Source organism: Populus nigra, chromosome 1 (assembly GCF_951802175.1).
Source record: "Populus nigra chromosome 1, ddPopNigr1.1, whole genome shotgun sequence".
NCBI classification, from domain to species: domain Eukaryota; kingdom Viridiplantae; phylum Streptophyta; class Magnoliopsida; order Malpighiales; family Salicaceae; genus Populus; species Populus nigra.
The window spans coordinates 26,982,275-27,053,305 of NC_084852.1; the positions used below are offsets into that span (position 1 = coordinate 26,982,275).

The 71,031-nt window shown below is 32.2% G+C and overlaps 7 protein-coding genes across 14 annotated transcripts in view; 3 read left to right on the plus strand and 4 right to left on the minus strand.

Moving 5' to 3' along the window:
- Positions 1–9,632: 9,632 nt before the first annotated feature.
- LOC133706076 (protein CIA1-like) lies at positions 9,633–13,140 on the plus strand. The gene is made up of 9 exons (XM_062087496.1): positions 9,633–10,092; positions 10,185–10,403; positions 10,543–10,604; positions 10,761–10,826; positions 10,970–11,041; positions 11,689–11,751; positions 11,980–12,049; positions 12,167–12,250; positions 12,763–13,140. The coding sequence occupies exons 1-9, from the start codon at positions 9,748–9,750 to the stop codon at positions 12,832–12,834; spliced, it is 1,053 nt and encodes a 350-aa protein (XP_061943480.1). The 5' UTR covers positions 9,633–9,747; the 3' UTR covers positions 12,835–13,140.
- Positions 13,141–14,475: 1,335 nt separating this feature from the next.
- On the plus strand, positions 14,476–15,580 carry LOC133678285 (thaumatin-like protein 1b). The gene is made up of 2 exons (XM_062100569.1): positions 14,476–14,629; positions 14,726–15,580. Exons 1-2 carry the CDS (start codon positions 14,581–14,583, stop codon positions 15,418–15,420), a joined length of 744 nt encoding a protein of 247 aa, XP_061956553.1. The 5' UTR covers positions 14,476–14,580; the 3' UTR covers positions 15,421–15,580.
- A 966-nt stretch (positions 15,581–16,546) lies between these two features.
- On the minus strand, positions 16,547–19,185 carry LOC133678276 (SNF1-related protein kinase regulatory subunit beta-1-like). Its single transcript, XM_062100559.1, has 4 exons — positions 18,668–19,185; positions 17,641–17,825; positions 17,362–17,524; positions 16,547–16,952 (listed from the first exon to the last, which is right to left on the minus strand). The coding sequence occupies exons 1-4, from the start codon at positions 18,899–18,901 to the stop codon at positions 16,650–16,652; spliced, it is 885 nt and encodes a 294-aa protein (XP_061956543.1). The 5' UTR covers positions 18,902–19,185; the 3' UTR covers positions 16,547–16,649.
- Positions 19,186–29,178: 9,993 nt separating this feature from the next.
- LOC133690610 (ABSCISIC ACID-INSENSITIVE 5-like protein 2) lies at positions 29,179–32,563 on the minus strand. 3 transcript variants are annotated; one of them, XM_062110848.1, is made up of 4 exons: positions 32,447–32,563; positions 31,197–31,879; positions 31,024–31,095; positions 29,179–29,597 (listed from the first exon to the last, which is right to left on the minus strand). In XM_062110848.1, exons 2-4 carry the CDS (start codon positions 31,851–31,853, stop codon positions 29,517–29,519), a joined length of 810 nt encoding a protein of 269 aa, XP_061966832.1. In that variant the 5' UTR covers positions 31,854–31,879; positions 32,447–32,563; the 3' UTR covers positions 29,179–29,516. The 3 variants fall into 3 exon arrangements, with proteins under 3 accessions (XP_061966832.1, XP_061966841.1, XP_061966825.1); XM_062110857.1 differs by lacking the exon at positions 32,447–32,563 and having other exon boundaries at positions 29,179–29,494; positions 31,197–32,437; XM_062110841.1 differs by lacking the exon at positions 32,447–32,563 and having other exon boundaries at positions 31,197–32,437.
- A 3,983-nt stretch (positions 32,564–36,546) lies between these two features.
- On the minus strand, positions 36,547–39,803 carry LOC133672001 (UBP1-associated protein 2A-like). Its single transcript, XM_062092599.1, has 2 exons — positions 38,271–39,803; positions 36,547–36,856 (listed from the first exon to the last, which is right to left on the minus strand). Exon 1 carries the CDS (start codon positions 39,690–39,692, stop codon positions 38,271–38,273), a length of 1,422 nt encoding a protein of 473 aa, XP_061948583.1. The 5' UTR covers positions 39,693–39,803; the 3' UTR covers positions 36,547–36,856.
- Positions 39,804–50,209: 10,406 nt separating this feature from the next.
- On the minus strand, positions 50,210–56,434 carry LOC133674821 (pentatricopeptide repeat-containing protein At3g59040). Of its 4 annotated transcripts, none has more exons than XM_062096093.1 (8): positions 56,254–56,434; positions 55,366–55,678; positions 54,491–54,781; positions 53,277–53,525; positions 52,517–52,641; positions 51,830–51,928; positions 50,715–51,410; positions 50,210–50,473 (listed from the first exon to the last, which is right to left on the minus strand). In XM_062096093.1, the coding sequence occupies exons 1-7, from the start codon at positions 56,307–56,309 to the stop codon at positions 50,750–50,752; spliced, it is 1,794 nt and encodes a 597-aa protein (XP_061952077.1). In that variant the 5' UTR covers positions 56,310–56,434; the 3' UTR covers positions 50,210–50,473; positions 50,715–50,749. The 4 variants fall into 4 exon arrangements, with proteins under 4 accessions (XP_061952077.1, XP_061952085.1, XP_061952094.1 ...); XM_062096101.1 differs by lacking the exon at positions 50,210–50,473 and adding an exon at positions 56,054–56,131 and having other exon boundaries at positions 50,534–51,410; positions 56,254–56,407; XM_062096110.1 differs by lacking the exon at positions 50,210–50,473 and adding an exon at positions 56,054–56,105 and having other exon boundaries at positions 50,534–51,410; positions 56,254–56,401.
- Positions 56,435–65,170: 8,736 nt separating this feature from the next.
- LOC133668299 (la-related protein 1A) overlaps positions 65,171–71,031 on the plus strand; it is a 10,817-nt gene continuing 4,956 nt past the window's right edge. Inside the window, exons 1-8 of one of the 3 annotated variants that reach the window (XM_062088091.1) lie at positions 65,171–65,630; positions 66,323–66,394; positions 67,190–67,727; positions 67,947–68,109; positions 68,613–68,703; positions 68,885–68,956; positions 69,611–69,830; positions 69,921–70,095. In XM_062088091.1, the coding sequence (XP_061944075.1) occupies positions 65,370–65,630; positions 66,323–66,394; positions 67,190–67,727; positions 67,947–68,109; positions 68,613–68,703; positions 68,885–68,956; positions 69,611–69,830; positions 69,921–70,095 (1,592 nt within the window). In that variant the 5' untranslated portion in view covers positions 65,171–65,369. Of the gene's footprint in view, positions 65,631–66,322; positions 66,395–67,189; positions 67,728–67,946; positions 68,110–68,612; positions 68,704–68,884; positions 68,957–69,610; positions 70,096–71,031 lie in introns of all 3 variants that reach the window. The other 2 variants (XM_062088077.1, XM_062088085.1) reach the window with 2 other exon arrangements.

Here is a 71,031-nt window from a genome sequence, read left to right on the forward strand (position 1 = left end):
ATGGAATGGCTAAACTATCAATCTTGACTAGGACATCTTCTATCACACCAAGTAGGTAAACAAAACTACAATCTACAAGTTGTATTACAATGCTAGTTTTATTCAAAGGTTCCAGACTAAGAGAATCATAAACATATTTAGGCATAACACTAATGGATGCACCTAAATTGTATAGAGCCCTTTTAAAACTAGCATTACCAATAACACATGAGATAGTAAACACATCTGGGTCTTTTTGATTCAAAGGCATATTCTTTTGAACAACAACATATAGAACTTCACTCATACTTACCATTTCATGACCTTTTATTTTGAAAGCTCTCTTGGTAGTACACAACTCCTTCAAGAATTTGGCATACTTGGGATTTGCTTGATAGCATCAAGCAAAGAAATGTTGAGTTGCACTTTCTTGAAAACCTCTAAAATCTCTTTTTCTGTCCTTTTTCATAGACCTAGAAGAACTCACAACAAATGGTGAAATTGTTTTAAAACTGGAATTCATTGAGTGAGGACTTACCTTTAGAGTGTTTTTGCTTGCCGCGGTACAGTTCATTTACGGTAACAGTACTGTTCAAAACAGATTTTTTGGTGGAATTAGATATCAATCTTTTATTTCCTGAAGGGAAATGACGTTCTGAACAGGACTAGTGCTATACCACTAGCCCCACCCTATCGTGGCCAAATTCCATTATTTTCTAAGGTTTTTAGGCAATTTTAGTTTTCTAGCGTAGAATTTTCGTACAATTTGCATTGTCTTTTATTTCTTGTGTGGTTGGTTTCTTTTGAGTTTTCTTGATGATTTATGCATGTAACCCATTCTACTAACCAGAGTCAAGTGCAGGTGGATCTTGAAATAGAAAACACTTTATGCAGGTTACGAAAGGAAGCTTGCGTTAACACCATGGCTGTTACACGACAACAAACAGTAACAGTTCATGTCTAAGACAATAACAGTTGAGGTTTAAGACAGTAACAGATTAAACAGTAACGGTTAAGGTCTAAGATAGTAACAGATCAAATAGTAACAGATCAAACAGTAACAGATTAGGTCTAAGACAGTAACAGATCAAACAGTAATGGTTGAGGTCTATAGTAACAGATCAAACAGTAATGGTTGAGGTCTACAGTAACGGTTGAGGTCTAAGACAATAATAGATCAAGCAGTAACGGTTCAAGTCTAAGACAGTAACAGTTAGACTTTCACGTGAATACTGTGTGTGTGTGTGTGTGTGTAAGAACTGAGTTGTGCGGACATTTGCACGTTGAGATACTAACTTTGAAAATATACATGATATGTGTGTGTATGTTATGATGAGGAAATGAACATGTATAGAAAGTAACATGTGTGCAATGAATGAATATGGATTCTCTATAACATTCAGCTTGAAGGGATCATGACCAAAAACTTCCTTGTGATTCAGGAGGAGCGACTTGGATTGGGATCTTCTATTAGGGGAGGTCACGAGACAAGCGTAGCAGGTGCATGATTTTCCCTTCTCTTTGTACTTATGTAATTTAAAGTTCTTCTGGTTAATGCAGTTACAATAAATGTCATGTTCAATGTAAATAAAGTCTAGCATATTTACAAGATTAGCTTCGGCTAATGGCACCCGTGATAGGATTGCTGGGAGATGAATTATAAGATTAGCTTCGGCTAATGGCATCCGTAATAGGATTGCTGGGAAATGAATTACAAGATTAGTTTTAGCTAATGATGTCCGCGTTGGGACTCCTGGGAACGATTGATAAGACTCGATTTGTAAAGGGTATCTGTGTTTGAATGACCTAGAGGAAATTGATAAATATAATTGTCTAAAAATGTTCAGGTTGAACTATGTAATGTCACATGGTTCATGCAAGTAAATAAGAGTATTCAAATTAAGGATATGCAAATGAGTTTTAATTGGGTTTAAATGATTTACAAGCAAATTATAAGTTGATTGTTAGAATTCCTATAGATTCAATAGAAAATTTATACTTCATTCATATAAAATACATGATCATATATTTCTTTTAACTTCAGGATTCCACTTTGTTAAGCTTATGTAAATATTTAACTTAAGCATAATGGAATTAACGCGATTATGCAATATGCTTTTGTGTAAACCTTGATGTTTTAAATTAACACGATATATAAAAGTCTTAGCTCGGCATGTAGTACATTAGTTATCCTGTAATTAACCCTTTTGAAATGTTTAAGAATACTTTTATGTTTTAAATTCTCTCTTTACATGTTAGTATCCCTTTTCTTTTAAATTTTATAATATGATTTGTGGGCTATGTTTATATTGAACTTATTCATAGAATATATATATATATATATATATATATATATATATATATATATATATATATATATATATTGTGTGGATTGTATGAGGTGTTGAATATTGATTATTGAAATAAGGTTCGAAATTATGGGACCTTGTGATGATGGGTTGATTGAGTAAATTGATAATAGTAGATAACTTTGGATGTTCTAAATACAAACAAAACTCTACCGAAATTTTGGTAGAATTCTTAAAAAAAAAAAAATTACCCTCAAATTAAGAGCTTATGTTGGGATCTTTTAGCGTTGATCAAATCGTATAGTCGGCCTAACTTGCCATGTATTGTCTGTTTTGGGCCTTATCGTCCTCACGATTTTGTTTCTAGTGACGCGAGCCCACTTCTGAGCCTGACGCCCCAAAACGCGTATGACAAGTTAGCAATCAGCTCTACTAATAAGACTAGTTACCAACTCCTCACCCGCCGATGTGGGATCTTACAATCCACCCCCTTAAGGAGCCTGACGACCCTATCGGCACTACTGGACAGCCAGTGAGGTCGGCTCTGATACCAAATGTAACAACCTGGCCCAACTTGCCATATATTGTCCGCTTTGGGCCTTACCGCCCTCACGGTTTTGTTTCTAGTGACGCGAGCCCACTTCTGAGCCTGACACCCCAAACGCGTATGACAAGTTAGCAACCAACGCTACTAATAAGGTTAGCTACCAACTCCTCATCCGCCAATGTGGGATCTTACACTATATATATATATATATATATATATATATATATATATATATATATATATATATATATATATATATATATATATATATATCGAGTTAGGTTTCGAATCGAGTTTAATAATATTCATACATTATCCATTAATCATCAAGCAAGGTAACTATCCACAAAAAATCTTACCAATTCAGGTTGGATGATTCAGATTAAATTACATCCCTAATTATATATGGACAAAAAAATCTTACCAATTCAGGTTGGGTTAAGAGTAAGAATTAATTGTTCATTTCAGTGATTATGTAAATCTTTATATCTTAGCGTAAATCTTTATATCTCAGCTTAATAGCACAATTAAAATGAACTTAAACACTTCACTCTACATGTATATAGGATTAGTATCGGTTCAAGATTCAGCAGGTTCAAATTGTCAAAATCTGGTATTTAAGTTGATACAGTCAACCGTTTGGTAATACCAAGTGAAATGGTTGTTCGGTTTGGTGTCAACAACCTTTTCTTTCTCTTCTTCTTTCCTCTCTCCTTAATTCTCGCGTGTGCCCCTTCAAAATCTCAAAGCACGCCTTCAGTTTGTTATTACTTTGGATTTGATGTCTGTTCTTTTTATTATTGTTTGTTTTGTTTGGAATAATTTATTAAATTGCAATTCTTTGACAATTTCATCCCCCTTCAATATTTTTATCTTTCAAATTTTCCTCCTATTCTTTTTATTGCTATTTTTTTATTTGAGATAATTTTTTAATTTTGATTTTTTTTACAAATCATCCACCATAAGTTTTTTTTTTCTATCAGATTTGATCCTCATTCTTTTGATTGCTATTTTTTTTTCACTTTGGTAATTTTTTTAAAATTGATTTTTTTTTATTTTTTCATTATTCAACATTAAATTAGTTGAGAATTGTGCTTCTTAATCAAGTTCGAGTCTAGGATTTCATGAGTTGTGAGTTTTAGAGATTAACCATGTTTATTTCAGTTCATCCTTTAACATTTATTTAATTGGATATTGGGCTCCATTGATTTTTTTTATTTTCTTTCTATAGAATTTTTTTACTTATTTTGAAAATGACTCCGGATATCTCAAGTATTTTTATTTATTGTTTTTATACTCTTTTTGTAGATATTTTTTCATTTCATTTCATTTAATTAATTAAATAAATATAAGCATGCGATGCTCATTTTATAATATTTTGAAATACAAAATAAAAAAAATATATTGGATAGACATGTTTTATTGGCACATATCATTATTTGGTTAAATAGAAATTTATTTAAATAAAAAAATTATTAAACATAATTAGATATATGTTCCGTGTTTGATATCAAGTATTTTAATATTTATAGACAAGATATTTCTATAAAAAAATCTACCTGATATTTATAGACACAGAAATATAGCTTTTACACTTGCAAAATATTATGTCGGGTGTAAATCAATTTTCTTGTGAGTATGGCCATCTTTCTTGTGAGCAGGGCGTTCCTCTAATAGGCTGTTTACTAGTCTGCTTTCTCATTAATTGAGATATCTAGTTAGTCACTTGTGGTTCAACCAAGGGCATTTGTATATTTTCATTGGGTCTTTTTTCTTTTAACCAGAAAGCAACATTACAAGGGATCCAAATATCACAATGAATTAATTCAAAAAGTCTAATAGACGAAATTGAACTAATAGAGAATGAAAGTTGACTTTGCTTTGCAAGTGCACAAACATCACAAGCATTTTTAAACTGAGAATGAAAGTGAAACAGATGTTTTGCCATAAAGCATAATCTAGAGGACGACAAATACCCTAGACAGTAATACCATGAAGTTGTAGAAAAGGAGACTTGAGAGTTGCACGGACAGTAAGAAGTGGTTGTTACTACTGATGGATGTCATTGTTTGTTTGATATCAAAGAAACCAAGTAATAAAGATGTTGTTTACCCAAATCAATCGTCATCTTCGTCACCAAGTCCTGTAAAATACACCAAAAAGAAAACAAATTACTGAGCAATTCAGATCTTTGGTAAATCTGCTGACAGATATTAATTCCTCCTTAAAGGATGGTGCTCCAAACATATTTTTTAAAACAGTTGCAAAATTCAAAGGTAAAGAGTTAATGGAAGTAATAGAGGCTTGTTGTCCACTTGGTATATGTGACTGATGGTAAAGCTCTATTGTTGCTGTTGTTGATAAGCAAATTTGGAGAGGAAATACTATGGTCTGTCGCTTCACTATCAATAATCAGCTGGTGGAGCATGGATGTTGTTGGTAACAAACCTGCAGAGGTGTCAGCAGCGTTAGCTTTTGGAGTGGTCATAGCATTGTTAGGTTGTATTGTGCCCTTCCCCTGTATGATGGATAGTATTTGCTGAATATGCAAATCTGAAAATCCAGTCATAACTGAAGATGCCTCATGCATGAGCTAACCCTTTTTAACATTGTTAGTAGAAAACTGAGGGCCATTATTGCGCTTGAACTGAGCCTGCCTGGAGCAAACTTGTTGGATGGATTTTTAGGGTGTTATGGTGATTAATATCCATTCAGTTTCCAACAGGTTTCTCGCATATGATGATCACAATCATAGTAAGAGCAATGCAAGGGTTAGCAGATAAAGAACGAGAATGAGCACATTGTCCACGTCTAGCAGCCAGGGCCACTGATTCTGCCTTCCGCACAGCCATGGAAGAATTATCTAATATTTCATGAATACTCCTCAGGCTACGCTGCTTCTCTTCCTGCATAACAGAAGCATAGGCCTTAGCAGCGTCAGGTAATGGGTTCATCAACATAATCTGACCCTGAATGGCACTATAGGTGTCATTGAGTCCGATGAGGAACTGCATCAGTCGGTGTCTTCTATGGTCTGCCCCATAAGAACAAATGGTATTATTATAGGATCCCAATTCATCCTATAATTTTTTTAAGTTTCGTGTAGTAAACCGCAACAGTCATCTGATCTTGAGTAAGATAAGAAATATCTCGTTCAATCTGAAAAATGATAAGGAGCATTGCTTTGTGAAAAATGATCCCGAGAGTCTTCCCATACCACTTGTGATGTGGCTGAAAAAATGACATTGTCTGCAATGTCTTATGTGAGCGAATTAAGAATCCAAGAGAGAATCATATCATTGCACTTTTTCCATGAAGCATACTCATCTGGCTTGTTTGTTTTAAACACCATGGTAGTGGTTCCATCTTAAAACCTAGCTTGGATTTGGCATTCAAAGAAATCATCATGGCCCCCTACTCTGTGTCAGGTAATTATTGCCGTTAAGAGGGCTTTGAAACGAGCATCTTACCTGGATGATGTTAATGGTGCAAGGAATATGAATTGTTGTTCAAGGGTTGTTGTTCCTCTATGATGATGAGCAGCAGTAGCAGCAAAAAGAAAAGGAATATAAAAGCTAGGGTATTGTTCCGTGCTCTGATACCAAAAGAAATAACAAAATCTGCTTGGGGTCTGCAGACTCGCGTGCTGGTTTGCACCCAGCCAGGCGCACGATTCTGTAGATCCAGTGCACGGATCTAGCCCTAGGTTTCAAGGCATGGCAGCCTTTGCGCCAGGTGTCTTTAACTTGGGGGCACAACCTCACCCACCCCCTGCAGTCTTTGAAACTTTCTGTGGTAGGATATTGCAGCCCCAACACCAGGTATCTACAGTCTGGGACCTGCAGCCTCGCTCGCCTGAGTTTGCAGCTAGGCGTGCGGGTCTAGCCCTAGCACCTAGGGCATGGTAGCCCTAGTGCCAAGTGTCTGCAACCTGGGACACATCCCCACCCTTTATAGGAACTCTTTGTGGCAGGGCATAGCAACCCTAGCGCCAAGTGTCTGCAGCTCGGGACCTGCAGTCCCACCATACCCCACTAAAATTTACATTAACCGTTTTCTCTTAAACTATCCATTCAATACAAAATGCATCCCAATAAAAAGACAATCTCACCCTCCTCCTGCAGTTTTTGCAAATCTCTATGGCAAGGATAGCTCTACCATTACACTGTTTCAATCCACAACGCCATGAATCTTGATGAACAGGACTTTGAATAGGACTTTTACTAGCACTGCTCCAATCCAGTGTAACGAGTCTTGATGAATAGGACTTTTACTAGCACTGCTCCAATCCAGTGTAACGAGTCTTGATGAATAGGACTTTTACTAGCACTGCTCCAATCCAGTGTAACGAGTCTTGATGAACAGGACTTTCCTCACATAATTTAACTTCATAATTTAACTTCATGTATAATAATTGGTGTCAACAATACAACCAAAAAGAAAGTTAAATATGCAAGTTTTGTTGTTGGAAACAGTGCAATCTCAAGAAATTACATAGGTTATGTTGGTCGCAACCTAAACATTTTAATAAAAAAAGATTTGAGTTATGTTAGAGGAAATAACATAACTTACAGATTCCGCTATTCTCAACTGCACATCTCCATAAGATGTGCTATTTCCTCAGCAAAATTTTAAGGTCATATTATTTCTTCAAAACTTTTTTTGAAAAAGTTATAATTTAAAAAAAAATTCAATATAAGGTATGTAAAAGCTCTGGACATGAATATTATGTACATTGTGTAATAACATCCAAAACATTCATGGTTATTGAACCAAGCTCGAGATTAAAGTTGTTGGTTTTATCATGTTAATTCAAATTATTTTTAAAATAATATTATTTTAGTATTTTTAAAATAAAATAACTTTATATTAAAAAAATTAAAAAAAAAATCGTGTAGTGACTTGACAACCCAGTCAAGTATTTCGCTTGATTCTAAAAAAACAAAAAAAAAAAAAAAAAAAAAACCTGAATATGGATTTCAATAGATATGCCTTACAAATCCTGCACAAATTCGAGCTTGGATATTTAGCATGCTGAAGACATGAATAGAGAAGGATATGTAGTTTCAAGATAGACGAAAGCGAGCCAAAATTAAAATATTGCCTTGAAGGGTAAAATTGAGAAATATAGAACCAGAAAGTATTTGATTTTCTTCTTAAATATTTTCCCAATTTTGTTCTATATATCTTGGATTTATTTGATATTGTTCCATAGATTATGAAGAGCCAACATGACATTCATGGATACTCCTTCAAGATTTTCGTAATAATTAAGAGAAATTCGAAATTAGACGGTCAGTGTAGAGATATTTATTTTAGGGATAGTAAATTAATGACATATATACAAGTTATATTGCACAAGAAAGTCTTCCGAATTAATTATAGAAAATAGATTTTATCAAATTTAATAACCTCTCAATTACAGTTTGTTTGAAAATATGGTTACGGTTATTTTTTAAAATATTTTTCACTTATAAATATATCAAAATAATATTTTTTTTATTTTTTTTTGACCAATCTCTAAAATATATCAAAATATTTTAGCGCATAAAAATAATTTAAAAATACCAAAAAATATTAATTTAAAACAAAAATAAAAAAAAAATCAAAAACACAAACAGGAATCTCTAATAATTCATCAAACAATTAAGGAAGTTACAATCAAATCATTTAAAATATATTATTTCCTTGTGTATCTTTAAATGTATTTCTTTTGACCAATCTCCTGTTAATTTCTCCTCTCGATTCATCTGTTTTCTCTACAGGCTGCGACTGTCGAGGGATGCGAATTTAATATTTAATTTGCACACACAATCTTTTCAATATATATATATAGCCATTCATTATAAATTAACGATATTTTCAGTTCATTGGTCAAGGTAGCAATCCTTCAACTTATACGTACTAAGTAGATGTAGTGAAACGTACCAAGCTCATAGTTATGCTTAATTATGATAAATTCAAAAGAAACGGAGTACTAGATTTGGGATTCACATACCAATGCGATTAGAAACAAGTTAGGGTTCAGATGGACCCCTTTTTTTTTCTTTTTCTTTTTTTTTTCAATTTCATTTTTTTTTATCTTTTCAATTTCACTTTTAATATTTTATTGTTTCTTAAATGATTTGGTTATAATTTTGTTTTTATTTATTTTCTATAATATTATTATAATCTCAAACAAATATTTTAACATTTGATTTGTGAATTAAGTTGGGAAAGACTATATTAATTCAATATATTATTATCTTAAAATTAAAAAAATATCATCTTTAATTTTTTTTTAAATCAAATCACGCTTTTATCGCTCAATCATTGTCCTCACTTAATTCTAATCTTGAAATCTTTACCTGATCTGGTTGTTTTTGGATAGGTCAAATCTACTAGGGTCATGTAGAGACAACTTCTATGTAAGTTAATTTTAAGCTCTAGTTTGGTAAGGACGGAAAATTTCAAGGATACTTACTAGATTAGGTTTAATAACAATACCAAATAGTTTTTTATTTTTAAATTATATTTTTCAATTTTTTTTAAGTTTAATATTTAATTAATTTTGAATTACTTCTCATAATTTATTTTAGTTTGTTTTATATAAAGTTATTGTAATTTTAAATAAATATTATTTTATTTAGTTTATGTTTAATTTTTAAAATTTTTATTTTTATTATCATGTTATTAAAAAAAATTATTAAAATAATTATTAAATTCAATAGAATCTTAATGGGGATTACAAATTTGGTGAATGAATGTCGTCCTTTTTATTAAAAAAATGCCGTCAAAATTACAAGGAAGAGTTAGCCGTCAAGCTGGTCATTCTTGTAATAAACTAAAATTACACAAGGTAATTAAGAGAGAGAGAGAGAGAGAGAGAGACGTATAGAAGCTTAACATCGGGAAGCCGAATTGATTTTGACCATGGAGGATTTGTGCGATGGCAACATGGAGTTGAAGGAGATTCAAACCCTGGCTGGACACTCCGATAGGGTTTGGAGCTTGGCTTGGAATCCGGCCACCGGAACTTCTAATAATCCTCCTGTATTGGCTTCTTGTAGTGGCGATAAGACTGTTCGAATCTGGGAGCAGACTCCTTCCAATCGCCTTTGGCATTGCAAGGCAGTTCTGGAAGAAACCCACACTCGAACTGTTCGGTCTTGTGCCTGGTCTCCTTGTGGGAAATTATTGGCCACCGCCAGCTTTGATGCCACCACCGCCATTTGGGAGAACATTGGCGGTGATTTCGAATGCGTTTCTACTTTAGAGGTATTTTATTTAAAAATCTCAACTTTTGGTATATGTTCCCGCAGAATGGGGTAAAAAGATGCTAATTTTTTTTTATGGGTTTTGAACAATAGGGTCATGAAAATGAAGTGAAGTGTGTGAGTTGGAATGCATCAGGTTCGCTCCTGGCGACGTGTAGTAGGGACAAGACTGTTTGGATATGGGAAGTGATGCCTGGGAATGAATTTGAGTGTGTTTCAGTTTTGCAAGGACATACACAAGATGTTAAAATGGTTAAATGGCATCCAACTATGGATGTTTTGTTTTCTTGTAGCTATGATAACACTGTTAAGGTACTCTTTGTGGGTAAATTTGCTTATCCCATCTTTTATTTTCTCTTCAACGACTAAGATTGTGTAAATGTTTCGTTGCTGCTTTCGAAATCAGTTTAAGAAAATGTAGAACAATGTTGAATTTTTGGTAGAATTACAGGTTTGGGCTGAGGATGGTACTGGTGATTGGCATTGTGTTCAATCCTTAGGTGAATCTAACAAGTACTACCTCTCTCTTCTTTTGTAGTTGATATGTATAGGTTTTACATAGATTGAAATTTGTGTTACTCAGTTCATGTTATTTGTTGGTTTGTTAGCAACTCTTGTTTTATGATATGACGAGTTTATCTAATTGGAAAAGGGTTGATTTCTACTCAGTGGTCACTCTTCTACTGTCTGGGCACTTGCTTTTAATGCTGAAGGAAACAGAATGGTTACCTGTAGGTATGTAAATCTTTTTTTCTTTGTTCTTTTTCATTTTGATGATCATTGATTGGGGTGATTTTTTAAAAAAAGTAATTTAGGTGAAAAAAACAGAGCTGTTCATGGAAGGGAATTGAACAGGTGTTTTTGGATTGATTTTGCAGTGATGATCTTACGCTAAAAATATGGGAAACAGATGTTGGAGGGATGCAATCAGGCAATGACCTTGTTTCTTGGTGAGAAACATGTTCTCTATGCATAATGGATCTTCTACTTTTCATTTTATTACAGCATATTGAAATGTTCCTTGGATTAATTTTAATCAGTTATAGAATTTGTTCTTGTTAATGTTAGAATTCAAGTAAAGAAAAGGCTTTGAATCAAGTGTCGATGAAACTCATGACAGAAATATTTGAAATTCGTGATGGAAATTATGGTGGTGCTAAGTAGTAGGCTGCATGATAACAGTTATTAGTATTTTGGCACCTGATGATAGATTATTGGTTATGGTGCTCTTAGGATCCATTTGCCATGTGAAATAATGTGAGATTTATGCAATGCGAGAGAATTGTACCATATGATCTCCATCCCAAATTAGAGTTGCACCTTATTTTAGGATGTCCAGAATGTCTTTCCATGTTCATCAACATATCCTATTTATTGGTTTTATTGAAGTTTATTTAGTTATGTTGGTTACAAAAAAGAATGTTGGTTACAAAAAAGAATGGAGTAATAGATTTGGGATTAAATTCCCTGAGGGATCGATAATTCATTTTCATGCTCTGTTTGTTATGGTGAAACTATAGGCCATTCTTTTTGGATTGTGCAGCATACATGCCCAAACACAAAGCAACACTTATTGATAACTTGGTTTGTTTTTCAGGAATCACCTTTGCACTCTCTCAGGTTATCATGATAGAACAATCTTTTCAGTTCATTGGTCAAGGTAGCAGCCCTGCAAATTAAGTTTACTAATTATCATGTCCAACTCATGGTTTTACTTGGTTTTTGGCTGCTGTTGTGCTCTTCAATTTCAAACCACCGTTACCTTCCTTTCTTGTGTTTTGTTGTCATTGGGTGCTCTTCTAGACTTTTTCTGGGCTATCCTTTGTCTTTTTGCACAGTTTTTTTCCCCCTAAATTCTCAGTTTTTACACCTCTTCACACTTGAATAGGGAAGGTATTATAGCAAGTGGAGCAGCTGATGATGCACTGCGGTTTTTCGTGGAGAGCAAAGATGGTTTGGTATTCAAGATTTATATCCTCATATTTATTATATCTACCGATTCAATTTAACATAGAAAGTGCAACGATCCTTCATGTAATGAAAAATCAAATGAGACAATTGCGTGTTTGTTACAGGTTGATGGTCCTTCATATAAACTGTTGTTGAAAAGGGAAAAGGCTCATGAAATGGACATAAACTCAGTGCAATGGGGCCCTGGGGTAAGATTTGTTCTGGATATGTGTTATTAAATTTATGCATACTATCTTTGTATAATGGATATGATGAGAGGAATGAGAAGCAGGGTGGTTTGTAGATTCTTGGATTCTGTGGCAATCTAGTAATGCTTTCCATTCAAGTGTCTTGGTAAACTGAATAGATATTTCCCTGCTCACCCTGACGTTATATATTACTTGAAGCATACTACACTACTGTCCCCTGCACAGAAAAAATAACGAAAAAGAAAAACCATCCTGGCACTTGATCATGGGCTGCTGGTAACCCTGCAGGTGGTTCCAACAAACAACCCACTGGATCAGCGCAAGCTTCCAGCACTCCTAAAATTTGAAACCATGTCTTGATTTTTGTTCTTCTCTTGTGTGCGTGTGGGTGGGGGCAAGGGCGGGGTGGCATGGTGTTGGGCTTGTTATGTATTCATGTGGGTTTAATGGTTAGTGTTGAAGTTACGACTGTATTCTTAATGTGTTCTGTATATGATTGTCATTTTTGCTAGGAAACCGGGCTGCTTGCTTCCACAAGTGATGATGGGACAATAAAGATATGGGAGCTGGCAACTCTGACCTGATTTTTTATACTTGGCACAGCTTGTGAGATCAAGAGATTGATGTTATTATAAATATCCCAATCTCTTCTTATTAGTTGATCAGTGTGATAGATGGCCTTAGTTCGACTTGAAATCGCTCTCTCATGGAAACCATTTGCTGGTTTCCATATTAAATAAAGCATTTGTGTTTGTAATCGTCTTTTGGAGTGATGTATGACTGGAATGTTCGAATTGAATCCACCCATGCTCTAGGTTTATCGAACTAGACTGTATAGTCTACCAGAACTAAATTCAATAGAAAACATCCGGACCTCGGTATTTCCTATATTTCTATATTGTGTTCTCTTGATTTTCCTTCTGCTTACAAGGCTTGCTGTTTGTATATTAATGGCTCTCTCTGCTTGAATTGTAATGACGAGATGTTCAGTGTTTGCCTTTTTCTGCTTTATATCTGTCCATAAAAAATCTTGAATTGCTTCAAAATGAAGTCGGCTATAGCATTCAGACTAATGTCCAAAAAAAATGATAATAATAATAATTTGAAGATAGAATAAATCAAATTGATAATTGATAATGAGACTGTAGCATCTCTAGCTGGAAACATGTATGTATTCATGCATAACAAAGTTAATAATCTGAAAGCAATTAGTGGTGCAATCAACAAGATGCAGACAAGTTGTGCCTAAGTCCAAGCATGCTCCAGTTTGTTTAACACTTTAGTCATAAAAGCTAGGGCCTTTTAGAACATGACGTCCAATCTCGAACTTGTGTTCATACTTGTGTTCATACTTGTGTTCACAACGTGATTTATGATTTTAGATTATACGTTAGCGTTAAAAATAAATTTAAAATTTAAAAATATTTTTTAAAGAAATTATTATCATAATTTCAAATAGTACTATACCAAAAACACAACAACTAGCAGTCAAAATTCAACTGCAAATCTTTCTCTCTTTTTACCCCACAAGAGCAAGTTAGAACTAGTCTTGAATGTTTGCAGCATGTTAATTCGTTGGTGAAAGTCAAATTGCTAATATAATTTGTAGGTAAAGAGATATTTTTCTACCTTCAAAGATTTACATTTAGTCAAAACCTTTTACAACAACAGCATGATTTTGCCTATTATATATGTGAAACATCTTCATCTTCTTTTTCCCAAGTATCTTGCAGCATTTTCCAAAAACAATTCCAAAAATATTCTTGTAAATTGAGCAAAGGGTTTTATCATTTTATTCACAATTCCATTTTTTTTAATATTTACAGAAATGGAATATTTTGTAGCTTTTTTACTATTCTAACTAAATTTTTTATGACTTGCGGCCTATCAGTTCAACAAGATAATTTTACAGTTTTCTTAAATCAAAGCATTTTGCAAGTTTGAACAAGAAAGAAGATAAAAAAAAAATAGTAGGAAATGTTCCATACAGATAATAACCCATCACAAGGATATTTCCACATTCTAAGCTTTCCTATCCTAACAATCAGTACAGATAACCAATTTGTCATCAAAACCTTGTGATTTAAACATTTTTATTTTTCTTATGAAATGAAGATCTGGGATTGACGTGCATGATTTATTCATGTGAAGACAAGAAGCCTAAATCTTGTGAATAAACAGCTCCCTCTTTCTCATGACTCCACAGGTCTAATGCTAAAGAATCCAAATATCCTCCACAGCTCCCTCTAATCAATTATATAAGCATATCCCTGCTTGCTTGCCCTTCAATTGCTTAAAAACAGAAATATCTTCAGCCTGAGTTTCCAGCAATGGCCAATCAAATTCCCTTGGCACTTACCTTCACCTTACTCCTCGTCTGTAAGTACCTCGTCTCCGAGTTTTGGTTGCATGTAAGATGTCAACACATTCATTATATAAACCTATTCTAACATGAATGAAAAAAATCTTGTGCAGGTTTCAAACATGCAGGAGCTCTATCGGTCACCTTTTCCTTTAAGAACAACTGCCCATTCACTGTTTGGCCAGCAAGCCTAAATAATGCTGACAGTCCACAGCTGTCTTTGACAGGCTTTGCTCTGACAACAGGTGCTTCATCTTCCCTGAGTACCCCTGTGCCATGGTCTGGTCGGTTCTGGGGTCGAACGCGATGCAATACAGATTCCTCAGGCAAGTTTACTTGTGCAACCGGTGATTGTGCCTCTGGTAGAATAGAATGTCATGGTGCTGGCGGTATACCACCGGCATCCTTGGCAGAGTTCGCTCTAAGAGCTAATGACGGGCACGACTACTATGATATCAGCCTGGTGGATGGTTTTAACATCCCACTTTCAGTAATTCCACAAGGAGGTTCTAGTGAGTGCCGTTCCACGAGCTGTGCAGCTAATGTGAACGCTGTTTGTGATTCTAAATTAGCTGTTAAAGAGTCTGATGGGACTGTGATTGCCTGCAAGAGTGCATGTTTGGCATTCAACCAGCCACAGTTCTGCTGCACTGGTGAGTTCAGTACACCAGACAAGTGCCTTGCTTCCAACTACTCGAGCATTTTCAAGCAACAGTGCCCTGAGGCTTATAGTTATGCTTATGATGATAAAAGTAGCCTACTTACTTGTCCTAGTGGATCTAACTATGTGATCAACTTCTGTCCATGATGAAATAACTATTCATCTCCTTCGAAAATCAGGAGCAGCACAGCTTTAATTTGTTCAAGGACAGAATAACCTTGGATAATAGAGGACGTCAGGATCAAACATGAGATTCTGACACTCAGGATGTGTTCATATTGAAAATAAAAGGAGATTATTATCAGTAGGTTGTTACAAGCGTATAAAAAAAACACCAAAAAAAATCCAAACGCAAATGCATTCAAGAACAAAACACAGAAGCACAAGAATGATTTGTTCTTTTCAAATTCAACTGGCCTGCTGAGTAGTAGTAATTTACAGGACATACACGATCAGTAATTTGCAGAACTATGCAAATCTTAGCCGAATTGATTGTCAGAACGCATTCCTGCTATTGTTTGATATCCTGAATCTGCAGTTATTTTCGTGATTTTTGCATTTCACTGCAATAAGCAGGTGTGCTGGGTTTCCTTAATGCAGTTTCTCAGGACCCTGAGATACCATTTTGTGTAAAGCGAAACCATAACAATTTGAGACGACATGAATTTTGGCTTAGAAGCATCGTAGTAAGTTGAACTGGCAGTGAAACAATCCAAGCTCAGTCAAGAACTTTCGCGGAGCTGGCAGGGCAATTTATTACTGGACGCTAGGACAAATTTCAATCTGGAGAAATGAGCACTTCCCCCATTTCCTCAACTATTAATGAGTTAGATTTGAAAGACCTGTTATTTTGGCTAGAAGTGAACCCATTGAGCTGTTGTAAGGTACTCTTAGCGTTGCTGAATGGGCACAGCACATCATTTGCAATCATCATCAACTAAGTAGTAGAACTTGCACAACAGACCAATAATGTCTATGCCCGAAAACGAGGTAGTTCATATCTTTACCAAGCCAATATTGTCAGCTAGAAGAGTCAGTAGCCAGAGGGTAAGAGTTGGTTTTTTAGCTTCGCCTAAAAGTAGCTTAGGTTGAATTTCAAGTTTGAACCTTGAGAACTATTCTCCCCTAAAGGACTACATCCACTAGTTCAAACAAAAGAATCTGATGACCAATATATGTTACTCATTTTCAAACTATGTGTGGACCTTACTGATAATAATATTGAAGCAGGCGCGCTTCAAAAGAATGAAAGTTAACTACAAGAAACAAAACATGTAGAAGTAGAGAAAATCTATAAACAGAGAAATCTCAGAGCAAACCATATTACAAAAGCGATCATCTTTCCTTCAGAGTCATGAATGGAAAGTGGAAGGGTGCTACCTTCTGAGTGGCTTATAAAGACAAACAGTTACATACTTGGATTGGAATCTATGGGTTAGTCCAAGAGCAACTAGAGACTGAGATGCCCATCCCTTCTCAATGTAAAGGTGGTTCAGCACAACATGTTGAGGCTTGGAAGAAGAAGCTTCATCAAGGACTGTTAGACTTAGCTGCGGTGGAACTGCTGAAGGATCCTTCGCAAAATCATCCTCAGCTGGAAATGCTTGACTGTAAGTGGAGTCTGGAGATGGTGGGGCCTCAAACTCAACTGCACTATCAATATTTTCTGGCACAAAATCCTGCAAGAAATAGCAAGAGGAACTTACAAATCTAATCATTAACAAATACATGTGTTCTTTTTGCAATTTTTCCAGACACTAAAAAATGGTTCTTTGGACCAAGAAGTCTTGTATTTCTTCCTCATACATGAATATTAGTAGGGAAAATATTTATCTAGCAAAATCTTGGTTATATATGCATCTAGAGGAAGCAGAATTCGTGTTGCTAGCTCCCATATGACAAATAAAAAGCATGTTTCACATCGCTGGTTTGCATGAAATCCCAGTTTTTCAAGTGCATCCTGAACATATCCCTTGAAAACCCATGATTCTGGGCTTATTTAGTTTCCAAAACCATTGGCACTAATGACTTTTAAATAATCAAATGCCTCTGGATTTGTAAGACCAAGAGCCATGTCAAGATACTTACATGAACATCAAGAAGATTACAAACACGGCCCATTTCATCAGTTACAGAAGGGAGATCTGGAATATATCTCCACTCTTCATCCACAATGAACTTATAGTGGTATATACCTGATGGAAGGACCAAAAGAATAGAATGATCCTTCCCAGATCTTTGTAACTTTTTCCTGCAACAGAACAATAAATGATATCATTTAAGTTTCCTCCGAAGATGGTGGAAAAGTTTCCACAATGAACTGCTCCTTTTGGATCTTTCATGTTTAAGATGGTGGCCAAACCTTACCTTGAAGAAAAGTTGTCCCATGATCCTTCGACAGCCACATCGTTTCCACCATGGCTCCATGTGATAACTGTAGGGATTCCTTGCTCAGGGGATTGGTCTTCATCAACAACTTCATGGGAATCATTCTGCCAAACTTGATCAAAAACAGGAGGGGCATCAGGCCTTCGCAAGGGGGCAACAGGAGCCTGCAAACATGCACAATACAGAAGCAGTTACATCAGCTAAAGTTCTATCACATGCAGAGATAAATCCACAGTTCAGTCCATAGAGCAAGTTTAACCTTTAGATTCCCCCAACAAGTACGAAAATAGAAATCAGCAATAAACGTAAAATGCAACTATCCACGACAATATCCACCAGAGAAATCACACCTTTTCTCACACATAAAACAGCAATTGAGCTGCTGAAATCAAACCATCCCAACTCTAACCCACAATATGTCAGCATCACACGCGGGTTGCAAATGCCTTAAATAAGCAAACATAACGAGGCAAGTACGATAGACTAGTGGATCAACCACATATATGTTAAGAGCCCCATTGTCATTATTGATTCTCAAAAAGCTAACAAGGACATCTAAGGAACAGAAAGAAACCAAACTCTCAAATCATATAACATTCTTAAGAACTACAGTCATGATTGAATCTTCAATTCAGCCCCCTTGGCATCGTAATAACTTTCTTTTTTAGTTATTTGATCACAATATTGACAAATACATTCACAAAAACCATGCAGTTTAAAAGACATGCATCAGATTTAAATAAAACCCACTTCATAAAACAACTAAACTACCTAAATGGAGATCTTAATTATTAAAAACAAATCAAAACAAATTGAGAAAATAAAAGAAAACCCATTTCTCAAAATGCTTAAAATCCAACAATGAAGGCAATTAGTCACCACTAATCTTCCTCTTCCTTCCTTTTCACAGATCTTAATTGAACCTATCTTTCATCCAATAAAAGACACGACCTTTGAATTAAGAATCCAAAATTTTACAATCAAATCATCACAATTACCATTATACCTGAGGAGGGAACAAGAAAGGAGACGTGGATCGAGCAGGGGCATGATCTGGAGGACTATTATTATTTTGAGTATGAACATCATTACTATCCAATATTGAAACCGACTGGCTTGTAGTCGACGCCCCTCTTCCGATCACAGGCGACGGCGATGGCGATGGCGACGGCAACTCACCGTTTTCTAACCCTTCTTCATCGTCTCTTTCTCCTTCCTCCCTACCGTTTGCATTCCCCATTAAAATAACCCTCTACCCTTTAGCCCACGTACGGTACAGAACTAGCGTTAGCCCAAAATCAACAAAAGAAAGGTAGTTCTCGTCCGAAGATGGTGAAAGTATATTACAATACAATATCGTATTTAATAATATTTTTTTTCTTTTTTTGGTAATGAATATGACAAAAATAAGAAGAGACGTGTGAGGAGTGGAGGAGGAGTTGTGGAGGAGATCGGTGGTGGTGGAAGTCTAGTGATATGGTTAATGGGATAGTTTAGTTGTGTTGCAGAGGAGAGAGAGCGGAAATATGGATAACGATTGAAGGAAGAGAGTTATAGGGTAAGGTCGATCTTAGTTTTAGTTCTTGAGACGATAGGAGGATAATATGGGCCCACCACGCATCCGATGTGGAATATATAAATGTGTTTGATAGGTATGTATTAATTATTTTAAAAAATATTTTTTATTTATAAATATATTAAAATAGTAGTTTTTATTTTTAAAAAATTATTTTTTAATATCATCTCATAAAACGATGTAAAAACATAAAAATAATTTTAAATAAAAAAATACTTCCACCAGATTTTTGAATTAAAATTTAGATTGGTAATGAGATTTCTTTATGTTTTACACTTTGAACTCCTAGTTTTTAATATTCCCGGAACTTAACAAATTATACCTCAATTCGGATATAGAATGACAGAATAAAAGAAAAGAAAAAAATACTACAGTAAATATCTTGTTTAGCTCGAGTTTAAAATTAAATCGTGTGGAAATTAACTCAACATGACATAACCAACATGACGTGTTCAAAGATAACCTAGACACTAGTAAAAAGCGTGGTTTAACTTTAAAAAAATATATTAATATAATTATTTTTTAATATTGAGACATCGATATATTAAATCATCATGGGCTTCACGACTTACCCTATTAAATTCTTCATTCAGGTGATAGACTCTACTGGATTTGAGAACTTTGTTTTTAAAAATTATTTTTTACTTAATTATATGATAATAAAAATAAATATTCATAAAATTAAGTACAAATTAAATATCAGAATATTTGTTTAAAATTGTAATAATTTTATATAAAGCAAACCAAAATAATATATAAAAAATAAAATAAATATTTAATGATAAAATTTATTAAAAAAAAACACCTTCATTTCATTCACTATTTATCCATATTATTTTTAGATGTACTAGGTAATTATGAGAAATAAAATTCTTACAAGTTTTTAATTTATTATATATAATTTGAGAAATGTTTTTTTGAATTTTTAGATATTCACAATCCCGATCAAATGTTGGGCTTTAAGAATATTACGAGATGACTTGCTCGCGCGCTGCCACAGGCTTATAAAACAAATGCACTTGATAGTGTTATAATTGTGAACCAGCGCTAGATACGTAATAGAAATTAAAGGTATGATGGAGTAAATATTTCATGACGGAAAAAAAAGTTGTGTTGGTGATCAAAAACTTAGAGACTGAACAAAATAATTTGTAGCAATCTACAGTGTTTTGTGAAGAAAGATACAGTGCTTTCGCCACATGATTTAGCTTTTCAGTTAATAAAAAGCAAAAAAAAAATACAAAGCTAAATTCTCTACCAACTTAATATTAAAAAAACAACAAAGATAATTTTGGAAGGAAAAAAACCCATGAGAAAAAATGTTGCAGTAATTGACAATGTTTTGTGAGGAAAACTATAGCGTTTTTCCCAATAAAATAAACTAAAAAACTATTTAGAGAAATATTGTAGCAATCCATAGTGTTTTGTGATAAAAACTACGACGCTTTCTTCATATGATTTAGCTTTATTGTAATTTTAATTCTTAACCAACTCAATATTAAAAAAAAATTGACAAAGATAATTTTGGAAAAAATCATAAAAAATTCACATGGGAAAACACTGCAACAATTCACAGTGTTTTAAAGAAAAAAAAATAACAAAGCTAAATTCTTAATCGGCTCAATATTAAAAAAAATCAACATAGATAATTTCAGAAAAAAAACAAACACCAAAAAAAGGGGAAAAAATCATGTTGGAAACACTGTAGCAATTCACAGTGTTTTGTGATGAAAGCTACAGTGCTTCCCCACATGATTTAGCCTTATTTGTAATGACTTGTAATTGTAATTCAAAAACAACTCAATATTAAAAAAATAAAACTGAAAAAGATAATTTGAAAAAAATTATAACAAAAAAAACTATGCGGAGAGACACTGTAGCAATCCACAATGTTTTATGAGCAAAGCTATAATACTTTCCCCCACATGATTAAGCTTTATCACAAAGTTAAATTTTAATCAACTCAATATTTTAAAAAATAAAATCGACGAAAATGATTTTGGAAAAAAATATTACAAAAAAAGAAAACACAAAAGAAACTGGAAAAAAACTATGTGAAGAAAAATTGTATCAATCCATAGTGTTTTTTGAGGAAAAACTTGTATTTACTTGTAATTACAATTCTTAACCAGCTTAATATTTAAAAAATAAAATTGACAAAGATAATTTTAGGAAAAAACATAACGAAAACAGAAAAAAACCATGTGGGAAAAAACACTGTAGCAACCAACAGTAATTTTCAAGGAAAGTTAAAGTGATTTCCTCACATATTATAACTGTAATTTTTAACCAGCTCAATATTAAAAAATAAAATAAAAAAAGATAATTTCAGAGAAAACCATAAAAAAAAAACCATGCGGAGAAACACTGTAGCAATAAACAATGTTTTAAAGAAAAAAAATTACAAAACTAAATTCTCAATCAGCTTCATATTAAAAAAAATCAAAAAATATAATTTTGAAAAATAAAGAAATAAAATAGAAAAACTATGTGGAAAAACATCGCAGCAATCCACAGTATTTTCAAGAAAAAAATTACAAAGCAAAAATTTTAACCAGGTCAATATTTAAAAAGTAAAATCAACAAAAATAATTTTGGAAAAAACAAAAGAAAAAATAAATGAAAAAAAAGAAAAATTAGGAAAGTTGAAAAAACAATTGAAAAAAAAACAAAAAAAAAATGGGGAAGAATCACTGTGGATTACTGTTGTAATCCACAGTGAAATGTGTGTGGGGGAACAGTGATTCCCCCACACCATTTAGAGTATGTTGTAATTTTAAATAAAAAAAATTACAAAACTAAATTCTCAATCAGCTTCATATTAAAAAAAATCAAAAAATATAATTTTGAAAAATAAAAAAATAAAATAGAAAAATTATGTGGAAAAACATCGCAGCAATTCACAGTATTTTCAAGAAAAAAATTACAAAGCAAAAATTTTAACCAGGTCAATATTTAAAAAGTAAAATCAACAAAAATAATTTTGGAAAAAACAAAAGGAAAAATAAATGAAAAAAAAGAAAAATTAGGAAAGTTGAAAAAACAAAAGTAATTTTGAAAAACAAATTTGAAAAAAAACGATAAAAAAAGGGAAAAGTAAAAAAATAAAAAAAAATAAAAAGTGGGGAAGAATCACTGTGGATTACTGTTGTAATCCACAGTGAAATGTGTGTGGGGGAATAGTGATTCCCCACACCATACAAAACTAAATTATCAATCAGCTTCATATTAAAAAAAATCAAAAAATATAATTTTAAAAAATAAAGAAATAAAATAGAAAAACTATGTGGAAAAACATAGCAGCAATCCACAGTATTTTCAAGAAAAAAATTACAAAGCAAAAATTTTAACCTTGTCAATATTTAAAAAGTAAAATCAACAAAAATAATTTTGGAAAAAACAAAAGAAAAATAAATAAAAAAAAGAAAAATTAGGAAAGTTGAAAAAACAAAAGTAATTTTGAAAAAAAAATTGAAAAAAAAACGAAAAAAAAAAGAGAAAAGTAAAAAAAGAAAAAAAAAGTGGGGAAAAATCATTGTGTATTATTGTTGTAATCCACAGTGAAATGTGTGTGGGGGAACAGTGATTCCCCCACACCATTTAGAGTATATTGTAATAAAACAGGTTTTATATTTATTATAGAAGAAGAGTGATTAATATCAAAAGAAAGTAAAGAGAAAGAAAGAAGCAAAGAGTGCACTCGTGAGAAAACCAACATGACAATATCACATATTACACATATAAAGGGGAAAGGAGAATTTTTTTAGCTTCATGAAATAAATAAGTTGCTTTTTCAATCTAAATTTTGGTATCTAAAAATTCACTAAACCCTAACTAATCCGGTTGAGCCGGGATGATCTATTGAGAGGTAAAATTCTTTTAATGATAATGTATTTCATTCTAAGGGGTAAAGCTTTTCCAATAAATAAGTTGTTTAATCCTTCATGATAATATCACTAATTTAATTAGAGAATTAATATTCAAAGTTAATATTTATTTTTTACTTTTTAGCTCCATGAAATAAATAAATTGTATAATCCTTTAGGCTTTCCTCACCTTAGATTCCAATGTAAATATTTAATTTTTTTTTATGAGAAGTAAACTCACATTTATTGTAAAACCTTTTCCATACATTCACCCATTTAATTACAATTAATATTCAAATGTTAATATTTTTTTCATGAAAATTAAACTTACGTTTATTGTAATCTTCATTACCCTTTTAAAAACCCTTCACATACATTCACTAATTTAATTTAACTACGAAATTAATCACCCAAAACAAATTATAAATACTCCAAATTAATCCTACATGGAGAAAAACTAAACCATCATAGTTGTTTGCCATTCATTTCCATTGTATAAGAAGATATACAATTAATATTCCAATTTTAGTCATTATTTTTTTCATGAAAACTAAGCTTGCATTTATTATAATATTAGGAACCCTTTTAAGAACCTTCCACATACATTACTCATTTAATTTAATTACAAAACTAATTATAAAAAACAAATGACAAATACTCTAAATCGTATATAGAGAAAAGATAAATCTTTTTTTTTTACAAAGATGGTTATCAGATTTAAAAAATAATAATGTTTTTATTTAGAAATTAATTATTAAAAGGTGAGTACATTAATAAAAATATGTTTAGTACTGTGATAATTTTTATTTTTTATCTAATCACAAATAATAAATTTTTTGGTTACTAAATAATTACTGCTTTTTACATTGTATTTCATTTATAATCGTGTTTTAAATCTTAATTATATATAAAATATATATTTTTTATCTTATTTATTTTATATACAAAAATCCATATTACGTTAAATTTAAGTAAGAATATGTTTTTATAATTAAAATTAAAAATATTTTTTTAAAACTAATTTTTAAAAATACAACCTCAAATCCTTCACAATGACAAAAACACAAACACACAAATTATGATCAAGAGAAAGAGAGAGAATGGACAAATGGAAGAGATTTCACGACAGCTAGCCTAAGAGATGTCTTATGTTAAAGAAACCTACGTGCAAGAGATGATTCCATCGATAATGTTGTGCTGGGCCCACTCTTTATTCATTTGGACCCACTGTTGTTTATCTTCGGCTGTCCCGGTTAGAAACCTAACCATGATGGCTTAACCTTAACGTCTAAACAATTCGCAACAATTTTATTTTTTAAACATAATTCTAAATATGGTATTGAGACTTTAATTAAATTTCTATTTGAGTACCCTCATTTTTAATTTTTTCAATATGATCCTATGATACCCCCATTAATTAAGTGTTGATTAGATTTCCTTGAGAAATTATAACATTCTATTAGTTATACCCTAATTTCATTTATTAATATGCCATATCATCAAAACCTGTGTTGGTAATATAAAAAAATTTTCAAAAACATTTCTCTATTTTCTTCTGGTAATAAATTATATTTATTATCGTAATTTTTCATAGTCAAACGTCTTTTTATGCAGTAATCTCTCATATGTTTGGGAGTATAGTTGTGGTTATGATTGTGGTTGTTTTTCAAAGTATTTTTAACTTAAAAATATATCAAAATAATATTTTTTTTATTTTTAAAAAATAATTTTTAAAATCAACACATTAAAATGATCTAAAAATATCAAAAAAAATATTAATTTAAAATAATAAAATTTCAAACTTTTTCAAAATTATTTTTGAAATATAAAAACAAACATGGAAAAAAATTGCTTTCCTAAACTTCACTCAACTATCCAAAAGTATCGCAGTTATGGTTTCCATAACGGGCGCTACTTTTGGGGCTAAATTAAAATGTTTGTATTAATTAAGGGCTGTAATCACATAATTGTGAACTTTATATACGAACAAAATAATTTGAAAAATTAAGAGTGATTAGTCGCTAAACCAAATTTTTAACCACTGATTGATGTGGATCTGACGTGGCGAACAAAAAACCACGTGCCTGATTGAGGGGGGCCCACTGTAAAGCTTCCGTTTCCTGTCCACTCCTCTTGACGTTAACATCACGTGACGTGGGCCGTATTTTGGATAAGATTTGATTAGCATGTGGCAGCGGGGATCTTACTGTCACTTAAATATTAAAAAATAAAAGTAAAAGTTTTTGATAATTCCAGTGATGAAACGCCAGCTAAGCCAGACCATTAGTAATTATCCTTACGTTTACTCCAAGAAAAGTGATTTTTTAGATTTCACTTTTTAGGTTTTTTTTATATTTATTTATCATTAGTGAAGTTAATTAATCGAAATCGTAAAAAAAGAAAACTTGATTTTTGAAAAAATATTTATAATATTTTTTTCTCAAGTCATAAAAAAAATTATATCTTATTATTTATTAATTATATCAAATTTGATCTTTAATTTTTTTATTATTGTATATTTTGTTTTAAATATTTTTATATGTATTTTTTTTCAATTTTTTCCTTTAAATTTATTTTAATTTGATTTTTATATCAATTTTTCTTTTTATTCTTTTAATTGTTATTTGTTTCTCTCTTATTATTTTCTTAAAAACTTTTATCTATCAGATTTTGTCTTTATTTTTTTATTGTTTTTTATTTTATTTAAAATAATTTATGAAATTGAACTTTTTTTTTTAATTTCATTCTCTTTTTAACTTTTTTATCTATCAAATATGATCTCCATTATTTTTTTCTATTTGTTTTATTTGGAATAATTTATAAAATTGAGATTTTTTTTTAATTTCATTATCCTTCAACTTTTTTATCTGTCAAATTTTATCTACATTCTTTTAATAAACTTGAAAAAAAATAAAGCATTAATAAGTTATTTTTCAACTTATCTTTCATGGCATAACTAAATATTAAAAATATTTTTTAATTTATTTTTCATAACATTACCAAATATCATAAATTAACTTATTTTGCATGAATCTACTTTTCATGTAAACCACTTTATAAAAGGAAACTATTTTTTGTTTCAAACAAAGAGGATCTTGGGATTCACTACAATAATTATTAACAAGATAACATTTGATAATTAAATTTTTATAATTGATGAGCAAGGAAGGTTGGTTCATTGTAATGAAACTTAACATGGCAGGTCAACTCGGTGATCCATTAACTCAGGATCTAGATCGAGACGGGTTTTAGATTAAGTCAGGTGGGAGTTGACTTGGTAAAACTCAGTAGAGTTAACACAACCTGGTTAAAACCCGGTTTAGTTTTTATTTTTTTAAACAAAGTGATTTTTTTTAAAATATTGAAATGATATCGTTTTGAATTGACTCGGGTCAAACTCAAGTTAATTAACTCAATTCATTATGCGAGCCTTAAATCAAGTTAGGTTTGGTAATTTTATGTTGGTTTGATAATTAAAGTTACTGTATTCTCATTGTAATCAATAATGTTTTTAATAATTGATAATCATGACATTATAAAAAAAGTTAAATAGCGTGGAGATTTCACTGTAACTCTAGACACATATTACTGTGGATTGCGATAATGAAATTACATGAGTATGTTGTGTAATTAAGAGGATCATGGGGGTATTTTAGTATTTTTCACATTGTATTTTTTAATTAAAGAGCTACTAGCGCGTGTTCCACACACCCTAGCAAGTGGGAGGCGTGTGAGACGCTTTCTGGTGGTCAAATTTAGTTATCCACCGTATAATTAGATGTGCAATTATGCTCTCTTCCACATGGTGCGATGCATGTAGATATACCATGGTTGGATTGCTATTAGTGATCGATTGTTTGTGTTTTTTCTTTCTTTTCTCTTTCCTAAAAACTAAAGTGCACAATTGTCCTCTTTTTGCTTATTGTTTGCTTGAGTCTGGCTTTGTTGCCAGATCTTATCCTTTTACCCTTTAGTAACTTATATTTAAGCTTTTGATTAGGGGTATTTGGATCTTTTTATCTGGCTTAGTGGTTATTAGAAGATCGTTTGGGGGTGTATGCGTCTTTTTTAATTTCTAACACAGTTAAAGTACTCTTTTACCCCTAGAGTTAACATATATTAGAACTATTAATCAAAAGCTTTCTTAGCTTTTCACAATATTCATAACAGTAAAAATATCCTCCCCCCTCAAGATCAAAGAAGGATAGGTTGCCAGAAAAGGATATATTATGTGCAGTAAAATAACGTTTTTAGTCTAAAAAAACAAAAAAAAAAGCTTGCGTCTAGTAAATACGTTACATCCAAGATATTTAAGTCTGAAACAAAAAAAAAAAAATAGCTTGCGTCTAGTAAATACGTTACATCCAAGATATTTAAGTTTGACAACCACGACGACCCAAACACCTTGTTATAAATATTTATAATGATACTTAACTAATAGTGAAATGAATGCAATTGAATATTAATTGAAGTGGAGTTATATTATAAATTGATAGGTGCACAAAACCTAAAAAAATAAATATCTAATCGAATGAGCAATAAATAAAATATAAATATACTTAAAACTCAACCTGCGAATAACCATTACCATCCCCAACAATCATACATGGATTCACTTTTACTGAGATAAAGGAATATCAACCACGTGAACCAATCCTCTTGTCTCATATGATATGTACAGTGTACCATATTGCCGTGCACTCATGAGAAGTGTATTGAATTGTAGCTATAGCTACTTTATAAGTATGAAATCTGGCACTAAAAAAAGTTCAAGATGACAGGGACATGTTTAGATGATGCTGAGCTTATCCCCAGCAAATTCTTATCTTCTTCTTCCTTTTCTAGCTTTTCCTGTCTTCTGAAGTAATTGTTTGTCTCTTCTCACTTTTTATCCATTTAATGGCATGAGGGTTTTCATACGTTTTCCCACATTGATGAGTTCGGATAAGGCTGCCAATCGCTGAATGGATTGCTATCCGTCACTCTGTTAGGTGAAGAAATGAGGAGTGCTATGAATACGAATGTTCTTACCATTCTTATCAAACCTTGCTCATTCTTCGAGGTCAATTCGGTGACTTGTTGACTCGTAGCCCGGCTGTGGTCGGATTTACTTTTGACTTGTTTAGAAAATTTAGATCCAGGTTGATTCAATGATCTACGAATTGACCCATCTAACCTATGGTTCGAGCCTTAGTCTGAGTACGGTATTATGATTCCTTTGATGTTAAACACCAGAGTATCCGAAGCATTCAACATTCATCAGGTGAAAGTGTCGGCCACAAGCAGTTCGAGCGCCTTGTTCATTGCTGGTGCTATATCTAAGGTTTATTCAGAAAAAGGAAAGTATGGATTCAAAATTGGAGCTAAGGGATTGGCTTTTACAAAATGTACTTTCTGCGTCCCCCCTCAATTTGAATCCAAATTCACGTGGCGCTTGGGCAACATGATGTTGAAAGCATTCCCTTAGCAGTAGTATTTTCACATAAAAGATGGCTGCTCTTAAGAGTGTGCAGGATGTTATGTGAACCTTCAGAATCATTACTTTTTTCTGGGCTTGAACTCTCCCAGATTTGCAGTATTGTATAGCCTAAGAAGACGATGTTTTTTAAGGAAGATAGATAGAACTGGGATTTCGAGAACGATGCCACTGTGAACTGTTTTATAGCCAGACTGAAAGTTTAGTTTTACTTCCTGCGCTGACTGAAGGGCTTGGAAATTGGCTCTTGACGATTTATCTTGCGGGTGCAGAAAGGCTTCCATTACATGCAAAGATTTAATGATGCCTGCCAAAGGTTAAGAGGCCTTTCGGCAACAAAATTGTAAACAATTAATATTACAAAATTAACATTATCCGAAGATTGCTCTAACAAATACAAAATCCCTCTTCCAGAAGAGACTTGCAGACCAAAAAAACAATGGCTGGACTCCAGAATCTGCCATCAGCTTTTGACGTTGTAAATTAGGAAATCCTGACAAGATCGACCAACCCATAAAGCTCCAAGCACTGTGAGATGACATGAATATCAATGCATTACACATTCGGCAATATCAAAGTTGAAGTCTGATCCGGGCAGAGAAAGAGAAATTTCGAGAAATTGGTTACAATTAAGTTAATGATGTCCATGTCTTAAAATTCTCACAATCTATTACACGGGTGAGACACAATTCTTTCTCAAAGTCGGAGCCTAGACATATAAAGTTATAAACATTGCACATATGGTGCTGTATAAAATACCAAGATCATCTTGAATGTACATATGATGAAAGCTAATGGCGGGCTAGGTGGAATCACAACAGTAGCAGCAGCGGTGAAGCAGCCTTGTGATGAATTTCCACAGCATTTTCCACACAAACCCAGGAGGCTAGCAATAACGCTTGATCAACTACAAATCTTTCAAATAGAGAGATGTATGTCAGAAAGCAGCAGAACTCGTTCTTCTAAGCTGATATTTCTGTTCAGGTGAAGGTTCAATTGGGAACTTCTTCTCAAATTCCTAGAAACAAAGAAATTCAAATAGAAAGCGAGAAAAATCAGGATGCAAAACTCCTTGTAGGACAAAACCGTTGCTTCAATGTAAAGTACTCATTTATCTAAGATAGAGCTACCACCGACTTGATAGCCTAATGCTTATAGTGCCAAATTTCATCGATGCAGAAAAGAGAATTTGACTATTTTAATCCAGTTCCAGGGTTCTTGCAGCAAGAAGCACTAAAAAACAAATATAGAAAGAAAACTTTACAATTAAATAAAATTTGCATAAGCTTTATCAAAGAAAATGTTTAGTAAAAGAATCAAAAGATAATTTTTGAGTGATATTAGACTTGTGGAATAAGGTTTGTATACACTACTCAAACACAAATACTGTAATGTACTCTGGTTGGCATTATAAATTACAGCATCTTATAAAGCTAAAACTTGCCACCTTCTATCCAGTATTCAGGTCCGACAGCAACCGTCAACAAGATTCTGCAACAAAAAGCGAACATTTTTCTACACAAATGTAACAAGTCCCCAGGAATGTATTATTTAATTACTGCCCTGCTTGGCTGATTAAATTATTCAGCCAAATGAAAAAATATTTAGCAAAGTCTATCTATGTCCCTCAACCAGTTAAGTGACCTCTTCAAAATACCAGTCAAACTCCAAATCCCACTAAACCAGCACAGCTTGTTCGGGTTGAGTTCAGGGCCTTTGAACACTGGCTTAACTAGAGGGAATTGATGGGAAAGCTGGCTGAAATCAGATCTACTTCTAGATTTAATTGTGGAAGATTAATGGAGTATAATGAATGAATGGAAGTACAGTCTAACTATCCACCAAAACCTACGGTTTTTAGGAGTCACACCTGAGATATGATTGATCAACATCTCAAGGAGCAATGTTAGCCAGAAGTTTTTTAAAAAAATTATCATATTGTTTAACTACCAACAACTGACGTGACCGTCTCTCTTTCTCTCAACGCGTGTGTGTGCCGTGCAAATGTTTCCCCAAATTGACCATAATGTGAAAAAACAAGATTTTTGTTGTAATTAACATGACAAGGAGCACCAAAACAATAGCACAGCATTAGAATGACTAGCACCCGACAACATGCAGCTTCTCAGGTTACATCTAGAGATGGATAAAATATGGCTTTTCCAACAACTGTCAACTTACTTAAGCCTTACTCCTAACAGTTATGATCAAGACCAAATATCCTTGCTAGCTAGTCCTCTCTACCGAGTGCATCATCTCTATTAAAATAGTTCAATCTGAACTGGGCCGAAATACAACTTAAAAATTTGGAACACTAGTTCCAATTCAGTGGGGGCATTTAATCATTTGGCCATTTCTTTCATCTTTCCTCTTGGAGTGGTTGACAAGTGTTCACGGAAAAAGAAATAGAAAGCAGCTTGATTAAAATGAAATATCCTTCCTACCTTCTCTTTCTTGAGCTTTATATTCTCCTCCTCTAAACGTGAAACCTTGCTCACCAGCTCATTATGATAGGCCTGCATGTTCGCAAATTCAGTTTTAAGGACATGGGTAAGCAAATAGATGTCCACGGTACAGTAAAACCCTGAAGACAAATGGAAGCTGTTTAAAAGCCTACCTGTTTTCTAGCTCGAGAACGGGCAGCAGATTCCCTGTTCTTGATCTTTCTCTTGAGCCTCCTGTCAAGACTCTTCTCAAGTGCATCTGGGGCATCCCTGTTCCATCCCGATGTCGTAGAGTCAGATAGCGTGCCAATTGAAGGGGATGAGGAGAGGACACTATTCTGTGGAAAACATTGCGGAGTCACTGCAGCAACAGTAACCAAATCTAAAGAAGGGCTTATAGTTGTTTCGGCAAAAAGTCCTGCTTGTACCAAAAAATCCTCCAAAGTTGTTTCGCCAAGTGTCTGCTCTCTTTCCTGAACGTTCATTTCCTGACCAAACCTCTTCTTCTGCCCTTCTTGAATCTCTTTCCAGACTTGATCCACTGTCTTCCCACTCAATGCCCTAGCCAATGTGAAACTAGCCTGACGTTGAAGAGAAGATGTTGCGGTACTTTCACTATCCATTCCCATCGATTGATTTGCTTCGGTGCTCCATACATTTTTAAGAAGCTCATCAAGGTTCATGCTACACAAGGGCTTCCCTAAGTTTCCCATTTGGTTTTCAACTTCGTTGAGAGTGAGGTTATACCACGAGGTTTGCCTCATCAATTGACACGGCTGCATATGAGATTGTTGGCCATTGCTTTGCGATGCCATCGTTTGAACCCCCATTCACCATCAAACTCTTAACCCCAAACCTATCTCCACATTAAAAAAAAGAAAAGGAAAAAAAAAGGCAAAACCCAAAGTCACTAAACAACTCCCAAAAACCCTAAAACACTTATCATCTTAATATCCTCCATTTTTCCATCTAGAAAGTAATCCCACTGCCCTTCAAAAAATAAAAAACACTCATGAATCTGCTAAGCTAACCCATAAAACCTACCAATTCAAAAAACGCATTTTTTTTCGTTAAGCCTCGAAACTTTAACTTTGAAAAGCAGCATTTACTAATGCAATCCCATAAATGAATAGCTAAAAAAAAACTCATTAAAAACAACAACAAAAACCCACTTTTTAAATCCCAAATGCTCCTCTCCTCTCCTCTCCAGTTCCAAGAAGGGAAACCCAGAATTTAAATATTCAAAGAAATACCCAAAACACAAACTTTCCAGTAGATTTTTCATTTTCATATTTTTTCCCTCCTTTTTCTCGCAAACCAAACAAGGGTTTAACTTTCCTCAACAAGAGAATAAATCACTCACATCAATCATACAATCAATCAACCGCGTAGAAACTAAAACTAAAAATAATTATAATAATACCTGGAGGAAAAGGATTTAGTACTTCAGATGATCTGGGTGGCACTCTGAATCAGAGAAACAGAGGACCTGAACGAGGAAAAAAAAATGTTTGTTTTTTTTGCTGAGACTTGTCACGTCAGAATTCCACGTTTCACTTTTGCGTTTTATAGGAACAGACAAAAAAGACACTGTGGGCTTTAGCCACTTGGGCTCGTTAAAAAAAATTCGACATTCGACTAGCCTGGCCGAGTCCGATTGGGTTTTATTATTATGGAGAAATTATATTATACACTCATCTCCCATTAATTGTTACAACTCCCTGGCCAGGATGGACTCGCCACTTCAAATTTATTTCGAGTTGAGTTTTATATTGAATTATATTGAGAATAAATTTAATTGATTAGGTGGATTAACTCACAATCATGTTAAAATATATTTTAATTTTTTAATTTTTTTTAAAACCTTGTTAAAACTTGATCTAATATTTAATTTTTTAAAAATATATTTTTTTATTTTTTAAAAAATATATTTGAACAATATTATTTTAAATTAATTCACCTAAATCATTACTCATAACCTGAATCTTAAATCAAATTATGGACCTTAGATCAAATTACAAACGGACCAAGTTTTATAACTTTGCTCACATACTCCTTACACAAACATAGGAGTACATTTTAGTTCTAAGAGTTTATAACAATGTAAAAGGTCCTAGATTGGACAAGAAATGTTGCTACTATATTGTTATTGGTTAATAAGTATACTTTCATTTCAAAAAAACTACTCGTATATCCTCATTATGCCACAAGACTTTTTTTATGTTAAAAATGATGTTTAAATAGCGTAAACACGATTTATAAAAAAAAATGACTTGATTTATAAACTAAATTAGGTTAGATAAGTTAGTTTTATTTTAATCAAATGATCAAAAAACAAATAATGATAGCAAATAAACTAAATTTTAAAAAACAATTATAACAATAATCTAGGGGAAAAATTGTAAAAATAGACAAATAATGTAACTCAATTCTCAAACTATTAAATATAGAATGATGAAATTTGATAAAAAAAAATAACAAAAAAACTAGATAATTCAATCCAAGTTAGCATAATAAATCTGTAACTCGTGAAAGTGAAATAAAGAGCGAGCTAACTCAGGTTAACCCACTAAAACACAACCAATGTCATGAAATTGAGATAACCTAGTATAAAAGAAAACATAAAAAATTATAAAGATGAAAAAAAATAAGTAACAGAAAAAGATATCAACACACGTTAACTTTTCAAACTTGTAATCTAGGACATTAAATCGAAAGTATTCTATCTAGAAAAATCATGAAGCTCGATTCCTAGCTAATTTAGTTTTAAAAGGTTAACTTGGAAAAGGAATATTAATTACACAAGAAAATTCAAAACAAAAAAATAACAATTAAAAGAATGTGGATAAAAAATGAAATACAAAATAAATTTTATTTTTAATTGAATGGTGGAATTTTAAAGAAAAATCAATTTAAAAAAAGGCCTAAAATAATCAAAAGAATGAAAACCAAATTAAAAAAAATTAATATTTGACAAATTAGGATTGAATGGTGAAATTGAAAACAAATAAAACTTTTACAAAATAACCAAGAATAAAAATTACAAATCCAACGAATAAGTTGAAATACCAACAATAAATAGGGTCAAGTTGTAATTTTCAAGGGAAAAAAGAGAAAAAAAAAAGAAAAAAAAGGTCAACCGACAACAAACTGGACCACCATTGCTTACATACGCCGCACCATTAAGAAGAGAACACGATGACGCTTCCAACGACATAGCGGGAGGACATTTTGGATATCGGGAGGCATCACACATGCCCCAACCCTTTTGTTTTTATATTTTTTTTATATATATTTAGTCAAATATCGAACTGTCTCTAAGCTAACATGATAATAACAAAAAACCCATTGCGAAAATAAAAAAACCCCTTGACATTAGTTTTAAATTTTTTTGCTTTAAAAAACATTTTGGTTGTTTCACTTTGTTTTTTATATATATTTGGTCAAATATTAAATTGTCCTTAACTAAATTAATAATAATAAAAAAATCATTGTGAAAATACTAAATTGCTCTTTGATGCTAATTTTTATTTGTTTACTTCTAATAATATTTTGGTTGTTTTACTATATATTTAAAAAGGAAAAAAAAATTATTACCCCCAACTAATTTAGTAATGAATATTATAATTTGTATGAATATTATAATATGTGTAAACATCTAATGCCCTAAATAGCTACTGGTTGGAAATTAGAACTAAGTCTTTGCCAAAAAGGATATAACTAGACATGACTAATCATTTGGTACCTGTTTGGTTTTTAGGTAGTTTTTCTTTTAAAAGCATTTTTAAAATTGTTTTTTTCTTGAAAATATTAATTAAATTAATGATTTTAAGTGTTTTTTTATATGTTGATATTAAAAATAAAAATTAAATTATATAAAAAAATCATTTTAACCCTAATAGTAAATTATTAAGGATTGTAGTGGAACTTGAATAAGAAAAATATACTAATAAACAAAATCCTAATCATCATTTCACCATAAAAGCATCTTATATGCGGTCAAATTATTATAATCACATTTATAAAATATTATTAATTGAAATTTTACTGTGTAATTTTTTTTAGTATTTGTTTTTAATTTTTTTTATGTTAGGTTTTTATATTTATCTCATGAATTTATTTATTTGATTTTATTGTTTAATATTAGATTTGTTGGAAATTAAACTTTGTATTTTTTTCAATTTTCTTTCTATAGAGTTATCCTGATATAATAATTCGGGTCATGAGTTTAGTAGGTTGGATGAGTTGACTCTAATTATTTCTTTTCCTTTTTTAATTGTGCTTCATAATGTTTTTCGATTTGTTTTATATGATATTACCTCGATCTAATAACTCGAGTCGTGAGTTTAATAGGTTGCCTGAGTTGACTCTAATTATGTTTTTTTCTTTTTTAATTGGATATTTTTAATTTGAATTCATATTTTTTTTATTTGCTTTCAATGGAGTTATTCCTATCTCATGACTGAAATCGTAAATTAAATGGGTTAATTCTAGTTGACTTAATTTATTTTTTGGGTGATTTTTAATTGATTTTTTTTTTAATTTTACCTTTCAATAACTCAATTTTCTTTTTATTTTCAATTTTCTTTTTTAATATTAAGTTATTTGAGAACCAGGTTTTATATTTTTTATATCATGACGTCGATCGTAAGTTTAACAGGTTAGCTTAAGTTGACTATTTTTTTTTTAATTTTATTTTATCCTTAAACATTGAGTTGGTTGAGAATTGAGCTTTGTAATTCTCTTGATTTACTTTTCATAAGGTTATCCCGATCTCATGACTCGGGTTGCTAGTTTTGCAGGCTAACCCGAGAAGCTTTTTTGTCCTTTTTTTAATTTAATATTTTTTTTTTAATTTCACCCTTCATCATATTAAATTGATTAGAAATTTACGTTTATAATTTATTTTAATTTGCTTTATACAGGGTTATCATAGTTTCATAATCGAGGTCAAAGATTTGACAAGTTAACTTGAGTCAATTCAATATATTATCTGTCTCAATAGTTGAAAACAAACTTTGACTAATACATCAATGTATCAATATCTAAAATATATATATATATCCTCTAATATTTATCATATTTTGAGTTTATAATAATTTTTTATTATTATTATAAAACATGGTAATAATACTTAAATATATTTTATATTAAAAAAATTAATCAGACTCATAACTAACACAAACCAATAATCTAGTCTAATCTATATAGTGTTGGAGCATTTCTTTTGATCAATCATGTCATCTAGTTTTATTGATCGGTCATGTTATATAAGCTCGTGTCTTTGAGATTCAATTGTTCAATAATTCAAGAGATCCCCTATCTATATTATAAAAAAATAATACACTCAAGCCTATTTCTAAATTCAATAGAAGCTAGGAGAGATGTACTTGTAAAACACAAGTCCGTTTACTGCTATTCCTAATCTTAAATGGAATGGTAGCAAAGAGGATAATATAGCTTATATAAGAGAACTATGTTGTGTGTGTGTTTATATATTTAATTATTTTACTAAAAACAAAGGGATCAAATAATAACTTATTTATAAGATGAATCTCAAACAGGGTACTTGAAAAGGAATAAAAATATCAAAGTGCTCATGTTAGGGCTTTCAAGACAAAGTGCTTTGTGTTGATACTGTTAATCTGTGTTCAATAGCCATTACTTGTTTGATAAACAAATTGCTAGGAGCACAAAGGCAGCGGTGCCTATCTTCACTCTACCTCCCTTCTTAACTCCACTATCCATGGTGATGCTATGGCTCAGCTCTTGAACGTCTTATTCAGCTCCTCAAATTCTCTCATGGTGCTACCTGCATCTGTGTCCAGCGAGGCTGCAACATAAAAACAGTAGAAGAGATTATTATTTAATGGAACCAAATTACATGCCATGACAGACTTGTTTAATTGATTCCAGCTTATTAGAAAATGCAATGCAACAACAGATATCAAGCAGCTGCTTATGAGATGTAGCGTAGAATTCCAAAGGAGGAAAATGCAAATCCATTAAAGACAGAACATCCACAAGCAAATATATTACAAGTGTACACAGAGAATTGAAATGTGCTGCAGAAGTTAACGAACTGATAGGATCTTCTTGTAACACTCTTTTGCTGAAATTGAATCCTTAGCAATTAATTTGAGATTATTGACCAATTTATTTATCCAACAAATGAATACAAGTACGTATTGTTATTATGAACTTGAATCCAGTATCCCCCATTTCCCTGGCGTCCTGTTCCTGTTACGATAACATTCGCAGCAAAAGTCAAATTCTAAAACCTGCAGCATCAATAAATTGAAAGAATGGTTCCAAAATTAAACCTCAGTGGATAAAGAAACCCACAAAAAGAATCTTTGCAAAGAGCAAGAAATTCAAGAGGATAAAGACGAATCCCTGATAGTAAGATGAGATATCAAGTTACGAATCTTTTCTGGTAAATATTGGACTAGTCCATCTATATAGGCACCAATTAGCCAAGGCTTCATGCATTGCTTGTAGTAATTGAAATACAGCAGCACACCATGGTCCATACATTGTGCCAAAAGAGAATCCTACTTCCACATCACAGAGCACATTCATAATTAAACTAGCCCATCAATCATAGCTCTCCCACAAGCTAATCTCCACATATCCTCCTAACTCTCTCATGATCAATCTACCCCTTTTTGCCATTTTTGCAAAAAATCAATCTCCTCCATAAATTATCACCTTCATTTTATCTCAAATGCCATTTTCCATTTTACACAATGATCAAAACAAAAATTCCTCCTCCAACTCCAGCCATGTATTGTCAAAAGGCTGACAAAAACAAACTGCTGACAAGAAAATCCAGCAAACAACTTCTACATTTCAAAGCTTTTTCTCCTTGGATTAAGTAAAAAATCCATCTCCTCCTATTCTTCTTCAATCCATAACATTACAGATTTCATAGTATAAACAAAGTTGAGTACAAAAGGCACGATTCTCATTGTGTTTATTAGTTCAACTAGGACCCTAAATTCATACTCTCATTGTCAATATATATATAAAAACAAGTGAATGTGTCCAGACATACACTTTACAGTCACGTCAGTGACAAGTGTCTCATGCACTAATAATGGGGACAACAAATTTACGAAGATTGTCAAAACCTCGAACACTATAGGAGCCAGGTTACACAGAAAGCTGAAAGTAAAATTCATACTGTTATTCTAACTGCACTAAGAAGAGGTAGAAATATCACAAGGATCCACCAGATGTCTCACCTAGCGCCCAAAATAACTCGGCACAGATCCAATGCCAGCCTGAGACCTTGCTGCTGATGCAGAAGGCTGACTCAATTGAGAACTCTGATAAGCACCCAATCCCTGCAAAGCAGCCTGAGAATTATAACTACCAATCATACTGTTGCTTATAGTATTAATCCCATGCTGTGTGGTAAATCCTGCACCCAATCCAATAGAAGGACCAACATTCCCAACTCTGTTCAAAGGCTGCGAAACCCCACCAGGAAACAATGGACTCAACCCTGTCTGATTCAGCATCCCACCTGCACCAACACCTAGACCCAGCACCGGATTCAAAACCCCCAAAGCAGGATTCTGCCCCAAGAAAACTGCACCTGTTGGATTCACACTCTGCCCCACCATTCCCTGGTTCAATAAACCCTGAATTCCCAAATTTCCCTGCACAACTCCTGCATTGTTACCAGAACCAGCACTCGACGCCTCCGCAACATTAGCATTACCACCACCACCACTGCTATTCTTAGTAGATAGTGAGCACTGCAACTTTAAACCTTCAAAAACCTTAACAGGCTCTTCTAATGCCTTCCTAATCCCCTCTAAACTCTTATAAACAATAAAGGCAAAACCCCTAAACTTCCTAGTACTCTTATCAAAACCTGATGGCCCATCTTCAATTTCTCCAAACTGAGCAAAAAAGTCTCTAAGATTCTCCACACTAATCTGCGGACCCACATTCCCTATGTACAATTTCCTCAAACTGACATCAGAGTTATTGTCCTGTTTCTGATTCTGCCCCTTTCCTAAAGACGCCAATTGACACGAAACCGTTCGATTCCCCACCTTTTTTTGTGGCTCTTTAAGCGCTTTCCGCGCAGCAATTCGCGTTTTAAAGAGAAGAAAACCATACCCTTTTGAGCGACCTGTAGCCTTATCAGTTACAATCTTGCATTCCTCAATTTCACCGTATTTTTTGAAAACTGAGATAAGGGTTTCGTTGTGGGCATCCCAACCGAGTCCGTGAACGAAGATTTTGCGGTGGACTGGGTCAGAATCGACGGAGTTGAAGAGTTCTGTGGCGATACATGGGTCAGTGGAGGCTGCTTCTTTGAGGATTTTGATAAGTAGTTCTTTAGTGAAGGGTTGTAAGATTTTGCTTATGGTTTCTCGTTTAGAATCTTCGCTTTCTTCTTCTTCGGATTCAGATTCAGATTCAGATTCCTCCTCCTCTTCGGATCCTGAATCCCCTGACTCTGTTTCTGATGAGGAACTGTCTTCTTCTTCTTCCTCCTCCTCCTCCTCCTCCTCCTCTTCCTCTACCACTGCTGCTACTTCTTCGGCTTCTGAGGAAGGTGGTGGAGGCTGCGGGGGCTTTTCAATTTTGGGTTGTTTAGAAGAGGATGATTGTTGGGGTTTGGAAGTGGGCTTTCGTTTCTTGACCATTTTTGTTACTGTGCTTTCTGAGAGAGAAAGGAAATAAGGACGGTGCGTTGCGGTGCAGGCAAAGGTAATAGAGGGTTTTGGAATTGGAGAAGACGGTTGACCTGCACTTGGTTTATATCGAGATAAAGTTGAATTTGGGGTTTTGTAAATGTTGTTTTCTTTTAAAAATATATTAAAAATATATTTTTTATATTTTATTAAATTTATTTTTGATATTATCATATTAAAATAATTTAAAAAATTATAATTTAAAACTAAAAAAATAAATATTTTAAAAAATATAGTTAAGTTAAAAAATACAGTTCAGTTTATTTATCATTGTAAATTTGATAAGGCTATCTTAGTTTTTTCACAATTTTTCCTGCAATACAATTACTTTATTACTCTTAAAACTAAAATAAAAATTCACTTTGGTTTAGTAGCTTTATCTAAACTTTCTTTAACCATGCACAATGTTACTATTTTTAATGCCCTTGGAATAAAAGAAATTTTTTAAGTTCCGCTTTAGGATATATTCTTGATTTCATATTGGGTTTTTTTTTACAATAATGATATATTTTTAGGGATTGTTTGATAATTTAATTAATAAATAAATAATAAAAAGAAGGAAAAGTTGCTGCCGTTGCCGTGTTCGTGGAACGTGCCATCAAATGAGTCACATTGTTGCTTTTGAGTAACACTTGTGGTGTCTACAGAAGTTTTCTTAGTGTTTTTTGATTCACAACGATAAAGTATATCTTCTTAGACGGCACATGTGGTTTAATTCTATATAGTTTGACGACAATTGACTTTCTTCTTTTCTCTTTCTTTCATGATTTTTATGGTTTACTTGCAATATTTCATGACAATCTTTCTATTTATTTTATTTTGAATTGTTTTTAGATTTTTTTTTACAATTTCATCCTCCTTTGTTATATTTAAGAATTATATTTTTATTTTTATTATTTTGATTGCTATTTTTTAACCTCAGTAAGTTTTAAAATTGATTTTTCTTTTCATTTTCATCCTTCAACATTAAATTGAGCTTCTTAATTGACATCTGGTATAGGATTTAATGGACTGTGAATTTGAGAGATTAACATAAGTTTAGGATATTTGTCTAGATTCATTTTTTTTTAAAATTCATATTTTTCAATTTCATAATTTGACATTTGATTTAATTATATATTGGGCTCCATAATTTTTTTTTTCTTTGTACATGATTTTTCCCTGCTTTTAAAAACGACTTGCGTTATCTCGGGTCTTTTTATATTTTTTTAAGCTTATGTTTTTTTAGTTTTATTATTCAACATTTGACGTATTTGGAAAATGAGCTTCTTTTTTTGGTTTCTATATGATTTTTCACTAATTTTGAAAATGACATGAATTATTTCGAGCCTTTTTATTTATTGTTCACTGTTATTTTGTAATCATATTTTAAATTAATTCGGTTTAATGAATTTAGTCAGGTCAATTACTCGAGTCTTAAATTTCTCTTTCTTCTTTAAAAACATTGGTTTGAATTGCTTCACAGCTTGGGCTACCGTTCTAAGCTTGCTCAAGTCAATTTTTTTAATTTTTTTTAATTGAATGTTTTTTTTTCATTTTAGAACTTCAATATTTGGTTAATTTGAATTAGGGTTTCTAATTTATTTTGATTTGGATTTCATGGAGTTTTCATGGACTCATGTCGTAGATTGAGAGTTTCATAGGTTAAACATGGTTGTTTCAAGTTAACCTAATGTATTAATGCCTCATTTAGAGAAAAAAAAAACAAATATCATCTAAAGTATTGTCATCTTAATATTTTAAAAATCCTTCATGCATTATACATTGAACTTTCAACTTCCTAGTTTTACATTTTTTATAAGGTTATAAAAAAATGACTTGGTTGGCAATATTGTACGAGTTGAATTTGTAATATTTAACATAATAGCCTTTAGTAATTAAATGGATTATAATAATAATCATGTAAATACTTAGATTTTTTTATTAATTTTTTTAGGAGGATGTTAAGTATTAGCGCTCGTATAAAGTTTAGAATGTAAAATATATATTTTTAAATTATAATAGATAATCACAATTTAAACTAAACTACAAGATCAAACAATAATTTATCAAACTATTTCCATGTAACATTATTGAAAACTCATATTCATTTTCTTAATTTAATTAGAAATATCATTTTCAATAATGTTATTAAACTATGCTTGATCCCGTAGGGCTACCTAGTAATCCACATACCTTGTCTCTAGCTTAGGTCAAGTTTTTAAAAAAATCAGGTTAAAGTAGACCTGATTTGATATAAATAACTCGATAAGTTAATACATGACTTGAGCGAACTATTTCAAAATTAGTTTGATGCTTTTTTAAAAGAATTATCATTTTAATATTTTTAAAAAGACATTGAAACAACAATAATTTGAAATGATTTAGATCAATTTAATTTACTTCATCCAACTTATAAGCTGAGTTTTGAACTAGATATTGATAATTGATATTAAGTTTAATAATTTTATTTTTAATGCTTGTAACACATTAATGGTATACAAGAGGAGGTATAATTTAATAATAATATCAATCCTAATAAAAAATACGTTAAAAAGATATAAAGTAAATAAAAAAAATATTCTCTTAAACTCATTAAAACTCAATTGAATATCAAAATTGTTTCTACGTTCGGAACTTTTAGGGGCATAATTAGAATAATCTATCTCTAGTTAGATGAAGCCTCCTCAAAAAAATTAAATTTGTTTTAAATTAATATTTTTTATAGTATTTTTATATCATTTAAATATTAAAAATAATTTTTAAAAAATAAAAAAATATTATTTTGATGTATTTTCAAATAAAAATTACTTTAAAAAAAAATCACAACCACACTGTCAAACACATCAAAAGCTACAAGAAAAACTGTCTCACATGATCATCATGGCTTTGGCAAGCAAAGTGGATAAAGTTTGATAACGCGATGAAGCATTTCATGGGTAGAGTTTCGTGGATTTTTAGTCTTTTTGGAGTAGCCTTGTTCATGGGTATTGTTTTGTGGATGAAGGGGTATCAACCTTGTTCATGGGTATTGTTTTGTGGATGAAGGGGTATCAACCTTGTTCATGGGTATTGTTTGGTGGATTTTTAGTTTTGTTTTGGAGAATAAATCATTTTCGAATCTTTTAATCGAAATTCTAACCAAATAATTAATTAGCTTACAGTTTCCATCTCTTCATATATATATAACTGCATGCACTTTTCCTCAAATGGATCTGCCAACCTACTTCTTCATACATCTGCTTGACCATGCATGATTTGGAGTTGAAGCAGCAGTCTCCGAAACATATATATATAAACAAGAGATTGGTGGATTCATTGTCCTGGATGATTAACCAGTCATGAGGGAAAAGGAACCGCTAATTAGGAGTTACCAAGATGAGAAATTACACCAGTTTCAATAATTTTTCAGCCACACATTAATGTGCCAACGTTATCAATGTCTAGAACCTGGAATCGCCATGTTTTGGTAAGAAAATAAGCTGTAGAACAAATTTTACAAGCAGCATCGGAACTTGAAAAATCATCTGACAGTGAGTTGAAGCATCTTGGACACAAAAGAAAGTTAACATGTCCGGGGTTTTTTCCAGCTAGCTGTCACTTGGCTTTCATTTTGAAACCTGGCTGGCAAACAAGATGATCTCACACGGATAGCCTGTGGCTTCAGTAACTCTTAGCTTGAGTACCCTGATCAGCAAACCGTTTCCACCCTTCAGCAGATCATCTTTGGCATCACTATCTGAAGTATCAGTCGGTGAACGAGTCTCGATCGGTGGATCAAGAGGAATTGATTTCAAGGGGTGGTTATGGGGTGGGACAATGTGATAATGTTAACGTCAAAGCGCAGCGTTTTTTTGGCTTTCTTCACATGATTAGTGCCCTTACCAGTTTCTAATGATGCTAGACTTGAAGAAGCTATCTCGGTCATCTTCTTCCCGGAGCTGAAGTGCGGCTGCCGCTCTTTATGAGATGTATATGTGTCATCTTCATCCGCATTAGTCCACTCTATATTCAGATCAAAAGAATGACCACCATCAATTGAGGCTCCCATCTCCTTGCCACACACAGTAGAATTTCTCTTTGCCTCATAAGATTCTGGGGTTTTATTGCTGTTAAAGAAACTAGGCGCTGCTTCTTGATTTGTCCAAGAAACTGTCCTCTGACGTTTTTGAGCACCTTGATCATTGCCGTTCTCCACTCCTGCATGTCCTCTTCCAGATTCTATTGAATTACTCGCTAACATTTCCTTGCCACTTCCACTAGAATTTCTCTTTGCCTCATCATAAGATTCTAGGGTTTTGTTGCTGTTAAAGAAACTAGGCCCTGCTTCTTGATTTGTCCAAGAAACTGTCCTCTGACGTTTTTGAGCACCCTCACCATTGCCATTCTCCAGTAGTACTCCTGCATCTCCTCTTCCAGATTTTATTGAATTTCTCTCTTTCCTTTTCAACTGGCATACTACATGATCGCTAGTATTATCAGGAAGACTAATCTCAAGCATATGCCAACTTACTCTACCTCCATTATGGCTCTTGTTACTCTTGTAAACAAATCTTTTCTTTGACCCAATGTTCTTTTTTGTCTCACTACATGTCATGCTACGAAGCGCACATTCTTGATGCCAGGTACCAATATTATTACCAACTGACCTATCAATTCTTGAGCTTCCATGATCAGTGCCACTCTTCTTCTTCAATCTTGTAAAGAAAAAAAGAGACCAAGGTCTTGGTCTATTTTTCTCTTCAATCTGTCTCCGCCAAATTCCTTCCATATCTCCTCAGGTTCTCTGCCATAAAGATCACATTCCCGTACTGCATATGGACATGGCAGTGGCTCGTTCTTGCCTTTCTTGGAGAGATAATAAATGGCCAGTACTTCATCGGAGGGAGTAAATCTGCACCCAGTTGGCATTTGGCGTTGAACAAGCCCGTACCTCCTGGCTGGATCATTTGAGTCTTGCATTGTAATCTTGATCTTTGATCTCTAAAGATCAGGAAGAGAGATTCCCCAACTTCTTCAAATGGAATGAAAGAGAAGAACTTGCTAGTTTTTCAAATGAGAAACAAGAGATTTAATGCTATGGTTTTTTGAGATAAAGAGAGATTTTTCAAGGGAATCTGCAGAGAGAAAGGAGTGATCTTTTTAGTAGTTAGCAAACATGAGAAAAAGAAAACGTTTTTATTCTAGAAAATTTAAGACCTTGATCAAGAGATTGAGAAAGTAATAAAGAATCTGGACTTGGACTTCACTTGCTGATGACAATTAACCAGCTCTCTAATCTTTCTTTGTTTCAAAGTTATTAAGTTTGAATAACAAAACTTAGATCACAAGTTATATACATTTAATCAAATTAATTCATCCCAGTTGACTAAATTCAAAATAATAATTATTTCAAGATTTTTTTTAAAATAAAATGATATTATATTTTTAAAAAATTAATTAAATTAAATTAATGGAGTCATACCAGGTTAGTTTTTACCATCTTGTTTAATTTTTTAAAAAAAACATACCAAATTAAATATATCGATATAAAAACACTAATTTAAATGAGTAAATGGTGAGCATTAAGAAAATAATAAGAAATTTTTTAATTATATATATATATATATTTAAAAAAATGCTTATCATATTTTTTTGAACATTTAATATTACTCTTTTGGATATTCAAATTATGTGTAGTCAAGTTTGGGCTTAACGATTGGGGAGGGAGTTGATCATGCTAGCCTTAGAGCTTCCCAGAGTCATGTCTAGGCTTTGGAAGTCCTATTTAGGGCTTCCCCTCTCAAGGGCGGGCAGCCAATTTGGGGCGCGTGACAAGTTATTTTGGTGTTCATTTAAGCTCACATATAGAGACCAGTTGCTTGCACTTGAAGGCGAATATTTAGGTTTAGTCTCCTTCTAAAGTGACATTGCACGCCCTTCACGCGCCTTTTCTGCTCTCCAAAGTTTTCTTTCTCTGTAAACTCATAGCTTTCATTTATATCTATATTATTTTTTTTAAAGTATTTTTAATTTAAAAATATTTTAAAATAATATTTTTTTAATTTTTAAAATTTATTTTTAAAATTAACATATAAAACAATTTAAAATCACCAAAAAAATTTAAAGTAAAAAAAATAAAAATAATTATTTTTTTAAAGAATTTTTAAAATGCAAAAATAAACAGGGTCTTAGTACCTTATTATCTACTCTACACAATAATAATGCAATGTTTTAAATTGTATTTAACTTCAAAAAATATTATTATTATTATGTTTTTTCAAGTTAAACAATGTTATTAAACCATGTAAACAAACAAAATCTTAGGTACTGTTTGTTTTTGCAATGCAAAAACGCTTTTAAAAAATTGATTTTTTTTATGCTTAAAATTAATTTATATTTTTTATTTTTTAGATTATTTTAATTTGCTGATATTAAAAATAAATTTTAAAAAATAATATATATATATATATATATATATATATTATTTTAATATATTTCCAAACAAGAAAAACACATCCATGCACAATATCTCACCCTACCAAATTAATTTTACAAAGAGAACATGGTAGTGTTACCTCCTCCTCCTCCTCCCTTTCTTCTAATATTTTGGAACTAATTTATATATTAATTTACTTTAAATCAAATCAAATTCATTCTCTATCTCTCTCTAATAAAAATAAGAGAAGAAAAAACCTAGTGTGACCCTGCTAATTTGATGAGTTAATCTAAAAATCCGGTTGACTTGGTTAAAAATTCAACTGTAACTCATTAATTTTTTTAATTAAAATAATATTTTTTTAAAATTAACTCAGATAATTCGATGACGCAGTTAAAATCCAGAATCCAGGTGTCCCTGCCACCAAGCCGGTTCTACGAACTATGGTTAGAAGTGTTCTAGCGACCGATGCACTTTCTTTCTTTTTTTAAAAAAAAAAATAATAATAATTTTGAGACACCTAGGCTAAGCTTCACTGGCCTAGGCGCAAACAAGTGGGCAGTAGCCTGCACTTTCTTTCTTTTTTTTAAAATAATAATAATAATAATAATAATTTTGAGACACCTAGGCTTAAGCTTCACTGGCCTAGGCGCAAACAAGTGGGCAGTGCCCTGACCCAATTTTTATTTTTTGTGATTTTAAAATTTTTAATTTGTATTTGTTTTTTAAAATCCTCCAAAATTAATTCCTATTTTCATGAAAAAATAAATAAATTATTTTTAATGTATTTTGGATGATGTGTAACTGTGTATCCTTACAATTACTGATGAATTCCGAAATATTTGTTATAACAAATGCTGAAAAGGTGAATACAACATAAACATTTATTTAATAAAAAAGCTTGTGCAACATACTATGGATCCAAAATGAAATATTCTCCTATAATAATTTTATTGATTTTAACAAATCAAATTACTTTTTTAACATAAAAAAATTATGCAATAGAGAAATTAAAAAAAAAGCTAGAAATATTTTTCTTGATTTTAAAAATAAAAATCAAATTCACAATCCCCAATAAAAAATGAATTTTATTAAAATTTTCCTCCAAATGAAATTAGAACCATTTTTTTATTAAAATCTTCTATCATATTAATATTTTTTTCCTTTTAAATTTAAACTATCGGATTTTTAACTAATATTTACTTTAATTATCATAAAAGTAGATTAAAATATAAAAAAGGTATTGAAAGCGGACCTACAGCCTACAGGAACACGCAAGGCCATTTACCAGTGTAGAACCAAAACTTTCTTGATTTAGTCTTCTGAAAAAGGAAACATTGTCAATTGTCAAATCTAAAATCTGTTTCATTGCTTAATCTTCGAACTCCATGCGAGGATCCAGCTAGAACCCACAGAATTTAAGGTTCTATTTAGAACATTGACACAAGAAATTAGGAGAAGCAAATACCATAATCAACAGGAAAGTCTCTTCTTCTTGCTGTAGACAAAATCCTGCAGCACTGGTCCTGTAACCTTGTAGATATGATCGATTGACCTGAACCTCTTGTTCTTTCTCTTGGGATAAGTCTCTTCTTCGTCTTCTTCTTCAGAGATGGTATAAAAAAGTGAACGGTGATTGCTTGCATCACCCTGATATGATCCTTGTTCTGCTTCGTCTTTCTTGTTGTTTTTGACCTTGATCAGCTTGTCATCCCTGTTGCTCATCTGCACTAGTAGCCAAGCCAAGTCTATTTCTAGCTCTGAGAAGCTCATGATCATCTTCTGAGTTCTTCCATCTTTGCATGACACTGGAAATTTAGCCATCGTATCTTGTCGTCGGAGAAGAGAAGAGGGAGGGAGGGATGCTTGAGTTTGGAGATTCGGTCTGATCTTGCGTATTTATATAGGAGGAGACATTCAGCATCCGTGTCTTCCTGGGAATTGATGAATTATAAGTCGGTTAGGAAAAATAATTTTTTAAAAACTTTGTTTCTTCTCAGGCGATTATGGGATTGGGACTTAACGACATGTGTCAGATCAAATAATTTTTAATATAAAAAATATTCGGATAATGATAATATTTTTAAATAAGTAAAAGAAATATGTTGAGTTATTACTTGTGTTCAATAAATTTAATTAATTTAATAATATAATAAAAAATAGATAATAATAACAAATAAATCATACAAAACAAAATTGATAGGAGTTAATTTGGGTTAGCTTGTAAACCCTACAACTCGGCACGTAAAATTAGGATAATTCAATAAAAAAAATAATGAAGTTTAATTTTTAACAAATCTAATATTGAAATATAAAATTAAAAAAAATTCAATTGTAAAAAGGGTTTTAAAAAAGTCATAAGTTATCCCACGCTAACTTTTCAAACTCATGATCTAGGTTTTGAGATCAAAATTACTCCATAAAAAGCAAACCTGGAAAAATCATGAAGTCAAATCCTCGATCAATAAAATACTAAGGGATGAAATTAAAAAATAAAGTTTCAATAAAAAAAGATTCAAAACAATAAGGACCAAATTGACATAAAAATAAAATGAAATAAAATGTTAAAGGATGAAACTAAAAAACAAATTCAATTATGAAAATAATTAAAAACAAAGCAAATAGTAATTAAAAAAATAGAGATCAAATTTGACAGATGAAAAATTGGATGATGAAATTAAAAAAACATTTCACTTTTTAAATTGTTTTAAATAAAATAAATGATAATAAAAAGAATAAAAACTAACGATAAACCTGAGGTCCATTAAGCACATATGGGCACCCGAATTCAAAAACTATCGTGAAAGCTAGCACTTATCCACCAGCTAACATTGTAACCTTCATCCGAAGAGCGCAGACTATCCCACGAGCCGACAACTTTTCATTTGAAATTAATATTTTATATTTATTAAGATTCTAAAATGTCTGATCAACTTGATTATAACAAAAAAAATTATAATAAAAATATAAAAAATACTTTAGACACCAATTAAAAAAATTAATTTAGTTATTTTACGGTGTTGTTTTAAAGAAAAAGTTGAAACAACCCCTAAATGTCAAATTGATATTTTTTGCTTTAAAAGATAAGTCAGTAATTTAATTGTCTAAAAGAAAATGAAAGTACCATGTTACCTCAAATAGTCAAGCCAATTGTTTTTCTTGAGAAGGGCCACATCAAAATTTTATTTTTCTAATCTACATTGTCAACAAGTCTAGGTCCACGGTAAATTTGCTATAGGAATTGTGCTGCCTCTTTTATTTTTTTTATAATTCTACCAAAGAAATTATATTTATTAAATTTTAAATTAAATTATTTATGTTGAACTAGTTTAGAGAAGGTCCCGTTACAATGCGAATTGAATCAAGATTTTTTTTAATGTAAAGAAATGTGTAAGTCATTGAAATTATTTAATATTATTATTAAATTCAATCCCGCATGTTAATTTTAAAATCTCTAATTCTAACTTCATATCTAACTCAAGTTTAAAACTAAATCATATGAAAATTATTTTAACATGACTTAGTTGGCTTGATAGGTCAAAAAGTAACATGGACAATTAGTAAAAGATATGGTTTGGATTTAAAAAAAAAGAGTCAATATGACTTTTTTTTAAATATTAAAACATTAACATATTGAATTAACTTGAGTTTCGTGACTTAACCCATGAAATTCACGATTTAGATGATGAACTCCACTAGGTTTAATAATATTTTTTTTAAAATATATATATTTTTACTTAATAATACGATAATAAAAAAAACACTTTTAAAATCAAGCACAAACTAAATGTTTGAACTTTTATTTTGAGACTACGATAACCTAAAAAAAACAAGCTAAAAAAATTTATAAAGACAAACTTTAAATTAAAAAAATATTAAATGATAAAATTAAAAAAATAATAATAAACAGAAAGGGAAAAAAAAGGGAAATGAATAAAAAAAAACACCCACCTCCTTCACAATTCATATACACCATAAAGGAGGAGATAGGAAATTTAACTTCTACTTTAAATCAATATCTAATTACTTATTATTCATAAAAAAAAATCAGTAAACATGGAATACGGCCATCTTTTTGTGTAATTCAAATGCTGTTCTTTTATTGATAGAAAATCTTCAAATCACTGATTATTTTAACAAAAGATTTGTTTGATGGCATGGTGTTACATAGTGCTGTGCGGTCACCAGACAATACACAAACCAGTACCCAGTAAAGATATCAACTTTGTGCCTCCCTCGGCTCATCCACGGCAGCTTCAAGCGTTTCTGTGACATATTCTTCAACTTGCAACCCATTGTACGGTTTTGACAACTGGTATCCTAAACGCAAACTAACCTGTAGAGAGATGGGACGTCATGGTTCCATTAACAAGAATAAAAACAGCAAATTCAAGTGTTGAAGGAAACTTCCAAGTATTTTGGGTTCTATCAGAAAGATTTCCCTTCCCACCTTAAATGGTTGAAGTTCTCTCATACACTATTATATATATTTGTAATAAAAAAGAAAAAGATTTCATAAGAATAAAATACACAAAAAAATTGATTTGCCATGAAGCAACTCTAGCTGATTATGTTACCTAAACATATTTCACAGCCGAAAACTGTCCACGAATTACAAATCAATGACCGTAAGTGCATGTAGTGCTTCCAAGTTATGTTGATTATCCCCATCAAGAAATATCAGGTCTTCGCACTCTTTACTGTATGAAACTGTCTTTGCTGTATCATCCACTCCATCACAATCATCCTCGTCATCATTCTTGTCAGCTTCTTCATAGTCATCCTCATCATCTGTTTCATCATCACTGCCATCCTCATCTGCAAACCTAGAAGCCCCGTTAATGCTTTGTATACCACAATCATCTGGATATCCTACAAGTTGACTGGCTTCCTTTAGTTCATCCTGTGTCTTGGCCAGAGATAGAAGAATGTTCTGTGCCTTCTGGTCAGGAGGGACCCCATGATGCTCCATTTCCTTGTACCAAATAACAGCACTGCCAAAATCCTTGTTCTTACCATATGCGTCCATTATTGTAGTGAGAATTGTCTGGTTTGCTTTGATACCGTTTAACTGCATTTCTTCATATATTTCCATCATCTTTTCAAGATTATTTACCTTGGCATGCCCTTTGATCAGTGCCCCATAAGTGATGATGTTGGGTTTAAGACCATCTTGTCTCAGTCTTTTGAAGAAATTTTCAGCACCCTCCATATCAGAAGCATTCACATATGCTGATAACATCGTTGTATAAGAGCAAAGATCTGGGGTGCATCTGCATTACATATAGCCAGAAGTATGCCATCTTCAATAAAAAGTTTGACTAACATACAACTTGCACAAACAGAAGTACTTGCAATGCGTGTGGCTGGACTCACTTTCTATAATCTGTTTGTATATGCATGTGATTGGTCAATTACAGTGATTAACTTGAAGAGTGGTATCCTTACAGACCAAAATATATGAATGTAACCTTGCAATTTGTGGCTGTATTTCAAAAAACTCAAAGTGTGGACATATGGGATACATAAAAGAAAAGAGAAAATATGGTATGCCACCCCAAGATCAATTGATATGTTATGTAGGCCCTGTTTGTTTATAAACAAACATACACGTAGATTGCTTAAACAGAACTCCATCAGTAACATGATATTGAGAAATGAACTATGTTTGTTTCAGATTGGGAAACATTACCTGTCTCTTCTCATGCTCTTGAACACCACCCGAGCTTGCTCCACCATTCCGGAGATAGCAAATGCATCGAGCAAGATGTTATAAGCTTTGTGGCTTGGCCTACAAGATAGCACAACAGTATGGTAACTCCCACAATTAACAATATGCTATTAAATTTACAGCATTATCTAGCTGTTGAACAATGAGCTCCAGACTTGTCTTGTGCAGTAAGCAGAAAAATCTGAAACAGAAATATGAGAACTTGAAAAAACTTCAATCTAAAACATGATGCTGACAAAAGGTTTATCCTGCATACAACAAGATGTATTGGACTAATGGAAGGTCTTTTCATCAGTTTTTCTTCCTGGTCGGAGTTCACTAGATGATAGTTAATGCTTGTGTTAGATTGGCTCATATCTAATGTTTAAGGGAAAGTTTCACCCTAATGCAACACATCTTCAACCTGTGTAAACCATAAGTACTTGAAAACTTCTATGAATCGTGTTGAAAACTTGACTAATAATGAGAAGTCTTTTTCGAGGACTTGAGTTTCTTTAATTTATTTTTGATAATTATGTACATGCAATTGTGTATACATTTTGGCAGGAGATGGGGGGGGGGATTAACACAATTATCATGATAGAACTCAAACCATGCGCAAACTGTCCAACATCATTACAGAAAATAAAACTTGTAGTTTCTACTCACCTGACACCAGCATCCAGCATCTCTTCAAAAACAGCTAAAGCTTCTTCTTCCCTTCGAGCTCTCCCATAAGCTTTAATGAGCAATGCGTAGCTCACAACATCAGGTCGAAGGCCAGATCTTTGCATCTAGAATTATGCAATTTACTTCAAAATCTGGTAAGTTTATTACAAAAGGATAATAAAAGGAAAGACAAAATGGAAATACTGAAAAATAGATAAACCGAACCCTTAATCACCACAGAAACCTTATAAGACTATCTGGGCATGTCTAAAAAGGTGGGTAGTAGCATCCATGCACAACTAATTAAGTTCTTCACTCAAATTGCATGGTAAAATATTCATCACAACCATCTTGATGTATGAAGCAGAAACAATTTTCATCCATTCCCTACCACATATGTACCACATATCTTATTACATCCTGATATTAATAAAAAAAAAAACAATTAGCACTTCCAAAGTTCTGCATCCCAGAAAAATTCCCACAGACCGATTGAAAATGTCCAACTGTCTTGGCCTCAGAAGAAGGCCACCAGCAAGCATGCATATTACATATGAAGTCTAAAGAAACCCCCCTTTTTTTTCCTGTTTACTTCTATACTAGCATACTAAAAGATTGTTCACCCTCTCGTTACTGAACAGTGTCTCAAGAGTATTGGTATCATTGGATGTAATTGAATATTGACTTGCATGGTCAAAATGTCTCTTTTTTCTTAATCCAAGAATATGAAATATAGATTAGATAATTCCTCGAATATTACCTGGTCATAGATCTTCGAAACCTCCTTATAATTAGTTTCAAATGACATTAGACTGTTATAAGTAACAGTGGATTGTGGAACTCCTCGCTCAGCCATCAGCGCAAATACTTTACGAGCCTTTTCATAATTCCCAGCCTTTTTCTGCACATATATCATCATATGGAACATTTTTTGATCTGGTTCCAAAGGTGATTTTTCTTTATTGAGAAGAGTCTCAAAAACTTCTTCAGCTTCCTTAAATTTGTTTCCCTGGAGTAAAATCCCAAAGAAAATCACTAAACTGAAAGGTGTATCAAACAAAAACATCCACTTTGCGATTTAAGGCCCATGAAAAGGATAACCCAAGGAAAACAATTACGGATAGTAGCATGTCAAGTCATTTGCATCCCATATGCCTCAACCAAAAAATCTGTAGGTACTCTACCTTAAATGGGTAATAATCTGACGAGATGTAAAAAAAAACAATTACTCCAAGAAAAGTGCTTTCATTGAATTACATATAAATCCATATAAAATCCCACATTTACAATCATGAAAAGCAATGCAGAAAACCTCCAGCTGGTTCTACATGCATAGACACACAGATCACAGTCGATATCTATGTAGAATTCATAGTATTTCAGTAAGGGTCCATTTGAATGAGTTTTTCCTATATTTGCTTCAGATCACAACACATGGAAACCTCTGAAACAGATACATAAATCAAGCATGCACTCATTCACACGCACATAAAACTTGTCTTTTCCTTGAATTTGACGTGAATGTGATGACATGGAACCTCTGAAACATAGTGATATAGACACTCATTCACACAGGGTATAAGCAAAACATAACTATCACAATTTAATCCTACTTTAAGCTGCAGACTAAATTTTAATAGCAAATGTGAAACAATAAATGCAAGTTTTTGAGACTTCTAAAACATCAAATGGTGATGGTCAAACTCTCTTTAGTTCTGCGCCTATTTCATGATTCAAAGGTTCCAACCATGCCAGGGAGAAATTAAATACTTCAGCTGTCAACCTAGCCCAAATTTCTAGGGACATTGCAATTTCCTTTGTCATTGTCTCGTAAGATAGGTACATAGCTTAGTATTTTAATGAGTTCATTAGAATATGGATCACAAAATCTGAGTGTGAAATCAAACTCACAAATAAGTCAAGTAAAAACACAAATGAAAACAAAGATGAGGTGTTTTTAGAAAGGTATGCTACCTCAACAAATGTTTTCAGTATTATTTGATACGTCAAAGCAGAGGGCTCAGGGCCTGAGGTCTGCATCCTCCGAAAGATGGCTTCAGCATTGTTATATCGGCCTCCTCTTCCATATGCCTCCATAAGTGCAGTGTGTGATACAACATTTGGCACATAACCATTCCCATTCATAGATCTCAAAACCATTTCAGCCCCATTGAAATCCCCTAGCTTTCCATAAGCAGTGATAAGCATAAGGAAATCCATTTCGTTGAAATCCCACCAATGCTGTGACTGAAGCCATTCTAAAATCTAGCAGATAAAGTAGATTAGCATGCAAAACACACAGTCTAAACATCCAAATCATAGAAACACTAGCAGGAATGAGTTCGGGACAGCTACTCAATTTTTTTGTCATAGAAAAGGAGAAATTAAATCAATGAGCCACCTCTTATATATCCCTGTTCTTAAAAGAAAAAAATGCTACCTAATAGACGCAAGGTTCCTTAAAACCAAAATGCTGACACCCTAGGTTTGATAAACAAGCATAACCATATTTTTCCTTCTGAAATAATAGAACAGTTGAGATGATCAACTGAAACAATACATAGGCTATGCCTTTAAGAACCAGTGGTTCTCATGCATCCCAATCTTTATGAGAGGGATTTTTCAATCCATTATATGATATGAATACAATCTATTATCCTCAGGAAGTGATTGAGCACTAAACCCTGAAAGGTACTGTAACTCAGTCACAACTCCTTGTGCTTAGATTCATAATCTGAACTTCACTCTATAAATGGTCAAAATCTTTTAACTTTTACTCTCTTGAGTTTATACTGCTAATAATTATCTCAACAATTTACACAAAAAGCACTAGCTCCTTTATTGCATACCTCACTAACAAGATCCCATTTCTTTAGCTGCTTAAACCTAACTAATGTGCCCAAAACCAGGTCTCTAGGAAGACCATCTTTCTTGATTCTCTCCCTTCTAAGCACAGAAACTGCAGAACCTGTATCCTCGATTTGCTTCATAAGTCTCCTCCAATTCTTCTGATCAGCTTCATCGGACGCATCTTTAAATACTTCCACTTTCCTTCTCTTTTGCAAAAACTTTCTAGGAGACAACATGCCCATAGACACTACTTCCAATCTTCGATGGATTTTAATGTTTGCGATGAAAGGATTAGCATGCATTTTTGGCTGGCTGAAACATAAAGCAATATACGAGCACTGTTATCTCTCTACGATCAAAGCAAACCTCGAAAAATTAGACCCAATATGGTGCTTTTCATGTTTGAAATTTTTTTTGGCTGTAGCCCAGTTTCTTTAGAAATAACAAACAAAGAAGCACCACTCAGCTCAGAAATTATTTTAAGCAATAGAATTGGTTGATACAACTAACAAGAAGCAACCCAATAGCATATAAGGAGACACCATTTGCAATGACAAACACACAAATCATCCCATGACCGGACCACGATATGGCATGTGATAAGATGCAGAATAATCTGATTCCCACCTCAAAAATGCTACTTTTGAGGTAAAACTTTCTTTAATTTCAGTGGAAAGAAACACTCACAAGCTAAGAATTCAAAAAATTCAAACTTTTCACTCCTTTCTTTATAAACCACCTGAAAATTGAACGAGCACTTTCTTTCTGCGTTAAATCCAAAAGGGTCAGTTTCAAAACAAAAACAAAACATTTCTTTCTTTCTTGCTAAAGATAAGACTAGAAGGACACAAAATTGAGGTAGGGAGAGAGGGAGAAGGAGAAGAGACCTCCAATTACTAGAAGAAGCAGAGATACAGGGCCTAAGAGATAGGGCTGGGGCCATTTCTTCTATGCAAAAATATTTAATGCCAAGCCAGCTGGGTACTTGCTCGGCTCTTCTTCTTCTTCTATCTTTCCACTCTATCCATAAATTATCTTCAGGCAGAGTGCCAAGTAGTGTATTTGCAAGCGCTTCTTTACTGTTTTCTTTCCGATAATACTCATTAATTTTTGTTTTTCTATTTATAATTAAAGTAAATCCGGCTAAGTCAAAAGTTATCCCATATCAATAATTTAATTGGAATTTAATGGATATCCAGATAATATATAAGAAATTTTTTATAGTTATTTTACTAAATAAATAAGAGATAGGGTATATGTATTACGAATTAAAATCCATAAAAACCCTGAAATATATATTTATATTATATAAATATTTTTATAAAATAATTTTTTTTAATATATTATAAAATACATATCTCATTGTATAATATTAACATTCTATCTTTTAAAATAAATATACATACTTCAAATAAATAAATAAATATATTAATTATTTTAGTTTTTATTGAATAATAAATAATAAATATTCATATGAATACTCAAAACTCAATGAATAGTTTATATATCTAAATTTTTTATCCAATAAATAATAGATATAATATGAATATTAAAAAATCTAACTCTTAAGTATTGTTGTCATTCTACAAGTCACCAAATCAATGTGTTTTAATTTTTTTAAATGAAATCATTTTATAAAAAATTTAAATCTTAAACTAGGTTATTATCAAAGGTATGGGTTGATTCATTAAGTCTATTAGATCAATTCTAAATTGACTTTATTTACATACTGCCCAGGTTAGAGAACAAGTTAGTTGGATCCTGAGTTAACTTGTCAAATCAAACTAAGTTTAATATATGTGTTTATAACAATTAACATAATTTTTTTTCCTTTTCTTTTTACAATGATAATACATTCACACATTAAAACTTACTGATATTTTACAAATTTAGACCTCATGGTAGATAACTAGTGAACAAATGGTAGGTAAATTTGTATATGTGTGTGTGTCTATATATATATATAACTTAAATAAATAACCTATAATAGTGATAGTAAAGTTAAACTATCATTTCATTTCATAGACATTCAACTAATTCTAGATTCTTAGATAAATTTTTTATATCCAGTACATTAAATCTTAGGAGAATTTCTGAAATTCTCCCGGTAATAAATATATTTTACCACACAAACTCATCTAAAAAATCAATATTTGATATTTAAAGTACCAGTTTCCAAAACATTGATTATACCACAAGTATACTTAAACTATTATATACAAATATTAACCAGCTTTCTCTACCAACTTCTCCAACATTCTTATCTATAACCAAAAACATTTAGAATGAATTGATTGTTCTTGAAATAGATTTTATTATAAACAAAAACTATTTTATTGATGATTTTTATAGTATCTATAACTTTGAAAAGATATCTTAGTTCTTTAAAAATTTCATGAAAGAAAGACATGGAATATAAAAATATTTTTATAATTTTGTTGCATTACATAAAATCCAAATTTTATTTTTTAATTGATTTAAATCATTTTATGTATTTGAATACCATATTACATATTCATTTTCAAAGCATGCATGTCCTTTAACATGTAGAAATAAAACTCATGTTTCAAAACTTACCAGTAGTACTTTTGAGTCTGAATATCTATCCTTGAGAAACCTTAAAATCATTTATAATAGTTAGATTGTAGATGTTGCTTCTTGGAAAAACCCAAGTGAAGACATCACTACAAACACCAAACACGTTATCCAACAAAACAACTTTACCAATAACAACCTCAATACCATATGAAAACAATTGCCTAAAACAGAGAAACAAATCCAAAAGACTATTGTTTCTCCAGTTGAAACTATAAAACCTTTAGACCAGAAGTTAAAAAACTCAGTATCAAACCATACCAAATTACAAGAACTAGCCAAACTTAATTTCAAAACAACAAAAATGATTTTTTTAAAAGCCATTAACGATCACCTTAACCACTTTAAAGTTTTGCCCTCCAACTGATTGTTCTTGACTCCCCCACAAGTCAGTAATAATCCCTAAATCTCCAAAGCCACATAAAGGATGTTCATAATTATCAAACCCGAACCATTAATAAATAAGCCTTTCAGGAAGAAACTCCTAAAATTAATAAACTTGTTTAGAGAAATCTTACTCCTAAAACAACCATCGCTCCTAATATATCCCTCAATAATAAACTAGTTGTTATAAACCGACACAGATTCAATACATCTTCCTTCTATGAATGGAACATAGATGGAATGTCCAAATACAATATCCTAAACACCTTACAACAAATGACCATAATTGTCAATGCCTACAAAACCCCAAACTAGAACTTCAAATAAAGCTATAGTCGAACTCTTTATAATTGGTTTTTCTGACCAGTTACAAAGATGATGAGATTATCATCTCACTGAAACCCAACACCTTGAAATCCTTAACTCCATCCAAATGACTGAAGACCAAATACATATCCTTAACTCTAATGGAAACACCATCCAAGATGCAGTTTCAACCCTCATTTTACCTATTTTTCTATATTTTGTAGGAGATCCTTCTTATCTGAAAGATAAAAATGTTGAACTTTTTTTTCATATTAAATACAAAAAACTCAATGACTTTCAATGATATAAAAAGACTTTTCTTACTCGTGTCATGCTCTAAGAAGATTCAAACCAACCCTTCTAGAAAGAAAAATGACTTATTGGTTTGCCGACGCTCCTAGAAGAAAGAGTCAGGGACAAAATCAAAAACATTTTTGTCTCCAAAACAATCTCTTATGACCAGGTAACATATGGTGAGCTTGTCGATTTTACCTAAAAAAATATATCATAAGATTTGCCAAGACTTTAAACTTTAGAAACACCTAAAGTGGGAAATGAGAAGAGCTAAACTGGAATTGAAAAGTTTTGTCAACAATTTGACCTATCCCTACCGAAGCCAACTTGTAGTGGTTCATGCTCCAAATCTATCACCTCAAAGCCCAACAAACCACCTAATAGAAGATCAACTCATAAACACAAAAAAATGTTTTTATACTAAATCTTAGTCTTACTACAAAAAAACCATTGCAAAACCTATAAAAACCTTTTCAGTCAAAACAAAAACTTAAGCCTAAATTTGACATTAAAAACATTATTTGTTACGAATAAGGCAAGAAAAGTCATATCTCTAAATTTTATTGAATCAGTACAAAGCTACATGAACTATAATTAGAAGAATAAGCCATTCACTATATCCAAAATATTTTGATTGAAGCATCTGAGACTAAATCCAGCTTGTCAGACATTTCTGAAGAACCCTTCCAAATAAATGAGTTAGCAATATCCAATTCTGACCTAGACACATCAAACCATAACATCAAAATAAATAAATGTCTTAATCCTAAATGAAGAATTTATTCTTGAAGCTATCAAAAGACTTAATAATCTTTAATTGCAAAAAAAACCTATATGAACAAACTTATAAGTTCTTATGGTAAGCTAGAGACACTACAATTTGTTCAAAGATAGTCATTATTGTCATCAACTAGTACAAATAACTATGACCTTACCAAAATTCTCAAAAAAAAAATCTAAACATGTTGTTACTATCTCAGATCTATAATATGAAATTAAAACCCTTAAAACTGAACTACAAAACCCCAAACAAGCCCAACAAAAAGACTATACTAGTTTACAACACTTTCTTACTAAGTTAGAAAGCCACTCTGATTCTGAACCAGAATCAGAAGACTAAACCCTAGAGAATTAAATATCGGATCATGCATTGTCAAATATTAAGCACGTTCTTAAAGATTTTCTACATGTTTGAACTCAAATTGCTTTAAAAAACATATTATAAAAATTATAGTAATCTTTTCAAATGATTTTAAAATAGATATTATTGCATTGTTTGATACAAATGAAGATTTGAATTGCATTAAAGAATGAATAGTTCCAAAACAATTTTTACAAAGCACTTTTTAAAAAATTATATAACAAATAATACTAAATTAGTTATTGAATACAAAACTCAAGCATAAGTTTTTAATGATGAGTTTTATCTTCTTTTTTTATCATTACTAATGATATTAATCACATTGTTATTCTTGGCACTTCTTTTATTGACATGATTATTCATTACAAAACTGATCGTGAAAGTATTATTTCAAAAATCAATGATTTGAAACTTGTTTTTCCTTTCTTAGAAAAGCCAAAGACTAGGAATTTAAATCTAAACAATGCATGTTTTATTCATACTCATCACATGAATACATTGATCCGAGGAAAGCAATATCATCTCGTGTATTTTAGACAATATGTCTTTTTACAAAAAAAATAAGCAGCAGTTACAAAATCCTATTTTACAAAAAAAAAATTAGAATTTCAAAGCAAGATAGAAAAAAAGATTTGTTCTGATTTACCAAATGTCTTTTGAAAGAGAAATCATGTTGTTGATCTTTCTTATGATGATAATTTTAATGGAAAAAAATTCTTACAAAAGCAAGACCTATTCAAGTGAATGTTGAATTAAAACAGCATTGTCGACTCAAAATCAAATATTTAGAGTCTAAAAGTCTTATACAAAAATCAAGTTCACTTTGCTCGTGTGTAGCTTTTTATGTTAACAAAAATTATGAAATTGAACCTTTGAATTAAAAACCTTGGCTTGTTATAAATTATAAATATTTGAACAAAGCTTTAAAATGAATTAGATATTCAATCCCAAACAAAAAATATGTTTTTTTTTATAAAAATTATATTCTGCATTCATATTTTCAAAGTTTGATATGAAATTAGAATTTTAGCAAATTCAAATTCATCCAAAAGATCATTATAAAACTGCACTTACAATCCTATTTGATCAATATAAGTGGAATGCCATGTCATTTGGATTAAAAAAAATGCTCTCTCTGAATATCAAAAAAATCATGAATGATATTTTCAATGCATATTCAAAATTCTGCATAATATATATTGATGATATTCTTATCTTTTCAGATTCAATAGAACAACGTTTCAAATATTTACAGACATTCTTCTATGTTGAAAAGAAAATTGGTTTAGTTGTTTTAAAAAAAAAAAATTTCTTTTCCAAACTAGTATTTGTTTTCTTGGTCATTATGTATTTCAATGAACAATTACACCTATTGAGAGATTCCTTATATTTACTACTAAATTTCCTAACAAAATTCTAGAAAAAAAACTCAATTATAAAGGTTTTTTGGAAGTCTTAATTATGTTCTAGATTTTTATTCTAATGTGAGTAGAATAGAAAAACTCTTTCATGATAGGTTGAGAAAAAACCTTATTCCATGATCTGATGAATATACTAGAATTGTTCGATAGATTAAAAAAACAGGTCTAAGAAATTCTTTATTTACATATTGTTAATCTCTTAGCTGCTAAAATAGTTGAGACAAATGTTTTTGAATTAAGGTACAAGAGTATTTTTAAACAAGTATAAAAAACAAAGAATAAATTCTTCAATTTACATATACACATTGCAATGATTGTCAAAAGAACTATTCTACTATAAAAAAAGAATTTCTTTCCATTGTGTTATGCATTATAAAATCTCAAAATAATTTATTAAATAAAAAATTTCTTTTACATATCAATTGCAAATCTGCTAAAGAAATTTTACAGAAAGATGGTTAAAATATTACTTTAAAACAGATTTTTTTCTCGATGACAAGTTATATTAAGTATTTTTTATTTTGATATAGAATATATAAAAAGAAATATAAATTTCATTTCTAATTTCCTAACCAGATAATTCATCCAAAACAAGTCCTAATGTCTCCCAAATCCAAATTCAGAGATAAAGTCTAAATCTTTGAAATCTAAAAATTGATCACAAAACCCTATAAAACCCCTTTTTGTAACCATTTCTTTTGGAAAACCAATTAAATCTTAGTATGAAGCAGTAATTAAAGATGAGAAAGCATAACGCTCTTTACATGTATAAAATTGGGTAGAATCCATATTCAATTTGTTAGAATTGCTTTCAACCTTACAAATTATCAATCATAAATCATCATTGAAAAAAAAAACCTTTTCAGGTAGGTGAAACTCTCGAACCAATTTCCAAAACAAAAGCAGGTTCTTCCTCCTAAAAAACTCTTATTTTATTTTAATCCAAATTTTTCATTTGAACTATTTCAAAAGCTTTCAAAAGAAAAATCTGATTACATTGAAAAACTAAAATTTCAAAATATTTTAACTATTAAAAATGAATTTTTCCACTCTGACCCTTCCATTGTAGTTACAAAAGTTTTACCTCCAAACTAGTATTTAAAACTTTGGAATTTATCCAAACCCTAGTCCTACTATATAACAATGCTTGATATCACAACTTACACAACATTTTAAACTACAACAAAATCATTCTCAATATGCCTATTCTACATCCTTTATTCAAAATATCATTCATCCTTCTGATTGGAAACAACCCATTCACCAAGCAATCTAATTTTCAATCAGTTACCATGTCAAACTTAGTAATTTTATTGCTCATTCTTATTCTTATTGGGATTATCAACAAGCATGGTTAAACACCTTTTTCCTTTAAAATTCCAAGGGTAACCACTCCTGGTTATACTATTTTAGTAATTTCATCAAGACTTTAAATTTACTCAACTAGTTTCTTCAATGCTAGGATTATTTTGGTTGTACTTATAAAGTAATGAAACCTCACACTTTAGTTAAAAACGCCGTTATAAATTGAGAAAAAATTCTCACTAATTCTCCTTTTCTATTCCATTTTCTTTGTCCATTAGGTCTGTTCCTGGCATTTTAACTACAACACTCAATATGTGTATCATATCCTCATCAGAAGATACGAAGTAAAATGATGGAGCTCCTTTGCAACAGAAACTGAAAGTTTCAAACCTGTTTTCATGAAATGGTTACAACAACACCAAAATGCTCTAGTTTTATACTCAAATCCTCAATTCAAATTCTTGGCACGTAGATCTCATGCTTCTACTCTTCTTACCTCAGCACAGTATGGGGAAGAGTATTCAAAATCATGAAGCAACTCCAGCAAAACACCAAAGACAATTATTCATATCCATCTTTATCATCTTTAAGATCTATAATCAACCTAGCAAATGATAATGAAAATAACTGTTATGGTATCCTTCCTCCTATACAAAAATCTTAGGTAGTCACTGTCTCTATAAAAATCTTAGGTAGTTACTATCTCTATAATTTTTTTTTAAAAAGGTCCAAAAATATTTTGGCCCATTTTATAAGTTGAAATCCTCCAAACCATCAGGCCTATCTTCTCATATCGACACAAATGGTTAAAACAGTTGGCTACCATTTCAACATTTCAAAAAGTTAATACCCCACTTTTATAAATGACAAATAACTTTTTAATTGGCAGATAAGTTTTTCAACTTTTAAAAAAGCAAATCATATGCTTTACAAAATTCTCAAAGAAGACAATCTCGTTTTGCCCTATATAAAGAAACTCCTCCTAGGCTTTTGAAGGCAGAACTTGATAGAAAAGTTTCTCAGCAGAAGACATCAACTATTTATCCTCTTGTGATATATTCAAATATTCTCTATAATCTTATGTATAATCATATCTTATCCTATAAGTAGATCCATACTTCTTGGATTCGAACCTCTTTTACCAATATCTCTTATATTATTTCAATACAAATTTTAAGTAAGGTTATTTTAAATCTTACCTTCAATATATCTTTTATTTAAATTCTGTTTAAATTTATGTAAACTTAAATATGCTCTGTGTTTGATAGAGAATTCTATCATTTTTAGACTTGCTTCTTTATACACATTAAAAATTTATATGCCATGTGTTTTATATTTTATTTTAAAATTAAATATATCAACTAGAAACCTATGAGTAGATTTTAAGATCATTTTTAGGTGTAACAATACCAATAACTTGTTTATCTTTTTTTGTTATTACACACACATATTTGTAAATACATTAGTTTGAATATTATTAAAAACTTAGTAATATTTTAGCAATTTTGTATGAAGAATATAGTCTTAATTCATTAAAATTACCACTCTTGTAGCTTGATGGACTGTGTCTCTCTCTCACACACCACAACATGAATTCGAAGACATGAAAATTGAATTTCAAAATATTGCAAAAAAAAAAACAAATTAATATCAACATTTTTAAAAGTAAATAAAGGTTTAAAATGCTAATAACTTATTTTCGGGCAAAAATTACAAGGATTGCTATGTTTTTTCTCTCTCTTTATGAGACGAAGCTAACATTAGTATTCTTTTGATCTTTTATAGGTTTGGTTTTATTTTATTTTTTTAATAGATATGATTTTTATGAAAGATATGCATATGATAAATTTTATTTAGAAATTTTTTGTATCTAATTAAATTACATTTTACTTATTGCAAAAAATTATAAAATTAAAGCAATGTTAATAAGGTAATTGATAGATATTTTTTTTTTGTTGCTGTTGAAATTGATAAACGCAATGGAGAGGTAAAATGAAATTAACAAAAAACAATTTGGACTTCGTGTTGTATTGGCAGGCTTACAGAGCCCATTTATGCTTGCAATAGAGGACCCTAAAACCTAGATCATCTCAGCCCAGCCCAGCCACCTCAGCCCATTTCCAACTGTTTACATTAGGGTTTTACACAATAAACTGTCCCTTTCTTTCCCTTGCCACTAGACAAACAGTTCCGTTTTAGCAAAAAGACAACAAACCCCAAATTATTGCTATCTACACGCTCCATTCTCTCCCTCCACTCCAACACACGCCCCCAAAAAACCCTGGAAACAGCCATAAAAGACCTCCTCTTTCTTACTCTCTCCACTCCACTGCATAAAAAATACAATCACAACACAGCACACGCTCACAGCTGCTGTCTTCTCCACCCTTTCCCTTTTCCCTTTCCACTCCCTCGCTTTCCTCCTCCCCTTCCCTTTTCACCCCTCATTCTCTCAACAATTATAATTTTGCCACTGTGCATTTCGCTCTTTAATTAGGGATTTTAATCACTGTGATCGCGCGCGCGCGCGCGAGCGAGAGAGAGTAGTGTTACGGTGATGGCGGAGAATGAGAGGGGAGATGATCAAAAGGGTAGTAGTATGGTTGGACCGAAGTCGCCGTGGAAGACTCCGGTGGTCGCTGATGCTCCGGTGATGGGCACCGCCGAGTCTTGGCCTGCTTTGTCTGATGCTCAACAACAACAGCAACAACAACAACGGTCGAAACTCACTGATTCTGCTTCTAAGCCGCCGCCGCTGCCGACAGTAACGGTGGCTGCTGGTGGTGATACGGCTGCGCCACCGGAAGCTTCGCCTCGGGTATTTCTAGTTTTTTATTTATTTATTATGTTAAATATATGAGTGAATTTAATGTTAATTTATTGATTTCTGGAAAAGAAATAAAGTACTGGAAAAAAAGTTATTAAGATTGTTATTTTTTTTTTAATTGAGTGAAAATGAAGTTATAATTATGTGCTAAAATGCTTTTAAGCTTGCTGTGGATTGATAAATTAATATTAAATAAAGAAGCTCTTAAACTCATGTAAGATATTCGTGTCAATTTTGCAAATTTATAGTGAAAAATAGGATCTTAAATTATGGTGATAAGTTAAGCTTGTGAATAAAGGCTTTAGGATAAGAGAATCTCATGAGATGACATCAATCAATGATATTGAGATCTGTAGGTTAAGAGAAAAGTGTGAACTTTCGAACTATTAGTTGTTTGAATAAAGATATAAAGATGTTTTTGGTTTTTGGTGTAGATTCTAATTGGATTTTTTTTATTTATTTAGGATTGAGATAGATATGATCAAATAACGAAAACCCATGAGGGGTCATTGATTTTCGGTGTGTTTTTAATTTATTTGTGTATGCATGTGTATTTGATGTCACTTTTGTCCATAAATAAATATATCGCATCATGCTTTAAAAAGAAGTAAATTTAACATTGGTAATCAGAATGCTTCAGGAAAGCATTGTATATTAATGTATGCTATCTCTATATTAAATAGTGGCAGTGTGCTGAGAATGGACTATTGATGAGTACTTTACAAAGTGGCATCCTTGATGCTGTCACTGTTGAGGTATTTTGTTTTGGTGTATAGTAATTTGATTTGGTGGAAAGAAGGTTATGATGTTCATTTTGCATTTTTACCACCATTTTCCAATATATTTCTTAGTGAGAGAAGATCATGTGTTTACCTGCTGAAGTGGAACATGATTTGCTGGAATTAAAAGAAATTGACAAGCATATGTATTGAGAGAAACAAATGTTGGAAACCATCTTTTCTCTATCCTGACATCAGAAAGAAAAATGGAGAACAAGAGAAAGTTCAGTTTTGCAGAATTTGGATTCGAAAACCTGGCGTCTCGAGAAAAAAACTAAGTAGCTCATTTTAGAGATGAAATGCCATCTAAATTATGTGAACTGCAGTTTTATGCTTGGTGTTGGGACATAACAAATTGGAAAATTATCACGTGTTTTGCCTCTTTTTTCTGGCTGTAAGATGCATTATGTTTGGTCTTATGAAGTAATTAGTAGAGCTAGAGTTCCATAAATCTAATATATAGTCAGATATCTTTATGATTCCAAAAGACCTGAAACAGGGTTTCTGATGTTCCCATGGAATCTTGTTATGCTTGCAAAAGCACAGTTAGAAAGCTGGCTATGCCTTGGGATCAAACACATGAATGCATCAAGTTTTATGGTTGTTACCAAATGGAGTTTCAAAGATCAATCCATTCCCTTCCTCCATCTTGTTTGTGAAGTTTATTTTATTTCACATCTTATATCAATTGTTCTCTTTCTGGGAACACATTATTTAGTGTGCTTAATTTGGGTGTGAAATATCATTTTGCCTTATTTATGATTTGTCCAGGGGTTGTCTGGGCAGCAGAGATCACATGGATCTGGAAACACAATTTCTTCAAATAAGCATTCACCATCAAGACATCAAAAATCAGGATCTAAGCGCAATCCTAATGGGGCACCACCTTTCCCTGCACCATTCCCTTATCAGCAACCACACATTCCACCAGTTTACCCTGCTATAGTACCTCCACCACACATTGCTGTTTCTGGTTTTGCATATCAACCTGGGCCGCCACCTTTTCCCCCTGTTGAAAATCATTTGGTAAAGTCTGGATCAGATGCATCCCCTGTGCAACCTTTTGTTCCACCTGTTAATGTCCAGCCTCCACCAAGAGGGGATCCCAATGCTTATGCTGTTAACTTTCCAAATCGAAGGCCAAATGGGCAAGAATCCGGTGGCCATTTGAATCAATTATGGCATCATCAACGGGCATTTGGGCCCAGAGATAACATCGTGTTGCAACAGGGTATGGGACCAAGGCATTTGATAAGGCCTCCTTTTTTTGCTTCACCTCCAGGGTTCATGGTTGGTCCAACATACCCTGGTAATTTTTTTAATTTAATGCAAGTGCTTTTACTCTAGATATTAGTGGTAGATGTTTTTTCGCACCTTGACATTCACTTTCATTTATGTAATACATGCTTTTCTGTTCTGCATAGATGATATAGCTTGTTCTTGTACAGTTCATTTTTTCACCATGGGTTTTTAACTCTTTTGGTGTCAAATTATGTGCTGTCTAAGATGATCTCTATGTGTGATACAGGACCTCCTATATGCTACATTCCTGTTGCATCTCCAGGCTCTCTTAGGGGACCTCATCCTCCCCGTTTTGTTCCATATCCAATCAATCCAGGGGCACCTATGCTTCCTCAAGAGATACAAACTTTGAGGGCTAGCATAATAAGACAGATAGAGTATTATTTCAGGTAAGCAATGTTAAAAAGTGACTTCTGGATTCTCTCACTCCAGACATACTTAACTGGTTAAAATTGCCACAATTGGATTCTGAGGCCGAAACTGACCTTCATCCTACTTTTCTTATTATTGAAGCATCAGCATCATTAATTTTGTCTGTTGTGCACACAATTATGAAGGAATGCGGATCTGCTTGTTAAATAGAGATGCTTTAGCCTAAATTGGACCGTCAAAGATATGTTCATGTGGGATATATGAGTCCAACTTACCACAAATTACTCCTAACATTATGTCCTTTTACGGCTTAATAATTATTACCATTATCATTGGATGCCAATGTTGTATGTCCTTCCATACACTTGTATGCTGAGCAATAGTAACCAAGCCTTTCTATGAAAACACCAAAATATGCCCTTGGAACTTCTTATAGTGAACTGGCTGCAAAAAGTTGATCAATTTGTGTTGTGCATGCAATAACTTGATTATTCGTTGACTGTTTCGCATCTTTATGCAGTGATGATAATCTGCTGAATGACCATTATCTAATATCCTTGATGGATGACCAAGGATGGGTTCCCATATCCACGATTGCTGAATTTAAAAGGGTATATTTTTTTTAATTCTATATGGTATTTATATGTTTAGCGCTGTGTGAAATGGGAATCTTATTTCATTCAATATTGCATGTAAAGTATTATGCTATATTACTCAACATATCCACTTCCTTTGTATCTAGAGTTGAAGGAAAATTTATTTTATTCATGCATGTGATATTTTGTATCACAGGTTAAGAAAATGACGACAGACATATCATTGATCCTTGATGCGCTGCAGAGTTCTGGCTCAATAGAAGTGCAGGTCTGAATACTCTTCACCAATTGACTTTATGTTTCATGCTGGATGGGATGGATCTGGAATTTTGTGATAAGATCTGTAGTATATCAATCAAGATTGTGTTTCATATTTCGCATAAATGGATATTTTCTTCCCTGTTAATTTTTTATTGACATACCAGACAAAAGCTGTTTAAATTGTTCAAAGGATGGACATCTTTGGATGGTCCAAAAATGTTGACTACATGATTAATCAATTCGACTTCCGTGGCCTTCTAAAGGTTTCTTTACTGTTTTCCTGGGATGTGGTTTTAGCCCTTTTGAACTGTATCCAAAAGTTTTTCCTAGTTGTGTCAGTTTCAGTCAAATTTGTGATGGGGTTTTGGCAAATGTTATGAAAGCTGTTTATGTGAATGAGCACATGTTGTGTGGTATTTCTTTAATTATAGCTTAGCACTGAGTGGAGCCACATTGATAACCTTGAACTTGGGAGCCTAAGATGCTTGAGTCTGATAGTAAATGAACAAGTTTCAATTGCTTGAGTCTGATAGTAATGCTTGAGTCTGATAATTATGACAGCTTAACTAGAGTTGTGGGATAGATTGAAAACTTATGAAGTCTCATGCTTAGTTTCTTTGCTCTAATAGTCTTCCTATTGCGGTCGGCATTGTATTAACAGGGTGAAAAGATTCGGAAACGTGATTACTGGTCAAAGTGGATTCCTGCTTCTTCTCAGCAAGCAATGTCACTGAAAGCTCAGACTTCCGAGGGCCAACCTGGAAAGAATGCTGAGGAAGATAGCACAAGCGGTCTCTCCAAAGAAAGTGCTGAATTTTCTTCTTGCACTACAGTCAAGGAAGCAAAGAAATTGTCAAATGGAGATATTGGTAAACTGGAAGGTGATGAGAAGTCTGTCTTGTTTAAAGCTGGAAAACCTGGATTTGATGGGGATTCTGATCTTGGTGCTTGTTATACCACTCCCCATTCAGACAATACTCAAGGATTTAGGCCTTTGGCACTCAATTATCATGTGACTGAAGGCATGGGAGATGCACAGAATCTTGCTGATTTTTCTAATGATTTTGCCAACACATTTATGCTTGATGAAGAGCTGGAGCTGGAGCAGAAATCACTCAAGAATGATGGCTGTTCTCCAGTTAGAAGGTACTGCATGGTCTTATATTTGTTTGGTTCTCTCCATCTTTGGTTTATATCACTGTTTTCTTGCTAAGTTTGGTTTTACAAGAATTGTTGACTAGTTACTGGTCTCTATACAACATATTCTTTATGATATTTAAAGGCCTAAGGCTACATTCACGTGCATATATTTTATTTCAGGCAGCTTTGTGGATGTCAATTTGGGCTCTAGTAAAAAATTCAGGTCATGTTTACATGTGGAGAATTTTCCAGCTTTCTAAAAAATTCTTGTCGAGACAATAGAAAACTGTGGATAGATGTTTGGCTGTTTTCTTAGAAAACTGGAAAACTACTAAATGTTGTTTTCCTAATTCTCCACTTTAGAAAACAAGGGCCATACTGGTTCAGCAGCCATTTAATCTCTCTATCATTCCTTATTTTAGAAACAATCCAAATGCAATCCTTGTTTTCTATTTTGAAAAATTAATTGTTGGTAAACATGTTTTCTTGAGAAATAATATAGAAAGATGAAAAGAAGAAATGAATATTTAGTTTCTAAAAGTAAACGCCACCTTATCCTTGCAATTTCAGGTGCTGCATAAGTTGGATGCATTTGGTGTCCATTAGTTCACTCATAGTAAGTTTCTTCAGGCAGACATGATTGATGGGGTTCAACATGGTTTCTCAACCTGCTATCTAGTCGCTTAGCTAATTGTCTGATATGCTTTTGGGATCTAGGTACTCGAAATTGAGATCACGGACTACCGTTGGTGAAGTTAATATAAGTTTTCAAAGCCATTTTCTAGTTTCATTGAAGTAGGATAAGGATTGGGGCTTGCCATGTTGATTCTAAATTTGCCTATTTCTCAAGATGCCTGGAACAATTTTTTTACGTCGTTGAAAACAGAGTAGAAGAAATAATGGGAAGAACTGACACTGCTAAAGATGTCATGTGAAATTTGA

What these genes read in the sequence shown, in the direction of transcription:
- LOC133678285 (XM_062100569.1), top strand. Translation starts at nt 14,581, where the DNA reads ATGGCCAATCAAATTCCCTTGGCACTTACCTTCACCTTACTCCTCGTC. An exon ending in CTTCACCTTACTCCTCGTCT is followed by an intron (nt 14,630 to 14,725) that starts GTAAGTACCTCG and finishes AATCTTGTGCAG; the next exon opens with GTTTCAAACATGCAGGAGCT.
- LOC133674821 (XM_062096093.1), bottom strand. Translation starts at nt 56,309, where the DNA reads ATGGCCCCAGCCCTATCTCTTAGGCCCTGTATCTCTGCTTCTTCTAGT. An exon ending in GCTTCTTCTAGTAATTGGAG is followed by an intron (nt 55,679 to 56,253) that starts GTCTCTTCTCCT and finishes TTTATGTTTCAG; the next exon opens with CCAGCCAAAAATGCATGCTA. An exon ending in TACTGAAAACATTTGTTGAG is followed by an intron (nt 53,526 to 54,490) that starts GTAGCATACCTT and finishes ATTTTACTCCAG; the next exon opens with GGAAACAAATTTAAGGAAGC.
- LOC133706076 (XM_062087496.1), top strand. Translation starts at nt 9,748, where the DNA reads ATGGAGGATTTGTGCGATGGCAACATGGAGTTGAAGGAGATTCAAACC. An exon ending in GCTATGATAACACTGTTAAG is followed by an intron (nt 10,404 to 10,542) that starts GTACTCTTTGTG and finishes GTAGAATTACAG; the next exon opens with GTTTGGGCTGAGGATGGTAC. An exon ending in AACAGAATGGTTACCTGTAG is followed by an intron (nt 10,827 to 10,969) that starts GTATGTAAATCT and finishes TTGATTTTGCAG; the next exon opens with TGATGATCTTACGCTAAAAA.
- LOC133690610 (XM_062110848.1), bottom strand. Translation starts at nt 31,853, where the DNA reads ATGGGGGTTCAAACGATGGCATCGCAAAGCAATGGCCAACAATCTCAT. An exon ending in GTTCTCGAGCTAGAAAACAG is followed by an intron (nt 31,096 to 31,196) that starts GTAGGCTTTTAA and finishes GCGAACATGCAG; the next exon opens with GCCTATCATAATGAGCTGGT. An exon ending in TAAAGCTCAAGAAAGAGAAG is followed by an intron (nt 29,598 to 31,023) that starts GTAGGAAGGATA and finishes CTTTGTTTCTAG; the next exon opens with GAATTTGAGAAGAAGTTCCC.
- LOC133672001 (XM_062092599.1), bottom strand. Translation starts at nt 39,692, where the DNA reads ATGGTCAAGAAACGAAAGCCCACTTCCAAACCCCAACAATCATCCTCT.
- LOC133678276 (XM_062100559.1), bottom strand. Translation starts at nt 18,901, where the DNA reads ATGGGGAATGCAAACGGTAGGGAGGAAGGAGAAAGAGACGATGAAGAA. An exon ending in CTTTCTTGTTCCCTCCTCAG is followed by an intron (nt 17,826 to 18,667) that starts GTATAATGGTAA and finishes GCATGTTTGCAG; the next exon opens with GCTCCTGTTGCCCCCTTGCG. An exon ending in GTAATCTTCTTGATGTTCAT is followed by an intron (nt 16,953 to 17,361) that starts GTAAGTATCTTG and finishes TATTTCTTGCAG; the next exon opens with GATTTTGTGCCAGAAAATAT.